The sequence below is a fragment of the Sinocyclocheilus grahami genome, unplaced genomic scaffold (genome assembly GCF_001515645.1).
Source record: "Sinocyclocheilus grahami isolate Dianchi unplaced genomic scaffold, SAMN03320097.WGS_v1.1 scaffold1645.1, whole genome shotgun sequence".
Lineage (NCBI taxonomy): Eukaryota > Metazoa > Chordata > Actinopteri > Cypriniformes > Cyprinidae > Sinocyclocheilus > Sinocyclocheilus grahami.
Window position 1 is genome coordinate 103,283 of NW_015506824.1, and position 53,693 is coordinate 156,975.

The 53,693-nt window shown below is 37.5% G+C and overlaps 1 long non-coding RNA gene across 1 annotated transcript; it reads right to left on the reverse strand.

Annotated features, from left to right (window-relative positions):
• Positions 1 to 27,061: 27,061 nt before the first annotated feature.
• LOC107571749 (uncharacterized) lies at positions 27,062 to 34,554 on the reverse strand. Its single transcript, XR_001607231.1, has 4 exons — positions 34,311 to 34,554; positions 27,544 to 27,615; positions 27,289 to 27,363; positions 27,062 to 27,131 (listed from the first exon to the last, which is right to left on the reverse strand). It is a non-coding gene; the product is annotated as an uncharacterized lncRNA (long non-coding RNA).
• Between the last annotated feature and the right edge of the window lie 19,139 nt (positions 34,555 to 53,693).

Below are 53,693 nucleotides of genomic sequence, written 5' to 3' on the forward strand. Positions count from 1 at the left end.
AATAAAAGCCTACATTAAAATCTGTCATATAAATTGGTCTCTTCATTAGAAATTAGCCTACTGATTGAAACCATTGATAGACACATTTTTTTTTAATAATATTAAAAATATCTGTATGACATTATATTCTGCAGTTCTTCCCTGTTGTACAGAATATCTATACTTTTCAAATTATCACATCGAAGTTAGAAATTCAAATATTGTGACAAAATTAATTTTGTAGGGTGCCACAAATTTGTTAATTTCCAAAGGGTGCCGCGACTAAAGAAAGGTTGGGAAACACTGATTTAGAAGACGAAAACCAAACAAAGTTAAGTCTGACACAGAGAAAGGGATCGATGACCGGCCAGCCGGGGTTTGTCTTTATTTAAATGTATGTGTGTACTTTTAACATGTTTGGTTGGTAAAATAAATGTTGTAAATGCAAATCAGAGCGTCTTCCGTGTCTGGAATGGATGTATTCTTGAGTCTAAAATGTAACAATAATATAATAAGATAACCTTGTTTGAAATGGGTTTGGCTAAAAGAAAATTTTGGTTTCGTCTATACTACTAGGTACTTATACTATATTGACTGGGTTAAATAGAATTGCATTTCTAAAAAGAGACTAAAATACAATTTTCATTTACTAAAACTAGACTAAATGTCATCAGTTTTCGTCGACTAAAACTAGACGAAAATAGTCATGGATAATTCTGACTAAAATAAGACTAAAATGCTCAGACTTTTAGTTGACTAAAACTTGACTAGACTAAAAAGAGTATGAACGAGACTAAAACTAATAAAAACTAAAATGACAGCTTCACACAAAGACTAGACTAAAACTAAAATTAAACAACACTACTCCTAGGGGCACGAAAATAAAAATCCCATATGTGGGACCGTACCGCTCAACAGGTTAAATAATTCATTATATTAATATTATTAACTATAGAAATTTATACTTTTCTGTGACCTTATATGATTTGATCAATTTCTCAGATATTTCCAAGATTTCTGTGACCATGCGATCCCTGGCAAGAATAGTGTGTGAGGGCCGCCCTTGTGCTATACGAATGCCTATGCCAGGATAATATTTAATAAGATGAACTTTAAAACATATTTAACGATTGGTAATAAATGATTCATTGTGAAATAATTTGAGAGTTTCAAGGCTGATGAAACTCCTTAAATGTGGTCTAGAATCGCCTTAACCAATTACCGGTAATATTTATTCTGTTAATTTGACAAAATATCGAACTGAAGTCACCAGCCCCAAGTAACACACACCGAAAATTGTGTTCATTTACTCACTCAACTCTTGGACAGTAAACAAAGAGTGGCTGTTTAGGGCTGGAGGTCATAGTTTCTTTTCTGGCTTTCAGCGGGTCAGGAGCTCCTGAAACGAGGCCCTCTGCACCCCCCCACCACCTTTTCCCCGTGAGCGTCCAGCTCTACTCGCATGCTAGCTATGATTAATGTCAACGCCGTCCAGCCACAACCCTTTCTGCAGCAGATAATGCCAGGCAGCAAGCGCACTTGACACTTTTAATGTATAATTAAGTAGAAAAAGTCAGCACTGGCTATGCAAATTTTTTCAAATGATAAATGAGAGCGGGAGGCGGCAGGGATTGATTTTGTGTAAATGAAACTAATTATGGAAATGTCAAACATAATTAATAAAACAGGTTTAAGCTGCAAAACACTGTCAATGGAATGAATGAGGAGGCATTGGCGCCCATTGTTTGGGCTTTATTTAGGCCATGGTGTTGTGCTTGTTCGGCGCTCCCCACCCTCGCACCCTCTGCCTCCCGTTCCCCGAGAGGGGGGGAAATAAATTTGCTTGTCTCTCGGTTGACTGTAGAAATTAATAGCTGGAATCTTGTCCCATCCAAGTGTTACATTCCCGTGCAGGACATTAACATAACTAATTTAAAAGAACCCAAATGACTGCATAATGGAGCACTGTCAGCGTGTATGACACTCGCTGGTCATACCAAATTAGCTCGCTTTCATAATTGAAAATTTTCCCCAGTTCCAATTTTTCCACTGTTTTTTCATCCTTTGGCTCCTCTCGTCGCACATCAACTTTTCATTCAGGAGTTAAACAAAGGATTTGTGATTTACAAAAAGCCATGTTTGACCTATAATTAGCGGAATGGAGATGGGGTGGTGCGATTGGGCACGCGTACGAGAGGAGTCGGATTCTGAGACGTGGTAATGATGCCGGAGATCTTGCGGCCTCTGGGGAAGCACAAGACTAATGGAATGGGCTATTTTTATGGGGATCTGGATAGTAGGGGCCTGGAGAGGCCAAAGGAGCTGCACTGCGGGGTGAATCAGCAGGGCAAACACCCAGACTGGCAGCCCCAACCCAAGTCATCAGTCCAGAGTGTCAGAATGACACACACTCACATACACACATCTGCTACCACCCTTGCTAGAACATCTGCCACTCTTTAAACACACACACTGTGTTGTTCAGCAGGCCAACCAAGCAGAAAAAAATCTTAAAATACCTTCAGAAATGAAACTATCCAGGGTACTGGGTAAAAATGCGATGAAAGTGGCAAAGGACAATGAATGATCTGTAGTAAATTGATTGATTTATCGAATCTAATTGATTCACTTGGCATATTTGATGTAAATAAATGATACACTCTAAAAAATGCTGGGTTAAATACAACCCAGTGCTGGGTAAAATAGGGACAAACCCAGCAATTGGGCTGTTTTGACCCAGAGGTTGGGTTAAATGTTTAACCCAACCTTCTGGGTAGTAACCCAACCGCTGGGTCAAAACAACCCTATTGCTCGGTTTGTCTCTATTGTACCCAGCACTGGGTTGTATTTAACCCAGAATCTTTTAGAGTGTACATGAATGAAGGAAAAATATATATTTTCCTTACCTCAGAAAAGGTTAAAAATGCCCTAGAAAATAAATTCGAATTTTAATACATATATTTAAGCCAAATATTTTTATGGAAAATGTTTTTGAAAGACGCCTCTTATGCTCACCAAGGCTGCATTTGTTTGGTCAGAAATACAAGGAAAAGCCTTAATATTGTAAAATGTTATTACAATTTAAAATAACGGTTTTCTATTTGAATATCTTTTAAAATGTCATTTATTTTAGTACTGGCAAGGCTGAATTTTCAGCAGCCAGTACTCCAGCCTTCAGTGTCCCTTTAGAAATCAAATCATTCAAATGTGTAGAATATGTTGATTATACTAACAATATACATACTTTAATGTGTAAATATACATCGAAACCCTCTTTAAATAAATCCATTCATGATAAAACACGAGCATGCATGTCAAAATCCTCAGACAGCATATTACTTACAATATAGTGAATGTTTAAGAGGAAGATGATATTTGTTCAATGCTAGAATTGCAAACATATAAAAGGACACATAATTAATAAACTGTAACAGGAATGTTTGACTGTACTTTTACTACAACACTTCATGCAACCTCTCATTATGCTCTGTTTTTTTTTAACCCCGCACGTCACAACGTTCATAAGAAAGGAGAAATTAGTGGTAGTTCATAATGAGTGTGGTCAAATGTTTTGTGTTAAGCTTAGGGATATAATTTTATGTGAATTATTATCACACACATTTCTCCAGGAGCACTTAAAATCTCATCTTGCACACATTAGAGGTGGTCTATCTCACTGCGGCACATACTCATGCCATTTAAACTTTATTGCCTGGTCTTGTTCGGTGGCGTGTGAGAGTCAACAGTGATTGTGTTGCATGTTTTTAAGAGCTATACTTTGCTAGGGTATCCAGCAAAGAGAAAACTGAAATGTTTTAATTTCACCAAGGCACATTAGACATGCAAAATCATGTCCTTATGATTTTGTTTTAAAGTATGTTTTTGATATAGAGACTGGTTAAAAGAGCATTTTAACTTTAAGTTATGGCTGCTGAGTTGCTTAATTGCCGTTCACCTTGAGCAAAGCTGATTTATTCATGTGTAAATAGTTAACATTTGCTCACTGTCAAAAGTTTTCTGTAAGCATGGTTGCATTCAAGCAGTTCATACAAGCTGTTTCAAGCACTGTTTTAGTCGTCAGATGTATTCATCTGTGTTACCAGATGAAAGTCACTTTTTTGGCATCTTACTTTCACCCTCCAAAATGGATGCATCTAAAGAAAATGTAATAATAATAATAATAATAATAATAATAATATCAACATAACATAAAATACTTCTAGAGAATGTGGTTGTTTGTCATCATAAATTATGTATAGTAGACACTTGTATGAATGCCTGGATGTTACTACATGTACAATACCAATCCAAGTGTCATTTTCAAACAAATTATAATACCTTTACATTTTCATGAAGATATATGAAGTCACTTTTCCTCAGTTTTCCAAAAGTTCACACAGGTGTCCTATCAAACTCATACATGTTTTAATGTTGCTTGAGTGTTAAATAATTTTTCAGTATTTAAGTAATGGTATAAATTATAAAACTGTGTCATGTAACACGTTCATAATTTGCATAGCTTATAACACGCGTGTTCTTAGATTGAAATTGAGTGATACTGCAAAGGCCTCATTTTCTTGGTCTTCTTGTTTTCCTTGCTTTTTTTTGTCTTTCTCCTTTTCACTTTTGCTCCCCCTTTCCATTTTTGTTCTGTAGTATTTTTTTTTTCTTTTGCTTGCCATTTCTTGTCAGAGGAATTCCTGAGCTCAGAGCTGCCTCCAAATGCCAGGGGTCGTGGGTCAAACATATGCAGCATGTGCAACAATTTATTACTACACATTTGCTTTGAGATTTTTCTCCCCTGACAATCTTAAGTAAATTATACTCTCTGCTCTGAACAAGAGACTGGGCTTACCCTGTCTCTATATGGACATTCTCAAATCCAACATGATTGGCTGGAGCCTCAGAGATTCTAACAATCCCAGAAGGCTTTGGACTCTGTGCTAGTGACATGGCAGCCTGTGTCGGTATTTATAGAAAACATATGCAAAAAGGGCTGGTGGCACCTCCGCATGCGGGAAAGAGCTCTTGACAGTTAAATACGAATGGTGAGCATAGTACCATAGTCTAGAACAAATTTAATCAGCGAAAGGCACCTCACCTCCTCATTTCATTTGGATATGGTGGATGGCGACGTCAAAATATGTACATTTATCCCTCCCAAGCATATTCTTTATTCTTGAAGGCTCATTATTTCTGGGGGTGTACAGAAGGGACCTCAGGCCCTGGACTCCAAACCAGGTTGGTATTAATCAAAATGTATAAAGGCTGAAGGATGGAAATGGGTTTATATGGCCAGCAGAGCAGACACAAAAATTTATGCACAAATAAGATTCTTAATGATAAAAAATAATATAGAAACTTATCTTTTTTTATTGTTATCTCTGCATATAATTATTTTGTTATATTTGTATACTTAGCAATACTATCTATCTATCTATCTATCTATCTTTCTGTCTATATATCGATATCGATATCTATATCTATCGATCATTCTATCTACAGATCTATCATCCATCTGACCGTTCGTCCGTCCGTCCGTCCATCCATCCATCCATTGTACTTCCATCCATCCATCTATTGATTGCTCTATCAATCGTTCTATAATCTATTTATCATTCTACCTACAGATCTATCGTCCATCCATCCATCCATCCATCCATGATATCTATATCTATCGATCATTCTATCTACAGATCTATCATCCATCTGACCGTTCGTCCGTCCGTCCGTCCATCCATCCATCCATTGTACTTCCATCCATCCATCTATTGATTGCTCTATCAATCGTTCTATAATCTATTTATCATTCTACCTACAGATCTATCGTCCATCCATCCATCCATCCATCCATCCATCCATCCACTCTGTTGTTCTATCTACAATATCGTTCTATCATCTATTTACTATTCTAGCTACAGATCTATCATCCATCCATCCATCCATCTGACTGCATGGCCTTAAAACGGAAAAAGTATTTATTCATGTGTTGCCTCTAATTATTCAGATAAAAGAGATCATTAAAACATTTTAATTTGCCTACCATGCAGACAACTTTTACCAACTTTTTTGTAACTTAGCACAAAGAAAGTAAACACTGGCTCGTTTAATGTTCTCGCTCACTTCATCGTTTCCGAGCTTCATTTCCTCCTGTGAGACAGCCATGCCCTGAGAATAAGTGGATGACACTCAGACGTTGTTTTTGTCTGGTAAGTTCTTCCCCTCGCTATACAGTATATAATGCCATCCTAAAGCTTCAGGAAATGTGATTCACAAGACCTGAGGCACTCCAACACATTCTCCAACACATACACAAACACACACTCACACATGCGCACACAGTACAAAAGAAGCTCTTCGCTCCTGCTATGCCATTTTGACCCAGTTATGCAGGTTAACGTTCTCTAGCGGTGTACGAGAACCCTGCCTCCTATAGGCACTGCAACACCCACTTACAGAGCCAAGGGTGAGCGGTTTGAGTTGCACAACAAACCCTCAGACATTGAAAATACTTGGTGTTTATCAGTAGCCGAGGATGGATGGGGGGGGTGTTAGCGTAAGGAAAAGACATCGAGAGGGGAAAAAATGCTGTGAATTGAAACTTGCAAACTTTCTAATGGAAATGGTGTTGACCCCTCGGCGGTATTGTCGGAGCTGAGGCATTGTTGCAATCAATATGCGCTCAGGGGAGAGCGCATGGGGCAAGGACCTTTCGTTCCCCACCACACCGGAAATAATGCGAGACGGTGATTTGTTATTTTCCAGACACGGAGAAAACAAGCATACGGGTGGCAGTGCACGCAGGTGCCTCATTTTGGGAATACTTCAGAGATATGAAATAAACAGTGAGGAAAGAAATGTATCTGCGAACGAGGGATGAACAATATCGTACAGTTAGTGCCGCTCTGCTTTAGGCGGTGGCTGCGTGGGCAAATGGTGTTCATTAGTATTTCATAAATCATTATTGTAATATTACACTAAGTTCTAAATTAATTTTTTTTCAAAAAAGCATTATAATGTTCATAACTGAAAAATAATGCAGGAAGTCAGCTTTAGCATTACTGTCGTCTTTCCTTCAGTTTTTGGCCTCCATGAGCCTGGTGTCAGAAGTTTGTTAGAAGATTGTTTTAAATGAAAATGACATCTATTGATTGCTCTATCAATCGTTCTATCATCCATCTATTTATTATCCTACCTACATATCTACCGTCCATCCATCCATCCATCCATCCATCCATCCACTCTGTTGTTCTATCTACAATATCGTTCTATCATCTATTTATTATTCTACCTACAGATCTATCGTCCATCCATCCATCCATCCATCCATCCACTCTGTTGTTCTATCTACAATATCGTTCTATCATCTATTTACTATTCTAGCTACAGATCTATCATCCATCCATCCATCCATCTGACTGCATGGCCTTAAAACGGAAAAAGTATTTATTCATGTGTTGCCTCTAATTATTCAGATAAAAGAGATCATTAAAACATTTTAATTTGCCTACCATGCAGACAACTTTTACCAACTTTTTTGTAACTTAGCACAAAGAAAGTAAACACTGGCTCGTTTAATGTTCTCGCTCACTTCATCGTTTCCGAGCTTCATTTCCTCCTGTGAGACAGCCATGCCCTGAGAATAAGTGGATGACACTCAGACGTTGTTTTTGTCTGGTAAGTTCTTCCCCTCGCTATACAGTATATAATGCCATCCTAAAGCTTCAGGAAATGTGATTCACAAGACCTGAGGCACTCCAACACATTCTCCAACACATACACAAACACACACTCACACATGCGCACACAGTACAAAAGAAGCTCTTCGCTCCTGCTATGCCATTTTGACCCAGTTATGCAGGTTAACGTTCTCTAGCGGTGTACGAGAACCCTGCCTCCTATAGGCACTGCAACACCCACTTACAGAGCCAAGGGTGAGCGGTTTGAGTTGCACAACAAACCCTCAGACATTGAAAATACTTGGTGTTTATCAGTAGCCGAGGATGGATGGGGGGGGTGTTAGCGTAAGGAAAAGACATCGAGAGGGGAAAAAATGCTGTGAATTGAAACTTGCAAACTTTCTAATGGAAATGGTGTTGACCCCTCGGCGGTATTGTCGGAGCTGAGGCATTGTTGCAATCAATATGCGCTCAGGGGAGAGCGCATGGGGCAAGGACCTTTCGTTCCCCACCACACCGGAAATAATGCGAGACGGTGATTTGTTATTTTCCAGACACGGAGAAAACAAGCATACGGGTGGCAGTGCACGCAGGTGCCTCATTTTGGGAATACTTCAGAGATATGAAATAAACAGAGTGAGGAAAGAAATGTATCTGCAAACGAGGGATAAACAATATCGTAGAGTTAGTGCCGGTCTGCTTTAGGCGGCGGCTGCGTGGGCAAATGGTGTTCATTAGTATTTCATAAATCATTATTGTAATATTACACTAAGTTCTAAATTAATTTTTTTTCAAAAAAGCATTATAATGTTCATAACTGAAAAATAATGCAGGAAGTCAGCTTTAGCATTACTGTCGTCTTTCCTTCAGTTTTTGGCCTCCATGAGCCTGGTGTCAGAAGTTTGTTAGAAGATTGTTTTAAATGAAAATGAACAAAAATTCCATGTTCTTGAAAGACGTCTCTTATGCTCACCAAGGCTGCATTTTTTTTATAAAATACAGTAAAAGTAGTAATATACTGACATTACAAATGTATTTTCTTTTTTTCTTTTTTTTATTCCTGTGATGGCAAAGCTGAATTTTTAACAGCCATTACTTCAATCTTCAGTGTGACATGATCCTTCAGAAATCATTCTAATATAGTGATTTGATGCCCAAGAAACATTTCTATTATCATATTATCAAAATTTGAAACAGTTGTGCACCTTAATATTTTTTATGGAGAACATGATAAAAAATGTTTTTCAGGATTGTTCGATGAATAGAAAAAACAGCATTTATTTGCAATATAAATCTTTTGTAACATTAAAACTGTCTGTTCTGTCCGTTGATCAATGTTATGTGTCTCTGCTGAATTATTAATTAAATTAATTAGTAATACACTCTAAAAAATGCTGGGTTGTTTCAACCCAATTTTGGGTCAAATATGGACTAACCCAACTGTTGGGATAAAAAGTGAATTTAAAAATGAAACCAAAATTTAACCCAACAGTTAGGTTAGTCCATATTTGACCCAAAATTGGGTTGAAACAACCCAGCATTTTAAGAGTGTACCAAAAAAAAAAAAAAAAACTTACCAAATGTAAATATTTGATTTACAAATATTTTTATATTTTGAGCAGTCAAGTCGTTTTTGGCAAATATACTTCTTTCTTATCAAATAAAATCATTTGTAGAAGCATTTTCTTCTTTTACTGGAGTCAGTAAGTCTTGGTGTAGTTAGTCAGATTTGCTCTGATATGGTAGACACAGGCAAGCATATACTGTACATACCTATCACACTCATCCAAGCAGAAAAGCAGTAGAGCTGATGTAAAAAATAAATAAATAATTTTAAAAAACTGTTCCGCTAATAATGTGCAGTTTTATGTTTCAACCACAGATGGCGAAAGAGAGGCTGGAGTTCCATAGTGCAGCTTTAATCGAGAAGCTATCATTACTTCGGTGTCGAAATCATTTGGGCAGTTGGAGTGATGGATTAATCTCAATTGCATTTCTCGAGACTGTGTGTGTTGTGTGGATATTGCCACCTCAAATGGCCCTGGCTGTCAGATGGCAAAAAAACAAAGCCAAAATGAGGTGTTGGATAAGTTAAGGATACCCTCATGTGAAGTGGACCACTTGCTCGAGCTCAGTATTGCCCACTCGTTCTATTGGATACCCTTTCTACTCACACACACCTGGCTGAAGTGGCCATTTAAAAGTGCCTCTTAACGTGTATAGATGCTGTTGCTAAAATGACTGTATGTAAGGGCCTCTTGACTACTCAGTCCTTCCACACTGCATATTACACACACACACACACACAGACAATAGCACTTATTTTCTCCCCTGAGTCTGTCCTGCTACCCTCAGAGTAACATTTCACTAGGCAGTTCATGTATTTCCATTTCATTTACTGTCTTTGCAATATGTGCGTGCTGTACTTGAACTATAGACATGTTTGATTCCCATGTAACTCTTGCACACATGATGAAGGGCCCTTGAGAACTGAAAAGTCAGAAGTGTGATTCTGAATATAGGTGTTGTGCAGCTTCTCTTCTCTCAGCTCAGTGTCTTTGATAGCATAGATTAGAACATTTTGTCTGTGGACATAAGGCTGGGATAAATCTGTGCTTGGATACCAGATGCAGCTGTGATTCCTAAAAGGGCAGATGCTGTTCACATGCTAAGCGTTTGTTCAATGTGGAATACTCTCTTATTCTCTTTCTAGAGGGAATTAACTAAGAATTATGCCATTGTTCATGTGCACATGCATTATATGCTGTTTTACCTGATTTAAGGACTTATGCAAATAATGTCACAAATATGACCAAAAATAAAGAATTGGCTCTATTTCAATTCATGATTGTGAATTTGAATTGAATTGGCCATGGCTCACGGGAAGTTCATTTGGAATTTAAATTGACCGACTATCTATTTATCTATCTATCTGTCTGTCTGTCTGTCTGTCTGTCTATCACTAGTTTTGTAAAGTCACAATCTATTATTCGAATATAAAGGAAATATGTTTGCAGTGAAAAGAATGCCAAAGTCTTCACTGTTGTTTAGTGAGTTCTCCCCTCATTTCTCTTTCTTTGGGTTTTTCAATTTATGACCACCTGGCAGAACGCTCCAGTCTAAAACACCTGACTGCAGCCTGGGAAGGGACCCTTGCATCTGTGTGTATGTGTGTGTTTGCATTATATGTAACTGGTCTTCTTTCATCTTCGCTGACAATGTCAAGTTTCCCTGCGTGATCCACCAAGTGCGTATGCGTGCATCTCCTCACCCACCCCCCAACGTCCATCATCCTGTCACACACTCTCACACATCTGGCCATCTGCCCAGATATGTGTGTGACTGTGAGTGTGTTTGGGTGGGTTTGGGTGTCTTGTTGATCCTAGCTCACCCTCTCTTGTCAATCTAGCATTACCCAAGGCCTCTCGTCCTGCCCTGCTTCTTGACAAGCATCAAACTCCTTTCCACAGCACTCTTTGTTTCTTTGGTCTTCACTCAATTTCCTTAGGCTGTCCCTCAGGCTCAATACATGATACTGTTCCTTGTTGTGAGAATGCTTGTTAGTCTGGAGAACTGGCTTTCTGTACTACAGTAACCGGTCAGTGAGACTGTAGTAACTCTAGCTTCTATAACTGTATCCTCTTTATCTGTAGCCTGATAAGGTTTCCTCTCACACCTGTTTGGCTATTGTTCAGCATCGCCACTAGTGTTTCAGCTACTACAGTAGCCCATTATAAGCCTTACTATTAAATGGATTGATCGACATTATTTTGATGTCATACTCAAGAGCCACATTGGTTTGTGAATGGACATGAAAGTTAATCTAGTGGCCAGAACAATGGCTCTCTGGATCAATTATCTGCATTCTGAGGTGGGGCTGTATAGGGAAAGGGGGCGACAAAGGGCCAATTCTCATGTTTGGACACCGGACGGTATTTGATAGGGAGGTTCATGTAGAGAGGCTTTGTTAGGGGCAATGTGGATATGTAGAAGGGTATGAGAAGGTAGGTATGTGCATGGAGGACATGAAATGGATGCAGATGTTAGTGTGTGTTTTATATATTAGCAGAGTAATTCAATATAGTGACACTACTAACATTCTTCACTACTGTAACTCAGCTGCTTTAAAAATTTTCTTTTTTCAATAGATAGAATATATATACTGTATATATTGATTGAAATTCTTGTGATGTATTTTATTTGATCTTCTTTTTTTCTAGCTTGTAGTCAAATCAGATAGGGACATTTGAGTGTTTTTATAGCTTTATTAATTAATGGATGTAGTGTAAATGGATCTTTATATGTAATGCTGTCACTCAAACTGAGATCCACACTTTCTTTGCAAGACAAATATTGCTTAAAAACTATATCACAATATCAGCATATAGCATTCAGTTTTTGATTACTAAAATTACCTTACTGTTTTATTATATAAACCCCCTAATAAATATAAATAGTAAATTGATTTTAGCATAAATAAATAAATGAATAAATAAATAGTTAGTTTGTATTTACTTTTATATTTATTTTTGAATCATGTTCCTAAAAGCTCTTATTCCCAACCTCTTCCCCTAAATGTATTAATTGAAGTAAATTAATATAACTTGCTAGATTTATTTATTTATTTAGCTTTGAATGTGCATTTGATTTAAAATAAAACAGTGGCTTATAATAAAATAAAATAAAAATAGTAGGCCTTGCAGTGTCATTTTCAAAGTAGCTTCCTCAATACTGTGTATGTGTATGAATGCTTGTGTGTGTGTGTGTGTGTATTTACAGCTCTCTTGTTCTTAGTAAACACACACAAGCATTCATACACATACACACACACACACACACACACACACACACACACACACACACACACACATCCCTTCGGTTTTTTGATCACTAATTCTTTGAGTGGAAGTCCAAAGATAATGGTTCATATTATCATTCTGGTCATGTTCTGGTTCTGATTTAGTTTTTAGTTTTTTTTAATATATAAATATATATAGTTTAGTTCTCCCCTTCGGGGGGGCAGGTGTTGGTATGTTGCAGTCTTGTGTGTGTGTGTGTGTGTGTGTTTGTGACACACACACACACATCCCTTCTGCATTTTCCAAAAAGAAATTTCCCAATCCTCATCTCGTTCCCGTTCCCCCTGCTTCTCCATCTCCCTGTAATAAAAAAGCAAAAAGGCCAAAAATAAAATTGTTCCAAAATGTGAGGAAATCATCCATTGAGTCCCACACAAACTCGTAGCACGTATACACACTCTCCCCACATCTCTCCTGTCTCTCACTGGCTTGCTTGGTTCTGGCTGAATAGGCACACTTGTTTGAATGTCATATTTACACCGACGCTTTGTCAGAAAGAGAACTTCCTCGGGTGTGAGCGGCGGAGCCCGAGCATATGGCCGTCCGACTCTGGGGAGATATGACAGCCAATCGGAGAGGGTGTGTAGCGCTGGCCGGGCAGATGCTCTGGGCTTGGCGGCGATTAAGTGGAGATCATCACTGTTTTCTTTGAGCACCACTGTGCCTTGTACTCAGAAGTGTTTGGTTAATCACTGTCTGCATTCGACAGAAGCTGCCAAAACGCTCATTAAGTCGGAATTGTTTCTGACATGTCATGCTTGGATGATGGAATTTTTTTATTTTTTTTTTCTAAGCGGGAAGGCCAATCACACATCGGTGTGTGCGGTTTGTTGCTCATATATGACACTGATATTCTAAACGTCTGTTTGGAGTTTACTGTGTGTAGTGTGTGATGTGTGCTTGTGTTGCAGCTCTTCTTTCAGTCTTTGTCTCTTGTGTGCTGATGGATTGTGTGTGTGTGTGTGCTCGTCTGGCCTGGCCTCTGAGGAAAGAGGTTCTTTCTTTTCTCATCTGTTCGGCTGAGGAGCTTCTGGTTTCTGCATGTTATTAGCAAAATGCTTCGAGCCAAACTTATCCAGCTCTGTGTGTGTGTGTGTGAGTGTATATATGTGTGGCTGCATGCGGAGGGAACAACACTTTCTCCTGTGTGAGAAGTGTGTGCATCACACATTGAGTTGTACGTTCATGTATTTTTGCTCTCGTTCTCCACGCCGTTCCACTCTTTAAGCCGCCATCCTCTCCTGATCGCATCCCACAGCAATACTTTATTTCCCCAAACACTGCTGTTCCTGTGCATGAAACATTTTTTGAAGTGTGGCAAAACCGAGGTATTGTAAGACACTCAGCCTGAACGAGCATTATGTCTGGTTAATCACAACATAAATACAAATAATAATATGATTACTGCATCTCTGTTGTCGTGCGGCGCTGGAAAATAACATTTACCATTCCCTTTTTATGTTAATCATCTTGTTAGCAAATAACAGACTGCTTCTAGTGCTGAGCTAATGCTGCTATTCTTCCAGCTGTGTAGCAATATATATATAAATAAATAAATATATAAAAGCTGAAATAACCTATTTTGTAACACACCCACACACGGATATTGCATCATACGATCGGAGGTGCTGTTCTCTCAAATGTAAAGCCTTTGCTCATTTGCTCTACAATAACTGCACAGTATTAGAGTGACTTTGAATGCATTTGCATGGCAAAGCAGTCATGCTCACCTTTTAAAAAAAGACTGGGATCCCCTTTTTTTTTGCAGGTTGGAGATCCCTTTAGAGTTTTTTTTGCCCGTTCAAACTGTTTTATTCAACTTTTCAATGGGCCTTTCAGTTTTTCTCTGTCTAAAGCTTTTCATTTTATGTTGAATAGTTGAATATGCAGATATTACTTGCCTTTATTTTGGCTTAGAATATGCAGATATAATTTGCTAGAAGCCTTTCTTGTGGCCTAAATTATAATGCATTTATTGATTAATTGATTTGTGCTGCTGTATGAATCCATGCATACTTATTTCTATAAAAAATATTCATCTTTTTTTTGCTACATATTTTCCTGGGGATGAATAATCTACATTGATGATTTCTCATTGTCTTTGAGTGTCCTCACGGCTCGCGTCAAGGGGATCTCAATCAGATTTGTCTTTAGGGATGGCAGAACAAGTAGCATTCTGGTGTTTCGCTGATCACAAACAGGATATGAGGTCTTGATTGAGTAGCAGTGCATACGAGTCAAAGACAGTCTGTCATAGCGTCCTTACAGAGACACCGAATCCCATTGTGACCACCCTTCAATCACGAGGCCTGTTTAGTTAATGCTTCATTAGCATGGGTCTCCACGTACAACATGATGGGCAATAAGGATGTCAGAAGTATTGGTACTTTGTGTCAAGTCGATATTATAATAAAAAATAAAGATAAAAAAATAAATAAAAATAGTAAAAGTAGCATCGAGGAGAGATCCATTAAGTGCTCTTCTTAGTGAAAACAATCATCTTGATGAGATATGTCAGTTTTGTCTTAAAACAAAACAAAACAAAAAATGGATGTAATAAAATATTGGATTGGTGCAGTCGGCCTTATATTGTAATTGCAGCCTAATAGAGTCAGCTGCTCTCTTTTATCTTTAATATTGTTCTAATATTAATAAAACAGCAATACTGACAAAAAATGATCAATTCATTAATATTTACATTTTAAAAATTAAGGAATGAGTCAAATAACCACCAATTTTGCCGTGTTATGATTATTGGTATTGAGAATCATGACATTTCGGTATTTGGTATCAACTACTGAAATTTTGGTATCATGACAACCCTCATAGCCAAGAACCATCTGTTTGTCAGCTGCAAACCGAACTGAGAATATCGTGAAAGGTTTTGCCACAAATAGATATGCGAACGTCCACCTCTGCGATAAATCCATTTCACTCCTACGTCAAACTGCACGGTTTGAACTCAACTCATCTGGAGGAGAGAGCGAGAAAAGAGAGATAGAGAGAGAAAGAAACCTGGGAGGCTAAGTGAAAGAAAGACAGAAAGCACAGCAGATGCTGCGCCGATTAGCTGGATTAGTTCCACTGCATTTTCAGCAATAAAGTTGCAAGTAATTTGGCTGAGAGCGAACGAGAGCCACACATGAAATTCTGTCAAAGTGTTAGCAGCAGAGTTTTGCTAACTCTCCTGATGCGCAGTTATATTGTGACACAAATGCAAATCGCCAAACAAATCTGAATATAGCTAGCTACTCGGACAACATTTACTTTTTTATGTGAAAGGAGAAGGTGCTTTGGTATTTGTTTGTGATATTTGATGAAGATACATTTGTTTCGAGTGCCTGCCGGTTGATATTCTCCTTTATCTGGAATGGGTTCCTGTGCTAACTAGCCATGAAAGTGTGCAGCTTAGACGTCTCTGATTCTGCAAATTGCAATGAGGAAAGAAATAATTGTGCTAATAGGATTTTGTCTATGTGATTTTGTTAATGGTCTGAAAATATCCCATTTCAGTTCATTTAGTGGAGTAGAATGTGTCTTATTGGAGTGCTTATCTATGCTTGTTTTTCCTGATTATCCTGTATTTTTTTCAGCAACAGCCAATTTTCTCCCAATTAAAGCATGATATTAGTGCTTAGAGGCTAAATGAATATGAAAACATTACATTACAGCTCAGTATTTGCTGCCTGTGATTAGAACGATAATTGTTAGCATGTGTACAGTCCTATTTCTTAACTTGCTAATGCAGGTGTATGTTAATCCACACAGTATTTAAGGCAAGCTATAGCTGATATATTAAAGCAATAATGTATGCGAGTAGACAATATTGTGTGCTTACATCTTATTGACAGCACATTTATGTTCAGGAGCGTCCCTGAAAGCAATTTCTAACTAGCTTTACTTGAGTATAAAAACTCCAGCTCTGCCAGTTGGCCCAAAGTTAGCGGGGAGCTGTCGGAGTAAATGGCAGCAGCTGCTCGCAGTTCTAAAGAGCATGTCCCAGTCAGCGTGGGAAAAGTCATGGCATCTACATTAATACTACCTTAATGGCCCATCTGCCGCTCCGTAGGGTCCCCGCACCACTCTATGGAGTCATAGGCGTTTGACAGGCAGTCTTCAGTATGCCAGACGCCCACCGCATGCCAAATGGCCCAGAGACGGCCTGACGTCGCCCGGATCTGTCAAACTCTTTCCTCACTACTCGTCAAAAATGTCCCCGGTGAAAGTTACGGCGGCTTTTCACACGTGAGCGCTTCTGGATGTATGGGGAGGACATCAGATGAGTTGACGGCTAGCAATTGACACCTCCTTCTCTCTCTTTCTGTTTCTCTTTCTCTCCATTCTTCGTTCAGTCACTCTTTTGCACGAACTGATGGAGTTTGAGATCTGGAGAACTTATTTTCACAGCTGTTTGAAGGGAAAATGTCAGCCCAGACTCATTTGAAATATGTGCCTGCGGCGACATTTCTGCAAAATGATATTATTTAGCTTTTTGCACATTTCGCGAGACTTTCAAAGTGAAATGTTCAATAAGTGGCACTAAAAGTGTGTTCAATTTTCAGATGAACAGATGAGCATGAATGTGGCAATGTTTTTTTATGTTGGAAGTTGCTGCAGTTTGGAAATGAAATGTCTGTGGTGCTAAAAGGTTAATGCTCTGTATTTGTAATACCAACTACACTAAACCTTCACCGATAGTGATAACAAATGCAAAACATGAGATAAAAAAGCATTTTCTGAAGCAACCGTGCCATTTATAGCTTGCTTTGAGCACTTTTATTGTGACTTGTGTTTCACAGGACTCATACCTGAACACTCTCTGCATCATAAATGCTGTACCAGGTGAGCTACTGAGCAAGTTTACTACAACATGAAAAGCCATATACAGTGTATGGAGAACATAACATGATACAAATATTAAAATATACTAGTTTACCACAGCAAATCATGTGCTGTGTAAAAGGTGTTTTGAGATCATAAAATAGTATTTTTAAAGGAACCATACTAAAGTCTTTATTAATTAATAATCTGACCTTGTAATCAGAATTTATGTGAATAGGAATAAAAGTTGCTGGTACTGCCACTAGAGTAATTTCAACTGGAAACTGCAGAGAATTGTATGTATAGGTACATTTAAAAAAAAAAATGTAGGTAGAGGCATATTTTTCTTTTTCTTTTTTTAAAACATAGCGGCCAGCTACAGGCTAAACAAATCTATGAAAAAATGTTAAACTGTGTAAAACCCCTTTCACCACAGGCCTTTCTTTGAATCACAGCTTGATATTGTTAAGAGTTTAGTTTCCAATTACAAATGCTGTTTTTTGACCTAGCCGTGCACCAAACAGCATGTGTGGGCGACCGAAAACTCAATGTTATACTGCGTTTGAAAGTGCTGCGCCTTCCTGTGTTTTCTCCATATTTAATAATATGTAGATAGGCAAAATAAGGCACAGTATCATGTATTATTTAAAACCAAACAAGCCAAAAAAGAAACTATGTGATCTTTTCCGGCGCCGGGTGGGGGGGTGGGAGTCAGGGAAAGGCCAGCGAGGGAACAGTTGGTTGGTTATCTGGAGGGAAAAATATCCATGTGTGTGTGTATTTGGCCACCAGCTCTTCAAAGGCTAGCACTCTGCTGTAACACAGCTGGGAACAGCAGGGAAAGTTGAAGAGTGCCTTCCTCCTCCTCTCCTTCTCCTCCTCCTCCTTTCTGCTGATGTGTAATGTTTTTCTCTCTCTTTATCAAACCGAAGTTTTGTATTGCCTTTCGCCCCCTCACTCCCTCACTCTCCGTCTCTCTGGGCATCTCTGCTCTTCTGTGGCAGTCCCAGCCGGAGGGAGAAAGAAAGGGAGGAGGAAGATGAGGAGGATGAGTGGAAGGGGTGTTCTGTGATACTGCCTGCGAACCCATGATGCCTCCTCGCTGAACTCTCCTCAGCGATCTATTCTTGCATTCTGTTCCATCTAATTCCAGCCAACCAGGCCTCTGATTACCAGAACTACTCTTTTACTAATACTAAAGCAATACTGTATCATCCTTGCATTAGAACTATTACAGGCGCTTAAAATGAATAAAGCCAGGTATGTATACACAAATTCCTACCATATTACTATATAAAGACAGGGCGTAATATGTCTCGAATCAATTAAAAATATAACTACTCACATGTAATCGCACTTCACAGGCATGCAAATGACCTTACATGAGCGCTTGCACTTCGATTCACCCTAAACTTGTCATCTAACTCCTCTTGTCTGTAGACGGAGCATTCAGCAAATCCCAGTGCTGCTCTTATCAGGGGGTCAAGAGTTAAAATGTGCTGCACCGTAAGAATGATCCAAAGCGCTGTGTGGGTTTGAATGCTCCTTATGTTAGTGCTGCATGAAGTGAGTGATTTTAATTCAAACAGGGAAGTTCTTCATGTAATTAACCTTGAAGCCTGCCCCCACCCCTCTTTTAATTTAAGTCGTGTGCTTCACTGCGGGGTGTTTTTTCCCCCTCTCTCTCTTGCTCTTGATCTATCGCTTACTTTTATTTATTTTTTTTGGTTAACATAGATCATGGTGTTTGGCTGAGACATGAGGGTGTTTTAGACCTCTGCTGGTACCCCAGGGTATGAATCTAAGAGATCAGCATGTAGCTGTGCAGACCTCATTCTGATGTGTACAGTGTGATAACCAGGAGAATAATGAGGAAACATGTTTTAATGCTATTTATAATGTTTATAATGTAATAAAGAAAACTGCAGAAACGCTGTCTCATTCCCACTTAGTAACACACATTTTTGGTACCAGTTCTCATTCATATATTATTTAGAAACAATATAATATGAAGGGCCAAACAGGAAATAATTATATACAATTTTAAGAATTAAAAATCATAAATCCTAAAAAAAGGTCATAAGTCTGAATATATATAGTGCCTATGTAGGAGGATATATATATTTGCTTAATTTTTGGCCTTTAAAATATTTTTCACCCTTTTTTACCATTTTATGTTTTATGTCAAGTAATTGAGTTATTCATGATTTATTCTGTCCATTTTCCTCAGTGGTTATGATTGTGTGTGTAGATATTAATCTCTGTCCAGCAGAGGGAGTGTGCAATTTACAGAACATCTATTGTCCTCAAATGCAGATGCTCATAAACAACAAAAATCGTTTTATTTCATGTTTTACAGCAGGAAACAAGTATACAATCACCTCATTACCAGACAAAAAACTATCAATCATGATAAACTGAATCATTTTTAAATCCAGAGTGTGTAATTGAACATTTTACACCAAACACCGCGAATGAGTACTGTTGACTTGGAAAGAATTACTGATGTTTATTTGCATTGATAGAGTTATGCAGATTTTCAGCCATAACCATTGTCTATTCTTTCATAAATTGCTTCAATAAAATAACAAATAAATAAATACAGTTCCCTTCACAGAGCCGGCAGCATTGAGAATTATGAGTACAGCTCTGATACGGACTAAATGTAGAGGTGATCATTCTGCTCAGATGAGATGTAGCAGTGTAATGCTAATCACAATGAACAAGCACAGACTTGTTCTCAGTAACAGAGAACCTTTCTCATTTCAAGTTCACACACACACACATACACATACACACAAATCAAAGTGTCAAATGAACTAGAATTGTTTATTGCATAGGACACCTTCATTCACGCACTAAACAACCACAATCCAGTTTAACCAGATGCTAAATACACTGATATAGCACTGCACTGTGAGTATTTACAGTAAATTAAGTCGGTGCCATTCATTTTGGAGCAAATACACCACATTTATATGTAAACTAGGCTCTATTTGTGCTATTAGCTTGGTGCAATTAATGTTGTGCAGAAGCTAATGTTGTGTAGGTGCAATTCATTCTTAGTGAAATGTCTTCATAGCAATCCATTTGTGTGATATATTGTATCAGACCTTCAACTAGCGGCATCAACCTTTCCTCTCATCTTTCTTTTAGTCTGGAGAGGGTCATCTGTTGTGCCATTTCACTGTGTCTTTAATTAAGAGTCGGTGTCTCTGGGGTTACTGAGGTTAGAGGAAAACCATGTTAATAGCAGGCGTATGATGAGTGCCTATTTTTAAACTTTTGTAATGTGTTTTTTTGAACAGGCCTTTCATTCCTCTCAGGATGAGTTTTTAGGGTAGTTTTTACTGCATAACGGTGTCTTGTGATGTGCTAATGTTGATCATTTTGAAATTTTAACCAGCAGATGGAAGCAGTGTTGATTCATTTCGGAGGGATGTGACAACACTCTTTCACAAGTACATTTTCTGACAACAAACAGATATCATTGTGGTTAGCTCAAGGCAATAATCACAGCCTTCTCTTTTTATTGTACCTGCAGCACCATTTCATGAGCTGTGATCAGTTGTTCCTCTCATTGTGTCTTTGTGTCATTTTGCCTTGTCTCATTCAGTCCGAAGTTTCCTGATTGATCCAGAGAGAGACGCAGCGCGGCAGATGCCACTCTAATTATACAGTTGTTTTAAGGTTGTCAGGTTGCAACAAGGAGGAAATCATCAAGGGAGGGGTTTTGATGGACGGAGGGTGTATTTCAAGCATCTGGCAACCGCGGCAGCTGCTGTACCATATCCCCGCTGCCAGCTTTCTGGCTAAATAAATATCGCCTCAATCCATCTTGTAATGGCAAGTGTAAATTACTGCACCACCTCAATAAATGGTTTAATATGATGTTTCTTTCCCGCCATTTCTAGCTCTATATTGATTTCACATAGCTGTTAAATGGCACCGGTACTATTTCTCTAGAGTGGGGCTTGTTTTTCTGTGACTCTAAGTGTCTCGTGTTGGATTGTGGACAAGAGGGAAATATAATCTCTTTATTGACCAGCCATTATCTCTGTTTGTTTATAGTGGGATGTGAAATTATATTTATGTGCATAAAATGGATAGCTTTTTTTTACACAACTTTTGCAATATAATCAGTTCACCTCCCTGTTGGACAACACGTTTAGATTTAAATGTAGTTTTAATCATTAGGATGCATACAGGTAAAGGCAGTTTACATTATTATTATTATTGTTGTTGTATTAGTATATAATATAATATACTTTCTAAATATATTTATAGATATATATTTAATATTTTATGTTTGTGTGTTATGTGTTTTTGTGTAATTTTAATAAACAGTATTTATACAGAGAAAGTGTGAAAACTATTTATTTTTTATTACTTTTATAATATAATATAAAAAATAATAAATTATATATCATTTTATATTATATTATTATATTAAAAATAATAAAATATATATTATGTTATGTTCTATTCTATTCTATTCAATTCCGTCTTAGTCTTATATTAGCTTCCCTCGTAGTCTCTTGAGTATTTCTTCAAAACAGAAAGTCAGTGACCACATTAGCACTACCAAATATGTAAAACTGAATTACAGTTTTGTTTACGTAAAAAATACAGTGTCAATCATTTTTTTATATATGTACTCTTTTTTTTTCTTTTCCCCCCTCTAGCTGGTGATGTGCTGGTATAGCTGACCCTCAGTATGGCTTCTTACTCTGACAGCCAGGGACCGTGAGGGGCCGTTAAGGGCCATGTGGGCCCGGTTACAGCTGCTCCACTCTCCTTGCCCACTCAGCAGGCACACTGTGCCCTTTGAGCCCACCTGCCATTCAGTCCAGCACAGGTTAACACAATCACACACACACAGGTTTATTGACTCGTGTGGCTCAGTGCACTTAGTTATGCTTCAGTGAGTACGCTGAAGCAGAAATGAGTATGTTTTAAATAAAAATCTTTTGATATGTGTCATAGACGTTTCGTATTCATCTGTTTAACAGGATTCGAGCAGGTCTGTTGATGTGTGCGATAATGCGGATCGACGTGCTCGTGCGTGCAGCGTGTGCGTTCCTTCCCCACAGACGTTTGCTTGCCATCTCTGTTTTTCTGTATCTCCTCGTAGGTGAACAGATGTAGGGCCAGCAGTGGAAATCAGCAAGGAAACCCCATTCAATGTGATTTTAATCAGCGGCTCTCCTCCTGACCCATTTATTTCTGCACTGAGCTGATTGCGTTGGCTGCCGCTGACGAGCCCGACCCAAGACACGCCATAATTACCCATCACATCATATATGTCCTACAACCATCATAGAGCAACTCATAATCTCAAAATTACTGTACTCTGGGCAAAGTGGATCACTCTTTCAGTCAAATCAAACTTTCAGGGTTGTTATTGTCAGATTTCCCATCCCTGGCGTATCATCAGCTCGACTCGTTTTATTCAGCCCTGGCAGCCCAGCCGTCGTACTCTTTTAGTCAATGGCGTCTGTAGTGGGAATCAATATGCAGATATGCATGGAAAATTGTACCGGTCTGGCTGATAATGAGATTTTACTGTGAAGACAAAGCCCCTGGGTGCAGTGATTGGTATCTGAGAGAGTCTACACTGTCCTCAGCACTCGCTCCCTTGAGACCCGTCACAGTGCTAATATGTCTTCTGTTTTAGCTGCACAAAGCTAACAGTGCAGCTTAATGGATTGAGCACTAAACTCCTTTTTGCAGGGTGTTCAATACACAAACATTTTGTACAGGTATTGAGACAAATAAGAGAAAATAGCATTTGTTAATACCATCAACAAACAAACATAGCCTTATATAAAGCTTTACTGATCATTGGTTACACCGTTCTGTTAATTAAATAGGAGGGAACATACAAGAAATAATTATATGAAATCTGAATATTTATTTAAAATTCCAGTATATAACGTTTTAATACTGAATATATAAATATTATTCAGGATTTACATTCTATGGTTTATTCTATCTATATATTATCTATATATTTACAATGTACATTCATACAGTTTCATATAGATGGATAGGATTCTAAGGGAGAGCAGGATTGTGATTTGCAGGTTTTAATTGGTCTGCAGGAGTGCTCAGCAGTATTTGGGGCTGTCCGTACTTGCCCCAGGACAGCGGGTAAGAAGGGTCTGTCTTTTCCTGAGTGATCGAGATTTGACATGCCCAGACTAGAGCTGGTTCCCAGCTCCTGATGACAGTGCCACTTCCATGCCCCAATTAGAGCTAACAGAAAATGTCAAACCCCCTTCCCCTTCTTTTTATCACTCCCTTTTTATTTTCTCTGTCTCTATGCCATCAGCAAATCACAGCAGTTAGTCAGCTATTACCATTAACTGTTTTTCTCCTAGGCACTTTATGCTTATCAGCTCTAGGAAATAAAAGCACAGCACCCAATCTGAAACATGGGTAGTGTGTATATTGCAGTGGCGGGCCGTGCATTTTACACCTAGGCCTTCAGTGGCGTCCTACATGAATTAATCCATCTCTTCATACCATCATAATGATGCCACGGCTATAGAAACCATAAATATTACACAGTAATGCAGTATAACAGGGCACTACATAACAGATACGTATCTTATGTAGCGAGAATGAATGCCATTACTAAAGAAAGAAACCCAATTAACAATTAAAAAACATACATCATCTGTAGCTGAAGCATTAACCTAACAAAATGACACAAACACAGTCCATCCGATGTTCTTAGAGACATTTACTCACCCAAACGTATTTATATCTTACAGACAGCATTGGTATTAAACAAATAAGGTGATTACATGTGTTTTAAAGTTGACCTAACAACTTAACGTTCTCTTACTGCTTTATTTCGTCTTCACGAGTCTCCCCGCTGGTCTGCCAGTGCACTGCGGGAGGAAAATACTGGTTAGCACAGCTTTACTAGGAAAGTGAGCAAGTAACATTAAAATAATTCATACAAGACGATGAAGAAAAGTGTATAACTTACATGTGTTTTAACCTACCTCTGTGACTCTCATCTCCCCGCTGGTCTGCCTCTGAAGGCTTTGCTGGCCCTGACGGCCCACCAGTATATTGCTATCTGTGCATCTTTGCTATATATGTGTGCATCAGGTTGTTATTTATAAAAGCATCCCTGTTAAAAGAGCGCATAATGTACAAATGTCAGTTACAAGCAATCTCCGATTTCATTGGCAAATTCATGTGGTTTGTTTAAATAAAGAAAACAGAGAAAACTTATTTTGTGTTTGGAACAACATGAGGGTGAATAAATGACATAAATTTCATTTTTGCGTGAACTATCCCTTTAAGCAGATATGCAGTGCTGCACTGTATTATGGTTATTATTATTATTTTATTGTTTGCACTGTTTATGTGTGTATTTATTTGCCATGTTTAATTATTTGTATTGTTGCCGTCTTCTTGCTTTATTGGCAGATTATCCCAAGTTCAGTGAAATTCTTTTTCATGCTTCTTCAGTTCTAAGACAACCTGCTTTTGGTATTAGCAACAGACATAGAAACTACTGAACATTTACCAACTTAATACAATATGAAACAGAATTAATAAAAAATATAGTTTTAAATATATATTAAGTTCATACACAAATATAATAATATAAAATGCAATGTAGGAATATAAATGTAATTAGTAAAGAGAAAAAAACAGTGACAGTGCAAGATCCTTGGCAATAGCAGTAAAGTGACTGACAGAAATGAAGTCTATTGTGAGCAGGTTCCATAGTTAACCAGCACAATATATATTTTTAAATGTAACTCTACAAGTTATTTATTTTTGCAATTATTTTACATGGAAACATAGTATTTTTTATGAAAACTATACAAATAAAACTTTTGTTGCATTTGATTCCTGTTACTGCATGCACTGAAAAAAAACCCTGTTGGATTAACAAAATATGTACATCGGTTGCACTTATTTTTATTATGTTCTCTCAACATAATTTATTTCTGTTTGTTACTTAACTTTTGTCAAATGATTTTTTTTGTGTTGTTTTTATGCTTTTTGTGCCACATACCTCCTGTTGATTTAACATGATTTTTGTTTAAATAAAAGCTTTATCCAGGCAGTGGTGTTTTAATAAATTAAATAGAACTATGATCAAATGTACGATAAATCCAGATAAAATTAATAACAGAATAAGAAAAGCTTTGGTAAACTAAGTACTACTTTTTAAATAAATAAAAGCATTTTAGCACCCTAATATTGTAGATTTTTAAGTAAGGCAATAAGCAAAAACATTTATTGGAAAGAAATACTGTATTTTTTCAATAGTACACAACAGTACATACATTATACAAATACAGGAGACACATGTTATAACAGAATAAAAAAAGCTTTGGTAAACTATAAGTGCTAATTTTTTAATAAATACAAGCATTTTAGCACCCTAATATTGTAGATTTTTAAGTAAGGCAATAAGCAAAAACATTTATTGGAAAGAAATACTGTATTTTTTCAATAGTACACAAGTTCATACATATTACAAATATACAGGAGACATGTTACAGACATAGCTAATTTGTTTGAAATGCATCTGTTAAAGTATAATATAAGCCCATATAAAAGCAAAATCCAAAACTAAAACTAACACTTCATTCCCCTCAACCCACGCCCCCCAAAAATTGCTTTGCGTAATACAATGTTACACAATAAGAACAATAACAGCATAACTAATGTACTACAAAAAACATTTCTAAATTTTTTAGGAAGGACTTTCTTTGAAAGTGTGCTGATTTTAAAGCTCCACCATTATACACCTCAAAGAAATACTTTAAGGGATCAATCACCCAAAAATGACAATACTGGTATCATTTACTCACCCTCAAGTTGTTCCAAACCTGTATACATTTCTTTGTTCTGCTGAACACAAACAAAGGTATTTTGAAGGATGTTTGAGGCCAGACAGCTTTGGGGCATTTTAAAGCTCCACCATTATACACCTCAAAGAAATACTTTAAGGGATCAATCACCCAAAAATTACAATACTGGTATCATTTACTCACCCTCAAGTTGTTCCAAACCTGTATACATTTCTTTGTTCTGCTGAACACAAACAAAGGTATTTTGAAGGATGTTTGAGGCCAGACAGCTTTGGGGCAACATTGATTGCCATAGTAGGAAAAAAATACTATAGAAGCCAATGGTGCCCCTAAAACTGTTCGGTTATAAGCATTCTTCAAAATACCTTCCTTTGTGTTCAGCAGAACAAAGAAATTTATACAGGTTTGGAACAACTTGAGGGTGAGTAAATGATACCACGAAGGTATTTTGAAGGATGTTTGAGGCCAGACAGCTTTGGGGCAACATTGACTGCCATAGTAGGAAAAAAATACTATAGAAGCCAATGGTGCCCCTAAAACTGTTCGGTTATAAGCATTCTTCAAAATACCTTCCTTTGTGTTCAGCAGAACAAAGAAATTTATACTGGTTTATAATTTATAATTTAAAAATTCAACAACCTCCTCATTGCCATTTTTTTCAGTGCAGTGTCACCATGGCAGCAGGCAAGGCAAGCTGAAAGCACGCCCATGAGCATGTAATGAGGCGACACGGCACCATCTTCACTTTTGCATATGCACATTTGTGTGTGTGTGTGGCTTTTGCATTACACATTTGAGACCCTCTAGCGCACTATCTGGAAGCCTCTGGAAGGGCCACCAATAAGCTTACTCACATGTCTTTGAATACGTACATGGATAATGGCAGAAATGTCCAAAGTGTGGATGTTTTGGTAACTCCAATCTAACTGCAGCTGTGCACCCTTAATACACGGACACATTCAATGGACAGGGAGAGAGAAAAATAATAGATTAATATTAACATTTGCAACATTGTCAGACAAAGATTTTAAAAGTAGCAAACATGTGATTTAAACAGATAAACTAAACATACAGATTACAGTATAGTTTCATAAATACCATTAATGTAGAGGCTTTGGACTGACAGTGAAGTGGATGTCAATAAGTGCACTTGTCTGGTGAAATATCAGATATCTGTAAAATATCAAAAGTATGCATCAGTTTTAAAACGGTTAACAAATATTAGAATTAAGACTATTGGATTATGCTCATCAAATTATATTAAGAAGCATATCATTCAAAGCAGTCATCAGAGATGTACGCATGTGAATGCAACCTCTTAAAACAAAAGTAAAAGTTTTTAATAATACTCACCACTACTAAACAGCATTCCAAAAAAATAAAAAATAAAAAATAAACAATAAACAGTCCAGGAGAATAAGGGGTCTTCACAGGACAGGAGAAACCAGACATGTAAACAGAACACATATTAAAATGTTAATTTTCTTTTAAACAACAAGCATTATACTGGATTTTTAATAATAAAACTGATTATTGGTTATGATTATTGATGCTCATTGGTTTAAGCCAGTGGTTCTCAACCCGCGGCCCGTCAAGAATTCAAATGCGGCCCACCATGCTGAACACAATTTTAAAAAATTACTTTAAGTTTTACAATTCATTTTAGTTTTTACATTAATTAAAAAATTTACAAAATAAATATAAGCTATAGCCTAATGTTTTTATGTAAAATAATTTTTTTTCATATATTATTTTCAGACATGAGCAGTACTCACATAGCCCAATTATCGTTACGCATTTAAAGTAATGACCAAGTGGCCAGCGGCAGACAGTGAGCATATGCTTGATCAATTTAGCCTTCTCAAATCATCACGACTTGACTCAAATAAAATCTATAGATATAAAACAGTTCTAGCATATAACAATGCTTAAACGTTAAACCTAGATAAATGTGCGCTGTATCCAATAGTTTGTGCGGAGAGTGGAAGCTGAAGCGCGCTTTGCAGGACATAGAGGTGCCAGCGCGATCACTTGCATTTTTTTCAGTGGATACACCGTCATTTTTGCTCATAAAGGTAAGAGTAATACATCATTCGTAACTGTAAAGGGTCTACTTTTATTTGTGTGCACTCACAATATCAACAAAATGTTGTGCTTTTATAAAATAAAGAAATCAAACATGATGCGCTTTCTGCCGTCTCTTCTTCAACAGGAAAAAATGAACTGAAACTCAGCGAATACATGTCTCACAGACATGATAAATATATCTATAGAAAGCTTTAAATTACTACTTAACGAAATAAAACAAATCAAAAACTCTTTCATTATGATCATAATCTGTAAAGATGCACCTCTCTCTAAAGGCGCTTCTCTAATGAAGAGATGGCGAGTCAGGATCGACAACTTCATCCTTGCGACATCGACTCAGAAAACACTAGTTTATTAGTAAATAATTCAAATATCTCCTTCCTGTTTCCCCCTGACCCATTTATGGTAATTACTTTTGCCAATGCTTTGCGGCAAAACTTAAGCCTATGCGCTCAATGCACGTCACAGTTCCGGATTGGCTTATACCGGCTGAGAAACTTCTGTTACACTGACCGCGAAATTCTAGTTCACTTGACTGACAGACAGACCGACAACAGGCAAACATGGCCTCTCTTTTCACTCGCTGTCTTCAAGACCTACCTCGTCTGACTATTAATGATGTGGACCGACTTGTCAAAAAGTCATGCCCCACTCCCTCCAGCAAACGGGAAAAGGGATTTAAGATGTATATCGCCAGCTACATCGATAATTACGAGGGTAAGTCGTTACGATGAAATGTTATTGTAGCAGCAAACGTTAGCATTAATTTGAGAAAGATGAGAGTGACATCTACTCGCTTCCACGAGGTATGCCATGTTCGTGGATATACATCTGCAGAGAATCTGGCTGAGAGAATTCTCAAGGGGACTGGTCAGACCACGAATATGAGGAGAGGTATTGATATGGAGCCACTCGCTGTTAAAGAGTATTGCACTTTTAAAAATGTGAACTGTTCACCCTGCGGGTTCATGGTACATCCTGATGCTCCATGGCTAGGTAGCTCTCCTGATGGAGTCATCTTTGATCCCTCTGGGAACCCACCATTTGGTCTCCTTGAGGTCAAATGCCCCAATATCCAGAGCTATGTGGACTGCCCCTATCTAAAAATGTCCGGTGGTGCTTTGAAACTCAGGAGGCAGCACAAGTACTACTGGCAAGTTCAAGGTCAGATGCTCTTGACAGGGCTAGAGTGGTGTGATTTTGTTGTTTGTGCTCAGGAAGACATGTTAGTCGAGCGTATTTATAAAGATCTTGATGTAATGCACACCATTAGAGACAGAACAGATAATTTTTTGTTTTACCACTACATACAGAAGTGTTTGCAGTAAGTCACTCCAATGGCCTTGGGCATAGTATCTTTCAATAAGTTTAATCAGTTTCAATCAGTTCATTAATCAGTTCAGTGAGTTCAGGTGTTATTGTTCATTTTTACAAATTTACAATGTTTGAACTGATCTATTGTTTATTTTTGCGAGTCTATACAGTATTCTAACTGATCTGTTGTTCGTGTTAGCAAGTCTATACAAAATGGAAATTGTTACTTAGTATACAATACACATACTGTTATTTTACTGTTACACTGTATACTGCTGTTGTTCACAGATATTTTTATACTGTTACATAACTGTCAATGTAGACTAGCATACAATATTACAGCTTTTCTTAAAGTGCCCATGGACCATCAAGTTACTGTTGATGGGCTCTGAAAGGGATTTTGTGTACGTATTTATTTGCATTAATAATTGCGAAGGAATGTTGTAGGTAACTATCATAATAAATGTAATTCATAAATATAACTTATAACATTCAAATAAATAGAAAAGGCACTTGAGAATACTGTATCTTAGTCTGGTCTTTCACCATAGTTGTAAATAAAGATTTGAGCAGGTGGCAGAAGATTGACAGAATTAGAACTGTGTTGCAATTGCAGGTTTAACTATGGCTGCTCCAACAAAGGAAGGAGGTCAAAAGTTGGATGGTAAAATTATTTTTTTAATGAACCAACTGGTCAAGAAGAATGTTAATTATCAGGTATCAGTAATGAAAGAATGTTGGTACGAACTATATGTGGTAAGTCAAAAGGCAAGCAAAAAAACATCAGGCCATCATATTAAGAAAATTAGACAGTTTGCAGAAAATATTTACAATATTTCAAACCATGCCTTGACAAGTGGTCCATTCTGATAGTTGACAGAATTATATGTGGCAAGTAAAAAAACATCCCAGATGAGACAAAAGTAACAAGCAAAAAAAATCTATTAGGCAATCATAGTAAGAAAATTAAGACAGTTTCCAGACCATATTTACAATATTTCAATGTGCAAAATAAAGACTTAGTACACAGACAAGAATGACACTGTAGACTCACTGGGCCCATGCCTTGACAAGTGGTCCATTCTGATAGTTAATGAGAAGACATGACACGGCAAACAGTTGATTAATGCTACCAGAAATGGACAAGGGGATGACTGTGTCAAACAACTTATGTTCCTTCACCCGCCGAATCAGGCGTTCAACATGCACCCTGAGCCTGGCCACAGACTGAGTGTGTCTCACCTCTCCGGCAGACATTTGTGTGCCCTTGGTCACAAAAGCAGGCCTGTGGATTTTGCATGGTACCAGGTTATCAATTAAGAAGCCCTTTCAGTTTCAATCAGTTCAGTGAGTTCAGGTGTTATTGTTAATTTTTACAAATCTACAATATCTGAAATTATCTATTGTTTATTTTTGCGAGTCTATGCAGTATTCTAACTGATCTGTTGTTCGTGTTAGCAAGTCTATACAAAATGGAAATTTTTACTTAGTATACAGTACACATACTGTTATTGTTTTACTGTTACACTGTATACTGCTGTTGTTCACAGATATTTTTATACTGTTACATAACTGTCAATGTAGACTAGCATACAATATTACAGCTTTTCTTAAAGTGCCCATGGACCATCAAGTTACTGTTGATGGGCTCTGAAAGGGATTTTGTGTACGTATTTATTTGCATTAATAATTGCGAAGGAATGTTGTAGGTAACTATCATAATAAATGTAATTCATAAATATAACTTATAACATTCAAATAAATAGAAAAGGCACTTGAGAATACTGTATCTTAGTCTGGTCTTTCACCATAGTTGTAAATAAAGATTTGAGCAGGTGGCAGAAGATTGACAGAATTAGAACTGTGTTGCAATTGCAGGTTTAACTATGGCTGCTCCAACAAAGGAAGGAGGTCAAAAGTTGGATGGTAAAATTATTTTTTTAATGAACCAACTGGTCAAGAAGAATGTTAATTATCAGGTATCAGTAATGAAAGAATGTTGGTACGAACTATATGTGGTAAGTCAAAAGGCAAGCAAAAAAACATCAGGCCATCATATTAAGAAAATTAGACAGTTTGCAGAAAATATTTACAATATTTCAAACCATGCCTTGACAAGTGGTCTAATCTGATAGTTGACAGAATTATATGTGGCAAGTAAAAAAACATCCCAGATTAGACAAAACCCCGCATACAGTCCAGAGACAAAAGTTACTGCACCATGAGGGGCCATTCCTATCAAAGCCTTGAAGGTGCAGTGAGATTTGTAGTTGGAAATGACCTCACTCTGTAATAGCAGAGACGAAGGTGTTTGGCAGCGAAGCTCGGTACAGTCCAGGATGTCTCGGAAATTCTCAAATTCCTCTGGCAGATAGGCTCGTACTCTCTCTTTCGGCAACCAAATTTGCACAGAACCTAAAAGAAAATAGAGGAAGTTCGCCCAAGTGGTTATGATGTGGCTCACTGTAGTTTGATGGACATGGAAGCGATGAGCCAGGTCTTTCTGCTTGAGGCCCAAAGCAAGGTGCATCATGAAGAGGAAGAATTCATCAATTGCAGGAAGTGCCCGAGTCTTCACATATAGCCCAGTCTCCCTGGTGACTTTGGAGCTGGTGACACGAATCATCCTGTGTGTTGAAGGTTCAATCTGTTCCCAGAAGGCCATCATGTGCTTATAGGTTGCAAATCTGCAAATAAATAAATTGTTTCTTTTAAAACATTTAAGGCATAACACATGGTACACTAATTAGGTAATTACTACAGTCTTAAACTGATTCTCAGATAACGAAACTACACTGACTTTGCACACGCCCACCCCTCAACACTCACACACACACACAACACTAATAAACTATATACTAGGCCTAATAAACTATAAAAAAAATAAAAAAAAAACTTTACCAGTGTGCTAATGGTTGTAATATTGCTGTATTTTTAATCAAATAAATGCAGTCTTGGAGAGCAGTTTTTTTTATAGTCGTCTTTATCAAAATATTTAATAAAATCTTACAGGCCCCGGTGTAGTGTACATATTTATTTATTTTCCATGGTTATGGAGAAGATATAATGTCGATTTAAAACGGTATAAAACTACAACGTTTTCTTTGTTGTTTTAGTGAGGGGCCGTGACTCCCACACAGCTGATGGTTTCTCTTAGTTACCATACAAACCGGAAGCGCCCTTGCCGGTATAAAGTATGAGCGGAAATACATCACAATTCTCGCTGCTTAGAGCCCATTGCGTGCATCTGAACGCAGTTCTCTTCAGCTGCGCTGACGGCACGCACCATACATACTGCTGCTGCGGGACACTAAACACCGTAGAGCCGCTCTTGGCAGTCTCGGTAGCACGGTCTCGTGTCGTTTCCACCAGTGCGGCAATCTTTTTTCATCACTAATTGACGGATGTCTAAAATATACAAATAAGGAGAAGCCTAAAACAGGCTGAAATGCAGAGCTCCAGCTCTGATCTAGCACACAGAAAACGATTTGACTGAAAATTTATCAGAAGAGATGAAAAAGATAGTGGTCATCTGCGCAATTCAGAAAAAGAGGCGGCTTTTCTGCATTAGGTATGTTTTTATTTTTTTTACTCTTTGTACAGCAGCTATTGTTCATTCTAAATTTATTTTTTAATGTAAAATATGTGTTACATAAACGCATGAAATGTAGAACATATAAAAAAGTGCTCGTGGCTCGTCTGTCAGTGGGTGCCCCCCCCCCACGCATAAAAGTGAAACTCCGCCTATGATTGTGCTGTTACTCCTTTGAGCCGAAGTTCACAAAACTGGGTGTTATTTATGGGGAGTAGAATTATTTATTTATTTCAATGAATGTAATCGATTAGATATCATAATATTTAGGCTATAATATTATAAATCAAGTTGGTTTGTATTGCTGACGTAATATGCAAATAATATGCGTGCAGCCCGCGAGACTGGGAAAAAAGGTTGAGAACCACTGCTTTAAGCAATAGTTCTCTTTCAAAAGCCTAATATCATGTTTTTATGTGTATAAATTATGTGTGAATATACTCTCTGAATTATGTGATTGCTGTCATATTACTAAAAAGTGCATTAAAATACATCTGTAAAAAAGTCTTATTCATTGTAAGTTGTAATAAAAAGCAACATTAACGTTACTTAAACGACATCCAGTTTATTAGGAAGGAACACAACATGAGTGTGAATCACACGATATCCGTCTTTGAACTCGCATCATCGCATGTGTCTGATCCACCTGGAGAATTGGACGTCTCGCTGCACTTTTTCCACTCGTCCTCGGACTGCAGCCGCCTAACGTTACTCTCACCTGCATTTAGGCGAGGCGAGGGGCATCTCAAATGAGCCCATCGTTACTCACCCTCGCGGCACGGCGCGACAAATCCCCGACGGATAACGGATTCCCCGTTCTATTTCTGACCAAGCTGTTGCAGCACGACAACGGTAACGACCGGTGTAGACACGGTTCAGTTTGTCATACTGACGCAAATTTTAAACTAGTCGACATACAAAGAAAAAGATTACACACAAACTATAATTACATTTTCAGACGCGGCTAAAGCTAGTGTCAAAGTTAGCTAACTTGAGCATTAGCACAAACGTAACTTTTAAAAAATGTTGTTTGATATGACAAGTACATAAAGCCTGAGCGAAAATGTGCACATTCAAATACTGAATGGCTACTCTAAACTGAATTTTATTTTCAAGTTTTAATTACCTCAGTGTAGAGCTCAGATCCCATCCACAGCAAGAGACAAAATGGCGATGGGCGCGAATTGGTTTCCTTCGAAAAGGGGCGGGGTTTCTGAACAAAACATAACTACTTCATTTAGCTTCAACATGATTAATTCTATATGGTTGAACATCCTTACTGAATAAATACATGGTACATGATTAACATATGTTTAGATGAGAAGCATAAATTAATCATGTAAGAAATGCATATTTAAAAATTCAACAACCTCCCCATTGCCATTTTTTCAGTGTGTACTGGTTTAAAGGTTCCAGTCAGAGTGTGGTTTTCTGCTCTTCTCTCACTAGATGTGCCCTCAGCTGTTCTCTGCCATTACTGCTCCCTGCACTTTTTATCCTGCACCTTGGAGACCCCAAACTGCCAAACGAGGTGAATTATGGCCAGTTATATGGAGTGGACTCTGAGCCACAGGGGACAGGACATAGTCAGAAGAACTAACCACAGTTCTGACCATTAAAAGCCAGGCTGACACTGGCCCTTCATCTTACCTCCTCCACAAGACGGGTGCTCCCAACCTCTGCTTCCCATGAGAAGAGAGAGAGCCGTGAGAAGAGAGCCCCCTCAGCCCAGGCACGCTTCCCCCCATCATTATGAGTTAAGCTTCTCACCTCTACCTTTCTTTCTGGGAGACTCCCTCTCTTTCTCTCTCTCTCTCTCTTTATCATACTGTGGCTTTTCAGCTTTGTGCTGTCTGTTTTCTTTTTGTTGCTCTTTTTTTCTGTCTCTGCCTGTCCTTCTTTATTTTTCTCCACAAGGTTAATTGCATTAGCTAAAAGAAGCCCGGCCTGTTGGTTGCTCATGGAGGTCACAGTATGACCCTCACAAATCTGCTCCAGCCACCCAACACCACAGCTGAGATAATAGGGCTGCTGATGAGGCTTCAATTGGTGTCCTGGTCTGCTGGGTATCCCAAAATAACAGTGAAGCAGTGATTTAGAGGTTTGATGTTATTCCTGTTACGCCTGCTTGCGAGCAGGACTGCTGTGATCTCTAAAGCGCTAGTATAAATGAACAGCCCCAGTGACTCAGGGAGAAAAAAAAAATCAAAATAGATCAACATTTCTGTTGATTGTAATGAATATTTTTAGAAAAATGTCAGCCATGATTGCTTGTATTCATCCTCTCTTTAAAATAATATGTCTAGACCTTAGGGTAGCACCATATTTATTATCTGACAGGAATGAAAACGAGGCTGTGAGTGATGGAAGTTCAGTGGGTTGTACTGTTGTTTAACAACATACCGCTTGTTCAGGTGAAAAAAAAATTAAAAATTCCAAAATAAGCAAAGAAAACAAAAAAATGTGTATGTTATTTAGGACATTTATACTGTGTGCCATTGTTTATGCCTCGTTTTTTAATTCAATATGGCGTCTAACCTGACTAAGGGTTAAAGGGTGTTAGCCTAAAATAGTTAGTACCAGTTTGATTGGTCTAAAAACTTTATAAATAAATTAAATTAAATTAAAAATAAATACCTAATTTACAGTCACTTCCTCAGCAGCTGTAAGATATTATTTTATTATTATTATATATAAAATTTAGCTATTTTTTTAATTAAAGAACATAGTAAACTAAAATTCATATAAAACAAGTACAAGTAACTCCAAAGATTTAAATAATAATAATAATAATAATACATTAAAAAAAGATAAAAAAAGACATTAACAAGACTCCAAATATAGATTTATAGTATTTTACAATATATGTACCTTTCACATTTTCCACGGTCTTAAAGGGTTAGTTCACCCAAAAATGAAAATTAGCCCTTAAATTACTCACCCTCAAGTCACACTAGGATTATATGACTTTCTTCTTTCAGACGAATCCAGTCGGAGTTATATAAAAAATTGTCTTTGATCTTTCAAGCTGTTTCATGGCACTCAGCGGGTGTTGCATGCATCAGTCCAAAAGCAGTTAAATAAAATGCGCCCATCCATAAAAAAAAAAGTGTCTCACATGGCTCCGGGGGGTGAACAAAGGCCTTCTGTAGCGAATCAATGCATTTAATCAATAAGAAAAATATCCATATTCAAAACATAATAATCACTTTAATCTAGGTTGTGCTCACTGTTGTACACTGGAAGCAGTTCCGGGCTGATGAGGTATGAGGTCAGCGCTGCGCATGCGCCGGTGAGTCTCGTGAAAACCAACGTTTGTGTACAGGAGCAAAGGAAGCAAAGTTTCCTTACTTTAGCAAAGGAAAACCAGTCTCCTCTTGGCTTATATCGAAATCCTCCGACATTCTTCTTTACAAAAATTGTCTATTTTTTTTGTAAAAACATTTGTCTTTTAAAACAAAAGTTTATTTACTTTTGTACTTCTAATTTGTGACCGTTGTTTTGTTTTGATCTCTCCCCTGCGCGTCACTTCTGAGCGGCGCATGCGCAAAGCCGACCTCCATACAACAGTAATGTAGCATACAACCAGCTACATTAAAGTGATTATTACGTTTTGAATATGGATATTTTTCTTACAAAAATGCATCGATTCGCTACAGAAGGCCTTTGTTCACCCCCCGGAGCCGTGTGAGACACTTTTTTTTATGGATGGGCGCATTTTAATTAAGTGCTTTTGGACTGATGCATGTAACACCCGCTGAGTGCCATGAAACAGCTTGAAAGATCAAAGACAATTTTTTATATAACTCCGACTGGATTCGTCTGAAAGAAGAAAGTTATATACACCTAGGATGGCTTGAGGGTGAGAAATGTATGGGCTAATTTTCATTTTTGGGTGAACTAACCCTTTAAGTGACCTAATGTTGCTAGATTTATGATTCATCTTACATCGTTATGCCAGTAAGTAGCGCTAAGTGACTGTCTTCATGATCGAGTCCTTCAGTAATTCACTCACTCAACCGATTCATTCAAACATTGATTCATTCACGATTGAAACCAGTGACGTGCTTTGCGAGTGAGTCTTTGAATCATTCACTCAACCGATTCATTCACATACACTGATTTATTTACCCGGGAACCAAACACCACCGCTGTGTGCTGCTTGGAGACACCTTGGCTTTGTTTGGAGCTACTGTACACAATCTAACTGAAATATTGCGTCAAACATGGAAGTTAGTCTATATTAATGTTTTATTTCGTTGTTGTATAAAACGTGGTATTATGATATTGGCTCGTGTGATATTGTACAATTGATATTTTCAGCATGACATAACAGTCCTTACTTAATACGAATCTCATTAACTTAATTTCCTCAGGTTACTCTAGTATTGTAAAAAAACCCGCCTCTTTAATGATGCCATCCGTGTAATCTATAACTTGCTAGTTTGTATCCATGTGCATGTAGCGGGGCAGTAAGTTTTAGCCTTTTTTTTTTAGTCGGCTCTAATTGAGGTCAGTGAGGGAGTGTATGGGTTCTGGCCCTGACATGTGCAATAGATGCTTACTCCTGCTTGCCCCGGCCTCTCAGCGCTTCTCTGCTTCTTATGGGAATTAAAAAGTGCTGGCCTGAGCCAGAGCCAGCCAGGTCAGGGTGGAGAGACTACCTTCAGCTGCTGCACTCCAGCAGGGCCACAGCTGGGCAACCTGGGCCATTGTGTCGAGGTCAGAGCAAGCAGGGAGCAGATTGTTATAGCGCCCGATAGTCATTTATTATGTTAGGTTGAGGAGTCAGCCATTGTCTTTGGAGTGTTTTCAGTTTTCATGTGGCCTAGCAAGGAGTTCTTAATTTATAAGACCTAGATTCTATTTTTCCAATTGTGCCACAGATATATCAATAAGAAGAAATAGGGCAACGATTTTCAAAAGGCCTTCTGTTTATTTTCAGACAACGGGCAGCATAGTGGCATCGAATTAATCAAGTCTGTGGTGCCCTTTTATAAATCATATAATATCCCTGTCCTGTTCAGGAAACTCTTGAACTTAGTTACTTTTGTCCAAACTGTGCTCAGTACTCAACTGTCAGTTTAGCCCCTTTAAATGCAGCTACATTACAAAAGTCCACACCTTTTAATTGTGCTTACGTGTATGGAAAAGATTCATCATGCCAGTGACTATTATGAAATGAAAAAAATAGGAGTAGCTATTTTTCTCTCTGACGTAAAACATCTGGCAGGATTCCATGCTTGAAAAATTAATGGGCATTTAATTGCCAATAATCAGTTTTTACCTCAAACGATATGAAGTAAATAGTTTTGCTGGAAGAACCAGATGTTTCAAATAAGCTGCCGTGAGCTTAACCCTTTGTTTTCTGTTTTAGAAGGAATCGCAGTATATGTAGCCATGTTCTTCTTTTGTTTACTTGGATAGCAACCTAAAAATCGCAGTTCTTCCTTATTGCCTTTGTGACAATGTCGTATACCTCCCTACTATATAGATACATTTCTGTCATAAAAACAATTGTCAGATATTAAATGTTTAGCTGCTTACATCTTACCTTACCGTCTTTCCGCATTAACACTGTAGCTTTGTTCTGGAATTCACACTTGGCTTCTGTGAACAGAAAAGGGTGGACACTTCTTTGATTTGATTGGCCATCTTAATAATTTTGAAAGTAGTAAGCGCTGTTAGACTGCTAAGGCAGCCCGCTACAAAAATATAAGGTTTAAAAAATTTTATTTATATTTTTTCATCATAACAACAGACACATTGTGTAATGAAGTGCAGCAGAGCAACATCAAGTATCAGATATTGGGGGTGACAATACTTGTCAACCTCAATAGCTATTACTGCGTGCAACCAAATAATGCATTAGTGACTGGATTGATGGTCCAACAGGCCAGAAATGCCTTCATGTAAACACCACAATCGATGTGATTGAGCTCGATCCAAATTCAATTTTGATGAAACTGAAAGGGATGGTGTAGACCTGAAATAATCTGAACAATAGGAAAACTTAAGCATGTAAAAATGCTTGAATTTGACTGTTTTCAAAGATACTGTGTGCACATGTGTTAGTAACTGATTACATGTAATCTACTTGTGATTAGATTTTACTGCATTTCAAAATGCTCATAATCAGATTACTGTTACTTTTTATAGATTACATCATTACATATTATTCTGTGTCATATTGTTCTGTTTGCTTTTCATCAACTCACAAACCCTGGCCTGCAGTTCATTCACAAACCACAGTTTGGGAAGCCCTGGCATAGTGTAATGTTTAATACACTTCATGTTGATAACAAAGAATGGAATACATGTTCTTAGGTTTCTTAGTTATGTCAAAAGTAATCAAAGTATTCAAAATGTAGTCAGAATATATAGAAAGATTACATTGCAAACTACAATTTTCATTATGTCATTTGTAATCAGTAAAAGACTAGAATTTGTAATCTACCCAGCACTGGTTATATATATATAAACAGAACATTCAAACTCTGAATGTGAATTAATGAAAATTATTGCATGTAAACAACATGCATACTGTTTATGGTGGTTATGGTTCTGCTTCATGATGTAACCAGGCATTTCCAATATAGCTTCAGTCTACATTTCAACCTTCATTGCCTGAGGTGTATTGTCCTTAACTGGCTGTTCTGATCTTCTGCTAAAAGTTTATAATGTCAACGCTTTGCCCAAAGACAGTACGTAAGACTAAAAGTGGATGCCCCCCAGTGTGAGCATTTTTTCTCCTCTCGCTGAATGGGCTTGGTGCCAAACAGAAAAAAGAGGCGAGAGAGAACAAAACCAAATCCCTCGTTTGATTAAGGTTCACCCAAAGCCAGTCTGACATAAACTCCATACTAGAGTGATCATTTGCATGAGTTTGTTTGAATGGCAAAAACCTTCTCTTCCCTCTGATCCATCCTCTTTTGCCTGAGCTCTTGATTAAACTGACTTTGAAATGTGAAAATTGTGTGGGCCGCACTAGAACAATGTCAAATAGGCCTTGTGGAGGGGTGGAATGGATTTAAAGCCATTGTTCATTCTGACTCTTTTCTCCTGCATTAAAGACAGGGTTGCGGAGGTTTGTGACAGTCAGACGCCTGCATGCTTATCTTCCCCGCAATAGTGTTTTAATCTGTTTGGTTAGCGCAAGCCTGTAAACAAATTTGTCAATCGCACAATGGCACTGCCACCTTTAGTTCGCAGCGGATTACAGCGTTTTTAAACAGTCTCAAAATGAACACCTCCCGCTGCGCACATCTCCACAAAGGATTTGATTAAATATCCGCGGATAAATAATTTGTGGATATATAGCGTCTTTTTCCCTATGTGATATTAGTATGCTAAAGGCGTGTTTGCACACCTTTAGAGGGAAGTCTTTTATGTGTTATTGTAAAGGGTTGTAATTCTTTTGATATGGAATTTAAGCAGTATTTTACCCTAATCCCGAGTTTTGGCTTGAGAAAGCCTTTTACGTAGGCGGTTTTCAATTAGTTTTACTTAACCTTGTAAATAATTTCACAACATTAAAGGACTAGACAAGGTTTTGGGGGGATGTGGTTTGATCTCTGTCCCGTTTCATCTCGGTAAAACAACGTTTGTTAACAGGAGCAAAGGAAGCAAAGTTTCCTTACTTTAGCAAAGGAAAACCAGTCTCCTCTTGGCTTGCTCCGATTGATCGGCTACCGATCACTATCGGCCGATAATCGCTTTGGAATGATTGATCGACGGTCTCTAAAAAGGCCGATCTCAAGCTGATGAGAGGTTTGGCTGCCGTGAGAGGTTTGGCTCGACATGCATCGGCGCCGTCTCAGTCTGTCTGGCGTCGGTGAAATAATTTCACAACATTAAAGGACTAGACAAAGTTTTGGGGGGATGTGGTTTGATCTCTGTCCCGTTTCATCTCGGTAATTGCAAAAATGTACAGCAAATAAGTTGTTTAATCAAAGAATTTCAAATTGATCAATATTGTTGAAATATTTTGAGTTTGTGAGTTCCCAGAATGCATTGCAGCATTAATACATTATGCGGTAACTTATGTTTGCTGATTTTTTTAAATTACTTTTATTGTTGTTTTGTCACTATTGTTAGTTATTTGTTGTGTTGTGGTGTTAAAAGCATGCCTTTTTATATTTGTCACCGTTATTCAGGTTTGCGTTTTTAAGTTGAGGTCTGTGTACATCCTACTAAAACTATTTCCCAGATGTCTTTACTTTGTACGCCTTCAGAAACAAAGATACCATAGTAAAATTCACATTTTAAGTGTCCTATAAAATATTGCAAAGCAGGAAATCTGTAGTTTCCTTAAAGGGTTAGTTCACCCAAGCTGGGTCACACGGATACGCTGTTTCCGTTCAGATCAAATCACAACAACGTAGGAAACAGATCCGGCGTGATGCAGCTGACACAGAACAGCATATGCTGTTTATGTCCAGCTGATATTCTCCAAAATGGCGCTACATGGTAATGCAGAGGAGACGAATTGTTGAATAAAGTCGTTTTTTTTCTTTCTTTTGCGCACAAAGTATTCTCGTAGCTTCGTAAAATTATGGTTGAACTCCTGATGTCACATGGATTATTTTACAGATCTCCTTGCTACGTTTCTGGACTTGGGAACATTTCAGTTGTATTGCTGTCTATGCAGGGTCAGACATCTCTCAGATTCCATCAAAAATGTCTTAATTTGTGTTCCGAAGATGAACGAAGGTCTTACGGGTTTGAAACGACATGAGGGTGAGTAATTAATGATATAATTTAAATTTTTGGGTGAACTATCCCTTTAATGCATTTATTGTCTGAATGATGCATATTTAGTGATGAAACAAATAAAAAAAAAACAAATTAGGACAATTTTAAAACAATATTTGTAGAGAACCTAAAATTCTGAATACATCAGGTTGTGTGAAAGTTTTCTCAACCAATCTTTTTTTTTTTTTTTTTTTACAGTGCACATCTGTGAACTTTGAAGTTCATAGGATTAAGGCTTCTCCTCGTGAAACACCCCTGAAATGACCTTCAAGTGTTGGCTTGTGCTCCTTTAAGTGATTCTCTGTTGTTGTCAAACTGTCAAGTCATCTCGATCTTTGATGGACACTACAAACAGAGCATGCTAGGTTCCTTGCTTTCGATTGCATTAACCCTCAACAACACAAACAGAGCTAAGTCGTCATTAATTCCAGCTGTTTATTTTTTTTAAGATAAGAAGGGCTTTTATAACTAATCAGTGGCTGCATGCTAGCTCTATTTACACGTGAAGAAAGATAGCTGTACTATAGGGCGAGGCGGTTAATTCAGTCATGCCGATGAAGGAAAGGACTTTATTGACCTACGCCGGCAGCCATGTGTTTCAATTATTAACTGGCCGCCGTTTGTCAGGGAGGCTGAGTGATATGGAGGTGACGTGAGGTTCAGACCCAGGTTAGAGTTGTCCTCCATCCGTTATCATGTGTCTACGCAGGGCACTTTAATTGAATTACCCAATTTATACTTCAAGCAGCAGTGCCTCAGCCTACATCCATGACGTGATACAATTAAACATGAGTTTGAAAGCTTATGTGAGAAGCAAAAAAGGCATCTGTCATGTGGTTCTATTTTTGTAGGAATATATTTCTTATTGCAAAAAGAGGCTTGTGTCACAAACGGTGTCCAGGGCTCCATTTGCCTTTGTTATGGATGAAATGCTTTTAATTGCCTGCATGTGAGCCTAATTGAATTGCTATTTTGCTCATTTAATATGTTGACGTGTTTTATCTATAACAAGCACATCTCAACAGTAAATTATTGGCACAGATATTTGTTATAGTACAGTAGAGTTTGAAAATTGGTGCCCAGGACCTCCAGGGAGGCTAGAAGAATGTATAATAATAATAATAATAATAAAAAAATATATAATATTTTATAAAAAATATTGTAAACCATAATACTGTGAAATATTATTACAATTTAAAATAACAGTTTTACTATTTGAATATATTTTAAAATGTAATTTATTCCTGTGACGGTAAAGCGGAATTTTCAGCTGACATTACTCCAGTCGTGTTACATGATCATTCAGAAATCTTTCTAATATGTTAATTTGCTGCTCAAGAAACATTTTATTATTATCAATATGGAAAACTGCCTAAAGGGTTAGTTCACCCAAAAATTTAAATTAGTCCTTAAATTACTCACCCTCAAGTCATCCTAGGTGTATATGACTTTCTTCTTTCAGACGAATCCAGTCAGAGGTATATTAAAAATATACCTTTGATCTTTCAAGCTGTTTCATGGCATTCAGTGGGTGTTGCATGCATCAGTCCAAAAGAAGTTAACTAAAAAGTGCCCATCCATAAAAAAAAGTGTCTCACACGGCTCCAGGGGGTGAACAAGGGCCTTCTGTAGCAAGTCGATGTGCTTTTCTTGTGCCAACAGTTGTACACGGAAGCAGTTCTGGGCTGATGAGGTATGAGGTCAGCGCTGTGCATGCGCCAGTGAGTCTCGTGAAAAACAACGTTTGTTAACAGGAGCAAAGGAAGCAAAGTTTCCTTACTTTAGCAAAGGAAAACCAGTCTCCTCTTGGCTTATATCGAAATTAGGGGTGCTCCGATTGATCGGCTACCAATCACTATCGGCCGATAATCGTTTTGGAATGATTGATCGGCGGTCTCTAAAAAGGCCAATCTCAAAAAAGCGATCTCAAGCTGATGAGAGGTTTGGCTGCTGTGAGAGGTTTGGCTCGACATGCAGCGGCACTGTTCAGTCTGTCCAGCGCGGGTGAAATAATTATAATGCTTTAGGTGAGGTACAATTCATATTTCTTCATTAAATAACTTATAAAAGTAATTTGAAAAAGTTTCTGTGAGACATAATTTCACAAACCGCGTGAGTTAATCACCGCGTGCGTTCTCTTACTCTCTCAAAATGCAAATGCCTTCAAATCACATCGCGTCTGCTCTATAAGTGAGCGGCAGTGTCGCATCGTCATTAAAGTTTATAAATTGCATTTTTTCTTTTTAATTCTTGTCAGTGTTTAAACCATTCAATGCTCGTGCGCTCATGCACACTAGCCGCGCACACACATAACACCAGGTTCACATTACTTTGTTTGCAGTGCGTATGTGGTGCATACTTTTTCGCGCTCATGTTAACGGATTAAAGCGTTCACACTGCACACACGGTTGCGGTCTGGCAGTGCGTTTAGGAGCGGTGCGTCTGCAGCAGTGCAGAGATCGTTTCCGCACAGAGTCTATTTTTGCTGCACTGCAAGCGCTGAATTAAAGTAACAGCGCATTGTTTGTGGTCAATATGAACATGCATTGACACAAAAATTTAGTAATTACACCATAAATGCATATAATTAAAGTCTGCTGTGTTTCACAGTCAACACATAGGCTATGGCTTTTTGGCTAGGTTTAAAGGAAAAGAGCACTTTTAGATAAGGCAATAATTTTAAAGTTCTTTATGAACCGCATGATTGCTTGTAATAAAGATTTAAATGCAAAAGAAAAGGCAGTAGAGCTGACGGTTTCTGTCAATGGTAAGTTTTAATTTAGAATGTTTGTGATAACGTAAGAAAAATAGTTTAAATGTTTCGCTTTAGCAACTTAATATATAAATCTAGAAGTAAATGCAAAAGTAAAAAGCATTTAATAATTGATGAAAGATTGTATTACTGTACTGTGTAAAAAAAAAAAAGAGTCACAATGTTGAAAAAGCACTTTAAGTAATAATTTTTGGATTTAAAATCAAAATCATGGATAAATGTTGTGACTGTGGTAAACAGCCACGGGTCAGGAACATACTCCTGTGTGAAAGCACAGTCCGTGCTGCTTCTGTACCACACATGGACTACGTATGCACTGCAAACGAAGTATGTGTGAACAAAATCAGGCTTGCGCTGTGTAAGCTATTGTGCAACAATTACACGATTGTAAAAACAAAAATACAGAGCATGATCAAACATTTAGGTGAGATAAATATATATTTTTGAAAAAAAATTTCCTCCACCATTCAAATGAAAAAAAAATCCTCTCACAAGAGTCACCTAAGAGAGGGATTCATTTTCAAAAATGAAATTCAGGCCCTGAATAAATGTCTAAAAATCTTGATTGGATCATCACTATAAATAATTCTACATGATAAAAAGAAGGATTTAAAAGATCGGTATCAGTGATCGGATCGGCAGATACTGCTTTCGGTGATCGGCCTCAAAACTCCTGATCGGAGCACCCCTAATCGAAATCCTCAGACATTCTTCTTTACAAATCCTTGTTTTGTACTTATAATTAGTGACCGTTGTTTTGTTTTGATCTCTCCCCTGCGCTTCCAGTGTACAACAGTGAGCGCAAGCTACATTAAAGTGATTATTATGTTTTGATTATGGATATTTTTCTTACAAAAACGCATCGATTCGCTACATAAGGCCTTTGTTCACCCCCCGGAGCCGTGTGAGACACTTTTTTTTATGGATGGGCGCTTTTTATTTAACTTCTTTTGGCCTGATGCATGTAACACCCGCTGAGTGCCATGAAACAGCTTGAAAGATCAAAGACAATTTTTTATATACCTCCGACTGAATTCGTCTGAAAGAAGAAAGTCATATACACCTAGGATGATTTGAGGGTGAGTAATTTGTGGGCTAATTTTAATTTTTGGGTGAACTAACCCTTTAATATTTTTGTTGAAACCATGCTTTTTTTCAGGATTCTTTAAAGAATAGAACGTTCAAAAGAACAGTGTTTATTTTAAATAGAAATATTTTGTAACATTACAAATGCCTTGTCACTTTTTAACACTTTAATGCTTCCTTTCTGAAGAATAACAGTGTTATTTTCTATTTAAAAAAGTATTTTAAATGGTAGTGTAAATTGATTGTGAAAAGTGCTAAGTAAATTTGTGTTAAATTGAGATGAATGTATTTCTCTTCAGGTTTCCAATATCTAAAATTCAGTAGTTAAACACATACACTTCTAATATAGATATTAAGTCAATTTTCCAGATAATACTTCGATATATAGTTCTGAAAAAAATATTAACGTCAATTTGCCTAGATCATGTTGTCTTTATGATATCATGTGTGCATGATAATATATAGCTGCCTTTATATTTCAGAATATTTTGCCTCCGTAAGGGGGTCACTGTATTTGGGGGTCGTTAGGATCAAAAAGCTTTGAAAACCGCTGTTATAGCAAATGCCGTAGATACAGCTTAACATAGTAGACATGGTTAGAAACAGTTTAAAAACATCCTCTCCCAGATATCTTATGACAGATGTCTTCTTGCCTTTATATGTAAATTAAGATCCAGTAAAGGCTATTAATTCTAATGGAGTCCAATTTATGCTGGATTTGAGCATCTGGAAGAGACTGCAGTGTCGTGCCCATTCACTCATGCGTTTAAACTCTTGCCTTTCGTCCAGGTGTTACCAAACTATTTGTCAGATAAACGCTAGGCCAATTGACCTTTGACCCTTCCGCACCTGGACTCGGTGCTGCCCATTGCCGGCTAATCCGCTTTTTAACATTCACAGAGACTCACAAGGTTTTTCCTCCCAAGCTCAATTGCAATTAGATGTACCAAGAGAAGAATGGCAGTAAAAATTGTGCTTTACATTAAGCGTGTAACGTACACCAATTATGCTAATTGCACATTCGCAGATGGTTGAGTGTTGATTACCGCATAAACACTGGGTAAGCTGGAGGAAATCAGAAGACTGCTATCATGTGTTGAATTCCATTGACAGTCATTTGATTATTTGTCATTAAAAAGCTAGACATATTCCTGCGATGACAGCAGACGCTATTTAAATAACTTTTAAAAGGCAGCTCATTTCTGGAGAACAACAAAGGGTGAATCTCTTTACTTGATTCAATTTATTTGGTTTGTATTTTAACTCGTACCACCCAAACACTTCTTAGTATCTGTAATCGGTAAACAAGTTACTAAAAAAATTTAAAAAACTAACTTTTAATTGGCAGCTGAGTCTATGCAAAAGAGAGGGTGTGTCTGCGTGTGCATTAGCATAACAATTCACCCATAGCCGACACCATTTTACAAATGGGGGAGTAAACATCTGTTCCAGATGTCCTATTATCCTGTCAGGCTGCTTAGCTCAGAGACTTCTAGCTTCAATCAAGGCCTTTGTCAGCCTCAGAATCAGACACTGAAAGGCCTGGGAGCACTGTGCTTTACTTTGAATCCCCCACTGGCATGGACATACTTAACAGACCCTGAAACAAGCTGTCCTCGCTGTTTTTGAGTGATGTGGGTCTGTGGCATTGGTTCTCTGGTATTATCATCTGATGCTCCTCTCAGACACATTCGCCTCTTTCATGCTCTTTGGATACGAAGCGGCTGTTCTGCCTTCAGCGATCTGGCCGGAGGGTCTACAAAACCAACTTCAAATGCCAGTCCTCTCCATGGGAAGGGTGACATTTTGTGCAAGCCAAAACATTTAGCGCATTAGGAGGAAGCAGCCTGGCGGAAAAGACAACTATGTTTGCATTCTTACTCGGCAGGTCAAATGGCACAATGTTTAGTGTATTTCCAGTGAATCGCACTAATTTAGATCTACTTATTTTATTTTAGAATGCATATGATCAAAGAGAAGTTGTTTGGCAGAGGAGCCATGGCAAGATTACACACTTACAGCTGTTGTAGTTTAGGACAGACCTGTTCTTAAGAATTCTTAATTGGGGTTATTTAGAATAATGAATGCCTTAGCAAGACTAATGAATCGACCACACCATGATATTAAATACATCTGCACCAAATGACAAAATTTTGAATTCTTCTGTAATGCAAGTATTGTTTCGTATTATTTATTTATTTATTTATTTTTTAATGTAATTTGTTCCTGTGATGGCAAAGCTGAGTTTTCATCAGCCGTTACTCCAGTCTTCAGTGTCATGTGATCTTTCATAAATCATTCTAAAATATTGATTTGGTGATCAAGAAATGGTTTGAAAACAGTTTAGGTACTTTTTTTTTTGGAAATGTGATGATTTTTCTTTTCAGAAATCTTTTATGAATAGAAATGGAATGAATAGAACATATTTTTAAAAATCTTTTGTAACATTTTTGCTGTCACTTTTAAACAATTTAATGCATCCTTGCTGCTAATATGAATAAATTGTCAATAAAAAATTTAAAAAAAAAAGAAACACCCAATAATGTGACATAAAAAGCAAGATATTTTAATAACTGCAGCTTTGACTTGGTAAAACTGTAAGAAAAAAATCCTTGTTTTATGTGCGCCGATGCATCTCAATGGAGGAAAAACAATGATTCAGCAGATTTATGTTGCATAACTAGATCTTTTAGAAACACACTTATACCTGAGCAAATAATTTTCTTGTCAATATCATCTTGTTTGAAAACGTGTGCAGTGTAGTCTTATACAAAGTAGGCTACAGTAAATAACAAAGAACATTTATAGCACACTGTATACAATTACTCTCCATTTGCCCACAACATAACAGAGCTGCTCTTGGCACTGCAAGTCATGTCCTACATTTACCTTGGGCACCAGATACATTAACTTCCTCCCCAATCAGCTGGCTCAGGAATAACAATAATTTAATGTACTGCTAATTGACTTTAGCCTTTCCAATATGAGAGAGTAAGCGCCTGCTCATTTTATCTGTCCTTTTAATAATTACATTATCATTTTACGCCTTCCATTCTGTTAGAGTAGCTGACCATTTGCGTGGTACTGAAGGCTCATTATTAGCCTTAAATTATGTGCAGTTTATTGATCCCTGTGGTGGATTCTGGGGCTCTAAGTTGGTCTAGACAGAACGGTTAGCGTGACGACAGAGCAGGGGAAACATATCGGGCCCGGGGGAGAGATCAGCTTAACTCACTGAGCAATATTGCCTGCTAGGTAATGGAATTTAAGTTTACACTAAATCTACAAATGCGTTGACATTTCAAGTGCCTAGTAAACTAGCATTAGGCTAATTAGTTGGGTTGAAAAGGGTGACTGCACAGATGTTTAGCTACATCTCTGTTTACCAGTGCAGCGCTAAATGAAAGTATGTGGAACACAAGAGATGACTTTTCAATGTTATGAAAGTACTTACTCCGTAGAAGTATCATGCACTTAGTCCATGTGACTCGTGCACTATATTCAAAGAAGGGGTGTGAAATATCAAAATATTTGATTGTGGGCGATTAAAACGTCTCCACGATCTGCTTTTGAAGAAATATTGTAGTATCGTGCTACAGCGCACATTCTATCAGTTGCAGTTCTGGTGCCTCAGTCTCAATATACTGTACAACGTGACATACATTCACATCAAATGTTAACTCAATGGTAGAGTTACACTCACAGGACACTGCACTTATTCACAATCACAAAAGAGCACTATTTGCATGTGCTTTAAAGCCTTGCTGGTTAAATATTTAATTCACGTGCTGTTCTGACATGTGTTTTTTTCTGAACGCGCGTGCACACAAAAAGTCTGTCAAGCAGCACGTGATTACTGACAAAGTTATCTTTTGTGTCTGATTGCACTAATACTGTCAAAAACACATTTGGTTATGTCTAAAGTGAGAGAAAAACGGATGCTGTATATGCGTGCAAGTCTTAAAGCGACAGCAGACTGATAGTACTAAACATGCTGCCGCTTGTCATTAAAGGGACAGTTCACCCAAAAATAAAAATTTATTATTCATTATGTAGTCATAGTCATTATTTACTCGCTCTTATGTGGTCCCAAATCTGTATTAATTGAACACAAAATAAGGTATTTTGAAGAATGTGTGTAACTAAACAGCTGCTGGTCCCCATTGACTTTGATAGTAGGAAAAACAAAATATGTCTCAAGGAAGTCACTGGGGACCAGCAACTGTTTGGTTACCCACATTCTTTAAAATAACTTTTTTGTTCAACAACAGAAAGAAACTCATTCAGGTTTAAAACAACTTGAGAGTGAGTAAATGATGACAGAATTGTCATGTTTGGGTGAACTGCCTCTTTAATGTTAATAAAGCAACAAAAAAAAAAGAAAAGACGAACTTGAACTGGTTTCGGAACGGTAATAATATCAGTGGAACGCAGGAACAGAAACGTTAAAATATTGATTCTGCTCTGATTATAAATTTTTATTTATATTGGTCGTATTCAAAAGCAGTAAACTAAAAGCTGAATGTTTGTTAATGCTTAATATGAAAATAAGAGCATGTTTTAATATTGCAGGTTTGGTTTGATTAAAACAAATGCTGATGTTTTTTTTTCCCTGTGCTGTTCACAGTGTTCTTTTGAATGAACATTCAAATTTGGAATCTCCCTTAAGACGGAGGAACACCCTGTAAAGTCCACTTTGTAGGGTAATTATGGTTGAATGAAATGCACATCTCTTTATGAATGATTTGTTCTTGAGTCAAAATGATCCAGTTGTCACGTTCTAACTTAATGGTTAACCACCTACTGGATTTGTGGCTTTTTTGGCCTCTTCATCACACAAACTGTATGACATTGGTTTTGTGGATCACTTTTATGATACTCTCAAATTAATGACTAAATTAATTCTTCAATTAGGTTGAAATGTTTTTGGTTCAAGTGTTAAATGCTGGAATGTAGACTATGTGTGTGTTTGTCCCTATAGAGTGGTGGTGGGCATGTTTACTGGCTATCCATCATTATTTTGATGAGCAGGCTAATTGCACAGCCTGCTTGTTAGCGGGGGCCGGGAATCGTACTTGAGTGGATGCATGAAGGGTTGTTGGCGGGATTACGCACAACATGAAGTGGGTTTATTATATGTATGTGTGTGTGTGTGTGTGTTTGTGCATTGTTTCTCTCTATCCAAGGACGTGTCAATGGGCATTTTGCCAGATGTGAGACCTCTTTAAAGGCTGGATTTAATCAGCACACTGCATGATTCACACACGCTTGCACCTGGTTATACAGGTCTGCTCTTTAACCAGCTAGTTAAGAACTGGAGCATTATTCTGTATTTATTTAGGCCTAGTTAATCTCTTGTCCACAATGTAAACATGAGTTTTTGTTAGTATGTAGATAATAGAAAGATTATTGGAGTTGAGAAAATATTATTTTAGTTTTCCTACTTAGAAATTTCATGTTTATGAAATTTACTAGCTATTTCTAAGTAAAAATTGGTTCTACATCATTTTTTTTTTCAGTGCACCCTAAAGTTATCCCCTGAACTAATTTTTAAGGGAGGTTAGTGAGGTGTTCCTGCAGACAAGAGAGGAAAAATGCTCATGACCTTGCAATGCAGTGTTTCTTAATCTCTAAAATCGTGATCTTTCTGAGTAGTAATGATACAATGCTTCCTCATATTCTTTCTTTTTCCCTGCTCCCTCCTCTCTCTCTCTCTCTCTCTCTCTCTCTCTGTCTATTTAACAGTCTAAAAGTCTCAGTCAGCAGTTCGGTTCACTGTCTGGCAAATGAGCTGTCCTATTGAAATAGAAGGGAGAGTGTTCCGTGTTGCAGAAAATGCTGCCACGGCAAGCCACACTGGCGAAAGAGAGAGGGGGAATTACTTGCTTGGACAAAGAAACATGAGAATGTCCTTTCACTAAAAATGTACCAATTTAGACTCTTGTTGGGTAGATTACAACCTTTTTTTCCCTCTCCATCTGCTCTCATTATCATCTATAGATTACCTCAGTCTCCGCACCTGTGCTGGAAAAAGTCTAGAAAAGTACATTTGTTCAGTTGATTTTTTTTTTGTCCTCTGCATGCTCGTAAAATCCTCTCAGGGTTTGTAGTTGGATGGCTACTTGACTGAGTTAACAGTGCTTAGGTTTTTAAGGTGTTTTATGGTTGAGATGTCATGTGTATTTTATGTATACAATGGATTCCTGCCTTTCATCTTAGTCTTCCTAAAAATGTGTTATTGCGATCAATAACATGTCATGTTTGATAAATATAGTAACATATCTGAATTCTGCTTGCTATCAAATCTTAAAGTTTGTTACATTATCTGTATTATCATTCACTCTAGTCATTGACAGACTCGGTGTCAGATGGAATAATAGTTTTCACTTTACTGAAGCGGAGTTGAGGAATGTATGCTCTTCATAAGTTCTTAGTATTTGGTTATTAAATTTTTTATATTATTATTAATTTTTTTTGTTGTTGTTGTTTCAATGACATAAGCACTGGAGCTGCATAAAATAAGTTTGTGTAAAACCTGCTGATCAGGTTCTCCAGCATGATCTGAGATGATCCAAAGACCACCTTGTGCAAAAGTAAAAGCAGAAACATCTGATCGCCTGAAGTCACAATTTTGATTATCCGATTAGTGACCTACAAATAGTGAAAAATTCGAAAACATTCTATTTATATTCGGGTTCAAATGTGGAGGTTGCAACTGCATACCATACTTCGCCATATGCACATACATATACTTTACACAATATAACACCAAATACAATAATAAGCACAATAAACATATCTTAATGTAATAAAAAAATAAAAAAAACTTTTTAAAATAAGTTCTACAAAGACTGCAAATGTCGAACAATATACTAATAGTACATAACATTACAATTTAAAATAACTGTTTTAATAAAAAATGTTCATTCCTCCGGTCTTCAGTGTCACATGATCCTTCAGAAATCATCAAAATATTATGACATTATGAATGTGCTTTTTTTGTAAAATTGTAAATCTTTTCATTCTTTTTTGATCAATTTAATGCATCCTTGCTGAATAAAAAGGATTAATTTCTTTTAAAAGAATTTAATTTTTTTTAAAGAAAAAAATCTTACCACAAACTTTTGTACAATTATAAATGTGTGTATTTTTTTTTTTGAGTGTTTAAGTGTGAGAATTACATTTCTAAAAATTACAGATAAAAATCATTTATATATTTATTTTATAATAAAAAAAAAAAATACTTGTAAAAGATTCTCCACATACTTGTTAAACATATTCTCTCTTACCCAGGGTAATTAAAATTCAATTTTTCTAACTTTTTTTTTTTTGGTAACGTTAACAGATGGAGTTATCTGTGGGCATTGCAGTTGATGAATGCAACACCTAAATTGACCCCATTGGTGGTGAATGGGCCCAGGGCCGTTCAGCCGATGCTCTTGTTGTGTGGTCCTGCTTAAAGTCCTCAATACCAGGGCTTGTCATGGGAGAGGCAGTGTGCTGCATGAGAGAGTCTGAATCAGCCTTATTTGAATTAATAATTGTGCCTAGCTGAAGAGGAGATTTGTGAAGCAAGTCAGGGTTCATTGTTCGAGATGTGTGAGTCCAGTGGAGGGTGTGAGGGAACTCAAAGCTAATGTAATCTAAGCTGTTTGAGAGGGTTAATTGGGGAGGAGGGGAAAAGAGGGTGTATGAGAGTGTGACCGACCTTTTGGAGTAAGTTGCAACTGCAGTTGACTAAATTAAAAAAACTTGGCGGGTAAATCAAATCTTGTGTGCTTTTGTCCTCATGACAATACTGTCTTCGTTGTTTGTTTTCCTGTATGGTAAAGTTTTTTTTTTTTTTGAGCAACCATCAGAAAATTTCAACCGGGGGGGGGGGGGGGGAACTGCCTG